This window comes from Hippopotamus amphibius, chromosome 11 (genome assembly GCF_030028045.1).
Source record: "Hippopotamus amphibius kiboko isolate mHipAmp2 chromosome 11, mHipAmp2.hap2, whole genome shotgun sequence".
Taxonomy (NCBI): domain Eukaryota; kingdom Metazoa; phylum Chordata; class Mammalia; order Artiodactyla; family Hippopotamidae; genus Hippopotamus; species Hippopotamus amphibius.
Window position 1 is genome coordinate 5,539,344 of NC_080196.1, and position 66,775 is coordinate 5,606,118.

General features: G+C 40.7%; 1 protein-coding gene across 1 annotated transcript; it reads right to left on the reverse strand.

Moving 5' to 3' along the window:
• Window positions 1–23,606: 23,606 nt before the first annotated feature.
• Window positions 23,607–60,267, reverse strand: BLOC1S5 (biogenesis of lysosomal organelles complex 1 subunit 5). Its single transcript, XM_057700250.1, has 5 exons — window positions 60,108–60,267; window positions 55,120–55,202; window positions 44,761–44,890; window positions 37,511–37,569; window positions 23,607–27,206 (listed from the first exon to the last, which is right to left on the reverse strand). Exons 1-5 carry the CDS (start codon window positions 60,220–60,222, stop codon window positions 27,027–27,029), a joined length of 567 nt encoding a protein of 188 aa, XP_057556233.1. The 5' UTR covers window positions 60,223–60,267; the 3' UTR covers window positions 23,607–27,026.
• Window positions 60,268–66,775: the final 6,508 nt, after the last annotated feature.

A 66,775-nucleotide genomic window follows, 5' to 3' on the forward strand; every position in this document is an offset into this window, starting at 1 on the left:
CACTTGACCTCATCAAGTGAGAGGGACAGAATGGAGTTCTTCTGCAGTGGATTTTAACTGTGATTTTTCTTGCTCACCTTGACATAAGAGTCTATCTCATACCCCATTTACTTGCTCAAATCCAAGTCAACCTGAGACACGCTACTCTTGATCTTAAAACACAAGACAGGGGTACGTAGGTGCGGTATTTCTTGAGTCGTGTGGATAAACAGGACCCACAACAATGTCAAACTGGTAACTGGGGCTTCATGAGGTCGGTCGGTGCTAGTTTCTGTCTTCTGTCTACCCCCTGGTGGAGCCAAAGAAGGAAAGAGAAAGAGAAAAAAGCATGAATTCTTTCCTAAGTATCTATTCAGCCCCTCCCTCAGTAATCCAGGAGGGGAGCTGAAGCCCACTCTTTCCCTTTGAGCCTGTTCTTTCCTGGGAGCCGCAGGAGCAGCGCAGCAGCAGGAGGGCCGCCCTGCCAAAACGCTTCAGTCTGAACTGAAGGACCCATCACTCGGTGCAGCGACAGAAAAAAAGAGTGATGAGCTCTGCTGCCCTGGCAGGTCTGGAATCCTTCCCTTGGCTGTGGATAATATCTAATGATTCAGAGGAAGTACTGTCCATTCTTCAAAGCGGACCTGGCCAATTGTGTAATGTTTATTCTGAGGCATTGGAAGAAGCCAAAAAAGAAGGGAGATTGGGGAGAAATTCCTTCCTTTGCAATGATCAGCTTACATCCTGCACCACCAGATTTGATTACCCTTATCTCTTCTTGCATAATGACAAGTGTTATGACTGCACGGAAGTGACCAGACTTCCAAAAAAATAATCCAGCCACAATGTTTGAGTCTACGCCTGTGGCAGTGAATTCCTTAGACTGGCCACACGCTGTGTGAAAAGCTAATTCCTCTGATTTATTCATTTACCAGTTCTTAACTCCATCAGCTGCCCCCTTGTTCTTACATTAGCGAACCAGGCGAAAAGAAAAGTCTGTTCAACTCACAGACATAGAGAACAGACTGGTGGTTACCAAGGGGGAGGAGGAGGCAGGAAGGCTGGATTGGGAGTGTGGGATTAGCAGATGCAAACTAGTATATAGAGGATGGATAAACAACAAGGTCGTACTGTACAGCACAGGGAACTATAGTCAATATCTTGTGATAAACCATCGTGGAAAAGAATATGAAAAAGAACGTATCTATATGTATAGCAATCACTTTGCTGGACAGCAGAAATTAATGCAACATTGTAAATCAACTCTATTTCAATAAAATTAAAAAAAAAGAAAAGTCTGTTCATTTCGCATCATCCCGTTCATTTAGGCAGATTTCATCTAATCTAAGTATCTTTTCATCTCTTTTCTCATGTTGCATACTGACTTTAAAAATTAATTCTTTTAAAAAACTAGTTTAAAAAAAAAACTGGAAAAAAAAAAAAACTGAGTAATACCAGGACCCAGTTAAAATTATTTAGGCACTTACTACAAAAAAGTAAGTATCTCTCCCACTGCGGACCCTTCTCCCCCCAGCCCCCACCTCCAAGCCAGTCAATATTACCAGCTGCTGGTGTAAACTCCAGAAACAGCCAAACCCACGTGTGTGTGCTTTCCTCCTTTCAAAATGCATTTTCACATAACAATGTATTTCGGGGGTCATTCCATTTTGTCACCAGTAGTGCTGCTTCATTCTTTCCATGGCTGCACTGTATTCTAGTTTGAATACAGGATAATTTACGTAACCAGACTCATACTGATGGATATTTATGTTTCCGGCTGAAAAGCTCCAACAAAGACCTTTGTGTACATGTCTTCACATACAAGTATGTGCCCTTTTTTTTATTTGGTTGCACTGGGTCTTAGTTGCAGCAGGTGGGCTCCTTAGTTGTGGCATGCAAATTCTTAGTTGCAGTATGAATGTGGGATCTAGTTCCCTGACCAGGAATTGAACCCAGGCCTATCTACATTGGGAGCTTTCAGTCTTAACCATTGTGCCACCAGGGAAGTCCCAAGTATGTGCACTTTAAATGCTGATAGATATTTCCAGATCTCCCTCCAAAGAGATTACATCAGGACTTCCTAGGCAGTGCAGTGGTTAAGAATCTGCCTGCCAATACAGGGGACACAGGTTCAAGTCCTGCTCTGGGAAGATTCCACATGCCACGGAGCAACTAAGCCCATGTGCCACAACTACTGAGCCTGTACTTTAGAGCCCATGAGCCACAGCTATTGAGCCCATGTTCCACAACTATTGAAGCCCACGTGCCTAGGGCCCATGCTCCACAAGAGAAGCCACTACAATGAGGAGCCTGCGCACCACAATGAAGAGTAGCCCCGCTCGCAGCAACTAGAGAAAGCCCATGTGCAGCAACAAAGATCCAACACAGTCAAGAAATAAATTAATTTTTTTAAAAAAAGAAATTACATCAATTTATACTGTCATGAACTGTAAGAATCCTTGCTCCCCACTTCCTTGCAACACAGTCTAATAATATTCACAATCTTCCAACAAATGACAGCTCTACCTGAAAGACCACACGAGGTAGAGGCACCTCCAAATAAACATTGGGTCCTGACACTGAGCCTTCTACCCTGTCTCCTGTGAAACCAGTGCCACCTGGGATATATGATCAAACCAACTAGCGCCGCCTAGAGGTTCCTGGTTGTCAGTACCGCCAAGTTTGCAAACTACTCTGCGCTGGTAAACTGCATGTGCTTTTTGGGGGTGGAGGCAGTAAGAGAAATTCATAGTTTTCATCAGATTCTCAAAGTGGTCTGTGACTTATGCCAAAAATGCTAAGGATCACTGACTTAGATAATAAAAAAAGAGAGAAAATTAAATGTGTATAAAAATTCAAGTGCCTAATGTTATGCTTAATGTAGATAACTAAATAACACTGTAAACTTAAACTCTTAATACATAAAATAATAAAATCATGCTGGAGTATTGATTCGCAAATTTTGGACTCAAAAAATTTCTAAAACAAAGTTTGTGGATCAATGTGATTTTGCCAAACTTCTATTATATCAAGTAGAGATGTTAACAACAAAAAAACTGCTCTGCTCTGTCATCATTTCATAAGACTATTTTAACATCAAAAAGTAGGAAAGATGTAACCTTAGAGTAAAAGGCAGTCCTTTAAGTTGAGTAAGTTTACCTCTGTTTAAAACTCCCTACACTGCCCCTCATTTTCTCACTTCACCATCAGCCAGAGAGTGAATGACACGGACAGGAGAATGGCGTCGTGTATCATCACAGTCCTTGGAAAATGCTGCTGTCAGGGACCTGTTCTTCTATTCATAAAAGTCGGGGCTCCTGGTCACTGTCTTGTTTTCGGTCTATGCAGCTGAACGATGTAGAGGGAAAAGCACCAGATTTTGAGTCTTGGATGTGCCATTAATTAACTTCAGTTAAGTTACTTAATGCCTCTTTGAACTTCAGTTCTTACGTCGGATGAGAATAGCAATACCTTTCCTGCCTACCTCATAGGACTGACCGCTTCAGATAAATAAATATGAGCAAGGTTTTTTGTAAAATATGATTTATGATACAACATGCAAAGTTTATTCAGCTAAAAAGGAGCCCATGGCTCTCTGGGGATTCCATATTCTTAACCATCATGGTCACTCTTCCGTAACATGATATAATTATTACTGTTATTACTACAATTCTTATACATTTTCATTCCAACCACTGGCTGAACATATAATAATTATTAATCATTTGCAAGACTCAGGCTCTTTGATATGTTAGCAGTACTACAGATGACAGCTTTTAGTTTAATTAACAAAGGATTTGCTCAGGAAACATGCAGCGTGATTTCCTTTTATCTTCAGATATTAACCTCTGTAGATTATCAGAAGACCTATTAGGCAGAACCACGTGGCTATACTGCTAACAAAGAAGACAGCATTATTGTATTCGAATTGGACATATCTGGTGAAAACGGAAAAAATGGGATGTAAAATTAGAAATGTCAAGTCTTTTGAGCAGTGTAGTCAATTTACTAAATCTTCCGTAAATTATAGGTAGGCATTAAAACCGTACTTGCAGCTTGCTAAAGACAAAAAATTATACTCTAAGGGACTTTCTGGTATACTATATTTTGCTCATTCCTTCAATTTTGTGATTATCTAGAATAAAACATTGTTTACTTTTTCTTTTAATCAAGACGGAATCATCTCTAAAGTTGACTGTAGCTTTGGTAGTTCAGGGAAGTCAGAGAGGTCAAGGAGGTCAGATAGCTCATGGAGGTCAAAGAGGTCAGGGAGGTCAGGGAGGTGAGGAAGTTCAGGGAGGTGAGGGATGTGTGGAAGGTTGGGGAGGTCAGGGAAGTGAGGAAGGTCAGGGAAGTCAGGGAGGTGGGGAGGTCAGGTCAGCGAGGTGAGGAAGGTTAGGGAGGTCAGGGAGGTGAGGAAGGTCAAGGAGGTCAGGGAGGTGGGGAGGTCACAGAGGTGAGGAAGGTCAGGGAGGTGGGGGAGGTCAGGGAGGTCAGGTCAGTGAGGTGAGGAAGGTCAAGGAGGTCAGGGAGGTGGGGAGGTCACGGAGGTGAGGAAGGTCAGGGAGGTGGGGGAGGTCAGGGAAGTGAGGAAGGTCAGGGAGTTGAGGGAGGCGAGGAAGGTCAGGGAGGTGGGGGAGGTCAGGGAGGTAAGGAAGGTCAGGGAGGTGAGGGAGGTGAGGAAGGTCAGGGAGGTCAGGTCAGTGAGGTGAGGAAGGTCAAGGAGGTCACGGATGTGGGGAGGTCACGGAGGTGAGGAAGGTCAGGGAGGTGGGGGCGGTCAGGGAGGTGAGGAAGGTCAGGGAAGTCAGGGAGGTGGGGGAGGTCAGGGAGGTCAGGTCAGCGAGGTGAGGAAGGTCAAGGAGGTCAGGGAGGTGAGGAAGGTCAGGGAGACCAGGGAGGTGAGGAAGGTCAGGTCAAAGTGGGGAGCTGTGGCTGGGGCATTGGCAGCGGGATGGGATCTCCCAGCAGGGAGGGCAGCACTGAGGGCCCCCACTTGTGCTGCCAGCTGTGCAAGGTGGTGACCCCTGTGCCAGCACCCTCCCACGTGGCCCTTCTTTCTGTTCCGTCATTTCCCCCAGCGCGGGGCCACGTGACCTCATGCCTTCCTTGGCGGCATCCCAAGTAGAGTTCCAGGACCTCCACCTTTGCCCCCACACTGCTGAGAGCATATCCTCACCCCCATCAGTGAGCTCACTGGCTTTCGGGGTCCCTGTGGCCTCCAGCCCCAACCCTCTGCCCAGCGTCTAAGGCCCTACATAAGATCGCTTCCATCTGGTTTACCCTTAGCTTTGTCATTACTTCACAAACCCAACCCTACGTCAGGCATGAAGGGGACTCTGCCCTTCCCTAGCAGACACATTGCTTGTACTTCTCCTCCTGTCTGGAATTTTCTACCTGCTCCCACTGCAGGGTCATATAATATAGGGTATAGGCTTTGGAGTCAGTCAACAGTAGGTGTGAATCTCACTCAAATTCTCTCTATATACATTTTTAAAACATTTATTGAGTACAGTACATCAGTAACAGCCAAGTTCTTTGTCTCATTAGTTTATTCATCATACTAAACCTATAAGGCAGCTATTATTATTTTCCCCAGTTTATAGGTGAAAAAAACTGAAATTCAAAGACATTCAGCAAAGCCAGGCAGCAGAGATGGGAGACAAATTCAAAACTTCCTGGAATCCAGAGCCAATAACCTTAACCACTACTTATAAGCAACCCTCTAGTCGTACGAGCTTAAGCAAACTATGTAATATCTCTAATCCTTAATATTCTCAAGTATAAACAGGGATATAAATGTCTACTCAGCAGGATTAATGAGATTACATATACAAAGCTAATATCAAAAAGTCTGGTGTCCAAAAGAGGCTCCTTAATGTTTCTCTCTCTTTTCTTTTCTGTCCAGGGACACTCCCCTCATTTTTTACATCCTGCCTCTTCCATGAAGGCTCCTTGGAAGATGGACTGAACTACATCAGTCCACCGTGGTCTCTTCCTCCTGCACAACCCAAGAGGTCTAAAAATTTAGTTTTAAATGGTTTTCCAACCATTTCATGTAAGTTAGTCTCTGTTTCTTCACCTAAAGCTTTTCATAAGCAGCAACCACATATCCTACTTCATTTACATCCCCTCTTCTTCGTAAAGTATATCGTAAGAACGAGATAAACGGGGACTGGATTCGCGATGCAGCCCTTGGAGACAGTCTAAGAAAGAGTTCGCTTCAGAAAAATTCCATTCCATATTTTAAAGTGCTTATTAAAAAGGTATTACAATAAATGCAGATTCAGAATCTATCATTTATCCAGCAAGGGTAACAGTGAATTGAAAATGAGGAACGAACTGGAATTTAACTGGGATGTATCTTACTGAACTGCGACATTACCAAGGAAATCATGTTGATACTAGAAAACATTCATAGCGCCCATCCTTAGATACATACAGCAGCCGTTAGGATTTCAATGTTTCATCCATGTGTTGATTATTCACTGCTGTGGTCTTCCCTCTGTGGTCGTTGAAGAAGGTAACTGGGATGTATAGAATTGGTTAAACGACTCCACGGATACAAAATAGGGCCAAACAGCCAAGGCGACTGACTTAACGGCTCCACACACGGTCTAGTGTCCGTAAGCTCCTACCCCACGCCCGAGACCAGTGCCACCCAGCCCAGCAGACGCCACAGAAGGAGCAGGGCACTGAGACCTTGCCTGGTCACTTTACCCGCAACCCAGAGCCGCACGTGGCTGCTTCCTGTCTGTCCATCCTCACGTTAGGGGCACGAGGCCTCCTGACACGTAGCTTCTTCACGGACTCTTCGCTAGGTGTTCTGAGTTTTACCTGCTACCCTTTTAATGAAACAAATTGACCCATCTCCACCTGTAGTTTCTCAGTTTGAGTCTCTGGACTTGAACAGAGCTTGTGGGAGTCAAAAAGAGACACGTCTGCAGTATGGCCATGTGGCCATCAGGAGCCGGATGGAGGCCGCCGCTGACACTGTCCCGCCAAGTCAGGGCCAGGCTAAGGGCCAAGATGTCTTCCAGGGAGAGAGTCTCACCTTCGTTATCCCCACTGTTTCCAAAGAACTGGCCGATTTCTGATACAGTCAGAAAGAAGCCATTTTAAATGGCAACGTCACACTACGTTTTAAAAAGTTACACACTTCCTTAGAGAGAAATGTCAAACACTTTATCTTGTTGTATCTGAATCAATACCTAAGCTTCTGGGCAGGGAGGAGATTTACGAAACCCAAACAAGCCGGACTGGAAACAGTCTACCTTTCTGTGACAAACTTCCGGAGACAGCTTCTACAACCTCCCTGAGTAATTCCAGTGTCTCAAGTTTCTCTTCATTCAGCTGTCACTCCCGGTGACACTTGCACACAATACATTATACCTTTTATTTAGTAGGGAGAGTATGTCAACTTAAAAGTCAAATATTCAGATGAAATTCAAAGCAGGCAATCACCTGGAAGTTTCCAAGCAGCTTTGCAATTGGCATCCTATAGGCTCAACATCCAAATGACTGTGCCCAGTTTTGTCTCAGGACATGAAGAAGATAACCTATGTGTGCATCTCTGATGAAATAATTTGTTGCAAAGTTTTTCCTTCAGATGAGGATTCCAGAAGGCAGCGTCTAAATATTCATCCTAATTGCTGGTTTTGCCACGAACATCATTAGGCTACCTGGGCGATGCCTAGATGGTTAAGGGTCACAGAGAAGACAGCTCTTATTATGAATATCTACAAACCTCTATTCAAGATACATGAGCCAAAGGGTTCAAAAAGCTCTCACACTGCTATAAATCATGTTATACTCATTCCTTCTACAAAGTATACATTTCTTATCTGGAAAGTCTGAAATAGAAGTCTCAAATTCTCTTTAGGAGTAAAAGGAAGCAATGTCATAAAATAAGTATAGTTCCAGAAGCTGCAGGTCATCTCTGGGATGGTTCCCAGAAATGGACAGAAAGGAACCCAAGTCCATCCTCTCACAAGCACAGGGCTCCCAAAGAGAAGATAAACAACTCGCCCGGCCCGAGCCCCTCTCAGTAATGCCAAGTGGGTAGCAATTTATTTCTGCTGGTCACTGGGTTCCAGTGAAGGAAACTGAAATGTCATACCTTCATTCACAACACCGTCTCATGGAATTATTTTTTCCGGATTCCTTGGGAAGTTAAAGTATTTGAGAAGAATATCAGGAACTGTTGTTTCAGCCTGTTTTGTGAGCAGATAATTGCCTTCCAAGTCCATTACTGCAGGAAATGATGTGTGCGGCATTGTTCCTAGTTGGGGGGAGGGGGGCACTATGTTTCAGCCAGACCCGTACATGCTTATTAAACAAAACAAAACAAAAGCACGCAGCCTAAGTCACTTCGCTGAACTCAGACTTTTTGAATCTGGTCGCTAGATAAGGGACTGGCCCCAGACAACCTACCCACATACCAATAACATTCTTCTGAAAGGGTGTAAGCAAAACTTGTTTTGAGAATTGAGAAATTTCACCAATATTACTAAATGTGGTAATGAATAACTTCAGTAAATTCAATGCTATCAAAATGGGTTCAGCAGAGACCTACTTGAAAGGATAGAATTTTCTCTCATTTGGGTCTGAATCAAAGACCAGCCTGGGAACTAGAAGTAAAACACATTTCATCCTGAGAAGTACCTTTGAGTCCATGGAATATATTAGCTGGTCTTCCTGAAATGTGACATCATTTGTGGTACCAGCTGTATGGGTGTGCCGTCTAAGGATTTACAAAACTAGTATTTCTTTGGCTCTAATATGTATATTAGGATCATAGAAAGCAGTCTGATCTAACTAAGTGCTCCCCAAGAAGAGCTGCTATGGACTTCAGTTTAAGAAGCTTAAACTGCTTATGCTTATGACCTATCAACCTTTTTACGGGTGGATTACAGAGTAAATTCCTAGATGAGCAACTAGAATTGATGGTGGTGATAATAAAACTGTTATAAAAGCAAACAGTAAACACAGCACTTATATGTCAGGTTCCACTTAAAATACATTAATGAGTTAACTAATTTAATTCTCAGAACAAACTAGGTAGGTTTGGCTACTTTTACTACCCATATTTTACAGATGAGGATACTGCGGCATGGAGAGGTTAGGTAACTGGCTTATGGTCACCTAGTTAATAAGTAGCAGAAGTGGAATTTTAACTCACAGTGAACACTTTTACCCCTCAACCATCCCAGCTCTTGTGGTTCTCAGACATTTCTGTCTGATTGAATTATGATACAATGATCTTATCTCCACAGAGATTATTATTTGGATGGTTTGTTAATGAAATGGTAAGTACTGAACATTTCCTAGTTAGAGTCTAAATATTTTTAATAGGAACACCATAGTTCTATTATAATTCAACTTTAGTTTTCAATATTGCCATAGGAAGATTTTATTTCCCCTTGGACAGGATGCTGCAGTGCCGTATGAGAAGATACTCCAAGAAAGAGGAAACTGTTTCTATGGAATATGTATGCCTGGCACTGTCATTCAAAAGTTTAAGGATCTTTAAATGATTTTTTAAAAATCCATTACCAAATGTACATAGAATTAAGCTATGAAGAAATACCTCAGTTCTTTTATATTACACTTAAAAAAAATCAGGTGTAAAGAAATCCAGGTGAAAAGAATACTAGACTACAGCATATCCATCCGTCCATCCATCCATCCATCCATCCATTCATTCATCCATCCATTCATTCATCCATCCAATGAATAAGTCCCACATGCCAGGTGCTGGGAGTACAGAATGGATAAGGCAGACAAGGTTCCTGCCCTCATGGGGCTTATGTTCTAGTCAGGGAAACATTAAATACCAACAAGAGGGTGCTATTTGAGACTGAGTGGTGAGGGAAAGCCTCTCAGAGGAGGGGGCGTTTGAACAGAGAGCTAAGGAAAGTGAGGGGGGGAGTCTCGGTAGGATCTGAGAGAAGAGCATGTCAGGCAGAGGCTCCCAGGTGCAAATGAGCTCAGGTGTGCTGCAAGATCTGCAAGAAAGCCAGGGTGGCCAGATGGAACTAAGTGAGGTGTACGGGGAGGGAGAGGAAACGTGACATCAACAGGACCTCGTAGGCAGTGGGCAGGAGTTTGGATTTTATTTGGGAGAGGGTGTCATTAGAGCATTTAAGGTCAGTGAATGACAAGATCTGGTCCGTGCTTTCTAAAGGATACACAGCTGCCGTGTGGAAGATGGATTGTGTGGGGCTGGGGGACATCAGAGGACAAGCAAGGAGACCGGGTAAGACGCAGTGGTGCAGGTAGAACATGATAGTGTCTGAGACTCGAATTGTAGCCGTGGAGGTGGTAAGAACTGGTGGTTAGATTGGGGATGTATCATAAAGGCAGAGCCACTTGGCTAATGGATGGATTAGATGTGGGGTGTGGGGGAAGAACTGATGCCTACATTTTGATCTAAGCAACTGGATAAACAGTGGTGCTGCACACGGAGCTGGGAAGACTGGGGGAGCAGGTCTGAGAGGAAGGGGCAGCGAGAGGTCTATTCAGACACTGAAGTTTGACATATATCCTAGACACCTAAGTGGAGATGCTAGCCAAGCAGCTGAATATGTAAGGGGGAAAGTCAGGGCTGGAGACATAAACTGGGGTGCTGATAAAATCATGGGACGGGCTATAGGGAAGAGAACAGGTTGGAGGTCTGACCCTGAGGCACAGCAACAATCAGAGCCTGGAAGAGGAGGAGTCCCACAGAGCGGGAGAAGGCAAAGCAGGACTAATGTGGCCATCAGGAAGCCAGGTGACGAAAAGCATCTATCAGAGAAGGGGGGGATCAACTGTGTCAACTGCTGTTAGAATAATACAAACCGAGGACGGAGCACTGGATTTGGCTTTGATGGAGGTTGCCAGTGACCTTGACAAGAGGGGCTTCAGTGGAGGAGTGGTAGTGAAGGTGGCCTGGGATGGACTCAGGGGAGAATACAATGTAAGGTGAGTGGAGACAGCACCAAACATCCACCATTCTCCCCAGGCATTTCACTATAAACATGAGCAGATGGATGGAGTAGCCCCTAAAGTGTAAATGTGGAGCCGGAGGTGGGGGGCATCTTCAGTTTAGGAGGCAGTTCTAACAAATATGTGATATGTTAAACTAATGATTTTGCATAATCTTTAACTTTGTATCTTTTCATCTTCTGAAAAATGGAAATAACACCAGTAAATGGTACTGATGAACTCAGTGACAGAGGAAGAATAAAGACGCAGATGTAGAGAACAGACTCGAGGACACAGGGGGCGGCGGGGGGAGGAGAAGCTGGGTCAAAGTGAGAGTAGCACTGACATATATACACCACCAAATGTAAAATAGATAGCTAGTGGGAAACAACTGCATAACACAGGGAGATCAGCTCGATGATTGGTGATGACCTAGAGGGGTGGGATTGGGAGGGTGGGAGGGAGGCTCACGAGGGAGGGGATATGGGGATATATGTATAAATACAGCTGATTCACTTTGTTGTACAGCAGAAACTAGCAAAACAGTGTGACGCTATTATACTCCAATAAAGATCAAAAGAAAAAAAAGCTAGTTTAATTGATTATGTTTGAAACATACATTTTTCTTCTGTACACATTTAATCAAAGTTTTGATTTGTTTTGTGTTTAAGATACGATGGGCACCTAGACTCGGCTGTGCCAGACCACTGGCCGCAGCAAAGATGTGTACCGCCTCTCACTGTTTACCTGCTGTGGCCTTGAGTTTTCCTTTCCCAAACACTGGAAAAGGAACTTGCCCTTTTCTTTACTAAAACTGAATCTTGATGCTCCCAGGTGGGCAACAGAGATGAAACTTCCACCTGGAAAGCGGTAATGAGACCTCACAGGTACAACACCCGCCTCCCCCTTGGGGCTCTCTCCCTGCCGTCAACATCAAATAGATTTGAGACTGAGGGGCAGCTCCTTCCTTAATTCCCGCCACACAGCTGAGATCATGTTGGAACATTTATTAAAAAAAAAAAAAAGGTTTCACTAAACATTGGGGGTCACAAAATGGAAATAGTCACAAAATAAAATATAACGATAATCTGGTTTATAAAGCGTTAACTCACTCATCTTTGGCCCAAGCCCTCCTACGAAGATTCCCTGACTACCTAAGGGGCAGAGGTCATCTGTAACGTCTATCCACTAAGAATTCTATTCAGTGTGCCCAGACTTCCCAAATTCCAGATGAGTAGCGGAGGGAGGGGATGGGGGGGGGGGCAGCACGGAGAGAGAGGTTCTCACGCCTGCCTGGTCCTCTCTAAGAATCACCACACATTCCAGGACTTGTGTGGTCTTACTGTATCCCTAATCAGATACCTCCATGAGATGATAAAACAATAAACCCAAAATCAGTACAAGAGATACACACAAACACAGGTACCCGATACAGAAGGGAGGAAGGCATTGTTATCCTCTTCCAATTGTAGACACCGCTGGGACCTGGGATTTCCAATACCACCCTGACTCACTCCATGGTAACCCATGTCTGGGATGGTGGGATCAGTTTGGGCAAGAGAGAACGGAAGAAATGAAAATAAACCCTGGGGGCTGCTCCCCCCAGTCCCCTGTCACTTTTCCAGCCCCAGTGGAGGTCTGTGTGCAGCAACCTCACAGCCAACTGGTCGGCTCACAGGACATCCCGCCTTAGATGACCAGGGACAAGATGCTGTGGGAGCTCGCTGAGTCTGCAAGTGGAGAGCACTTCATCCAGCGGTGGGTTTAAAGAACTGTCGTGAAGGACATTAAAGATGTCTGTGTGTGCGGTGGTGGTGAGGAGGGATGCTTCTCTTCTCTCATCTACTTCTTATTCTCAACAAATCATTTTTAAAAACCTCAAAATCCCTTCAGCAACAGACAAGAGAGAAACTGTGAGACTTCTCTGGGAAGTGGGATGGAGAACTTTCTGTTTTGAGGCACTATGTGTAACCAGAGCAAGGAAAGTAAACTGGAGGGAGGCCGGAACTGGGGATGAGGGGGATGTGGCCTCAACCGTGGAGGCCTCCTTCCAGGAATGAAGGGATTCTGCTTCCCCCATTCCTACCTGGCAACACTGCTTCCAGAGCTACGTTTCAGCTTCCGCAAGTTGAAACTCTAAATACATTTCTCAAAAAAAAAAAAAGGCATTCAATATAGTGGCTGACTACTAGCTTAGGTCACTACATACTACTGGTCCTGCTGTTGGTACTCTATTTTGAGACACAATCGTCTTTGTGGGCTAGAAAAGCCTAATCACTATGAACATGATTGTTTCTAGCTGAAGATTCAAGTTCCAAACAGATGACCTAAATTTTTAGAAAAAAATGATACATTTGGTAATGGGGAGGCATTGTGTTTTTCAAAGAGATAAGAGGTTTCTAATTTCACAGAATACAGCTTTCTTGAAAGAAATAGCAAATATTATAAGCTGGGTGATGACAGACCAGAAACCTGATGGTGTAGACTAAAAATCATAGAACATGTTCATCTAGTCTTTATCTTCATATTCAGCCACTGTGAAACACAAATGTAACATAAATAGCAAGTGTAGTTCAAACCTCCCTTAATCAAACTCATCACTAGCTGTATATTATGGAGAGAACTTTCCTTTTCTAACACACAGCACATGTTCTAAGCATGGGATACAAAATAGCACAAAACACATTCTTTGTCCTTGAACAATTTAATCTTCTGGGAAAGGAAATGGGAAATCCTTAAATAGGCGTAGTTGCCTAATAAAATCCCATAGTATTTTCTCAGTAATTACACAAAAGCAAAATATTTATCTAAAAGACAAAGATATCTTTTTGATATCTTAACACCTTTTTGATCTTCCTAATAGTACTGCTGTTCTCAAAAGCAAAAAAAAAAAAAAAAAAAATTAGTCACTAGGGCTAACAATTATGATTATATATAAAATCATATATCAGAGCTGATTATCTACATTTTATTGTCATAAGAAATATAAACAGTGCATAGACATACCTATATATGGATGTTAAAAATTTCCACAATCTTAAATTCCAAACCGAGCTCTTCATTGCTACCCCTGCCCTGTCTAGACTAGGAATTGCTATTTTCAGCTACATTCTCAAAAATCCATGTGTAGTAATTTCCTCTATCAGCCACACATCTGAGTCTATAGAGAAGCCTTCCTGTCACACTGTCTTCGTGCCACTTATTCTAATAGTCTCATTAACCTACAGGATAAGCACAAATTAGGAGAGCTGGAAATGATGTGAAAATGGTCTAAGTGATGTTGTTTAAGTCGCTGTAAATTTAGCCATAGAAGCATAACTAAAACTTAGGTGTTCTCTCAAACCAGTGCACTTTCCATTTTCCAGTCTTATCTGATGTTTTCAACATCAAAGAAGTCTATTATAGTTTGAATTTGCCAGTATTTTCATCTGTGTTTTTGACAAACAAGGGCAGAAAACAAGCTTTATTCATTTTTTTTAAATCCTTACAGTTTACCTAGGAATACAAAGTGGCAGGACCACAGGTGCTTCATAAATGTTTACTGAACTAAACTGAACCACGTATCTTGCCATTCTTTTCATTCTCTAAATCCTACTGAATTCAAGTTTTATCTTTATTACTAATGAGTCTCTGATTATAACTTACAAAGATAGTTCCCACTAAGAATTTGCTTATTTTAATCATAAACTGTTTGCATGGTAGAGCATGGTCTTTGATATGATATTGTGTAATATTATGGACCTGGTTTTTCTATTTCATTATTACATGTGCACAACTCGATCATAAATTCTATGAAGACAGAGTGCCATTACTGACTACAGTTCTCTCAGAATACAATCCAGACACAGCACAATACTTTAGTGAATAAATGCATATTAAATCTACTTTGGCTTCCATACTTGGTGGGAAAAAGATACCCTGACAACTAGCTCTTTAATTCCTATTATTACTTTCCACCAATTACCATATTTTTATCTCTAAAAATTAATTTATAAGTTATAAATCTAATGTGGAGGAAAGAACCAAAGTTTTTTTCCAAATCCATTTAAAAACATTATGGGGAATGCTCTGTTTCTTGACTTGATTTTGGTTACACAAGATGTAACCTAATGAACTGTGTACTATTCTACACTTCAATATAAAGTCCAAAGCATCACCAGGGGTTTTTGCTGTACTTTTACTGTTAATAAACCTTCACATCAATTATATAATTTAAAAATCATGTATGAAACATGAAGTTAGGAAAAAATACAGTTCTCAAAAGTACTCCTAACCCTCCAGGGATACCATATATGCTTTCCTAAATTTTGACATTTTTGCTCAGGATATAACTTAAATTCATTATTTCTTATACATCTTTGTTCATAGATGGTATGCACCCATGTACACAAAACTGGTTAGATAGAGATAAAAAAATCTGTTATTACAGTGACACCTGCTGGTTTTTGGCTATAAATTTCAGGTCCCAAGTATTGATAAAAAAACAAATTCTTTAGCATCAATATTTGTCTTGGTAAAATTAGTTTCCATTTTAATAAGTTATCTATTTGATATACAATTAATTTTAAAACAAATTTATTCAATACACAATGGACCACATAAAGTTTTTGTGTGTGTGTCTGTGTAATCACATCTCACTGCGATTTTATGAACTTTTTCTAAAAAAGATACATCTCCAAAAAAGCTGCTTAAGCATTTCAGAGTACATGAAATTAAAAAGAAAAAAAGATTTAACTTGTGACTTTCTATTCAGATTCTCTACAAATTCTATCTTAAGGGACTCATTATAGTAAGCCTTAAAGATATTTACAAAATTATTTCTTTGAAGAATCGTAATTTTAGCAATATGGACAATTTCATAAAAGTCAAGAATTTGATCTATGATAAAGAAAATTTTAAGACAATCTAGCTTAACCTCATAAACTGACTTTTTTCCTCCCCATATTGTTGAGATATAATTGACATATACAACACTGCATTAGTTTAAGCTATACAGGATGATGATTTACATGTATATCGGGAAATGATTACAAGTTTAGTTAACATCTATCACACCATATTGCAGCTACAATTTTTTCATGTGATGAGAACTTAAAGATCCACTCTCGTAGCACTTTTCAAACATACACTACAGTATTAACTATAGTCACCATGCTGTATACTACACCCCCAGAACTTATAACTGAAATTTTGTACCCTTTGACCTCCTTAACCCATTTTACCCACCCCCCACTCCTGCCGCTGGCAATCACCAACCTGTTGTTTCTCTGAGGTTTTTGTTAGCATGTGTTTGTTTTAGGTTCTAAATATAAGTGAGATCATTTAGTGTTTGTCTTTCTCTGACTCATTTCAGTTAGCATAATGCCCTCAAGGTCCATCCATGTGGTCGCAGATGGCAGGATTTCCTTTCTCATGGCTGCATAAGGGTTTGTTTCTATGTCCTGGCTATTGTAAATAATGCTGCAATAAACATGCGGGTGCAGATTCTCTCTTCCAGATAGTGATTATTTCCTTTAGATATATACTCAGAAGGGAAACTGCTGGATCGTATGGCAGTTACGGTTTTAATTTTTTGAAGAACCTCCATACATTTTCCACAGTGGCCACACCAATACAATCCCATCAACAGTGTATGAGGGTTCCCTTTCCTCTGCATCCTCATCAATACTTGTTATCTCGTCTTTTTGAAGATAGCCATCCTAATACGGGTGAGGTGATATCTTATTGTGGTTTTGATTTTTATTTCCCTGATGATTAGTGATGCTGAGCATATTTCATGTACCTGTTGGCCATCCGTATATCCCCTTTGGAAAAATGTCTATTCAGTTACACTAGTTCTTTATATTTTTTGGATATTAACCCCTGATCACATACATATTTTGCAAATATCCTTTTGCACTCTATAGGTCATCTTTTCATTTTGTTGATGTTTCCTTTGCTGTGCAGTTTTTTATTTGCCATAGTTCCACTTGTTTATTTTTGCTTTTGTTGCCTTTGCTTTTGGTTTCATAGCCAAAAAAATCATTGCTAAGACCAATGTCAAGGAGCTCACCCCCTATGTTTTCTTCTAGGAGTTTTATGGTGTAAGATGGAGGTGTAGTTTCTACCTTTCCATGTGGCTGTCCAGTTTTCCCTACACCATTTATTAAAGAAACTGTCCTTTCTCCACTGTATATTCTTGGCTCCTTTGTTATAAATTGACTACATACATGTGGGTTTAATTCTGGGCTCTCTGTTCCATTGGTTTATATCTGTTTTTATGCCAATACCATACTATTTTGATGACTGCAGCTTAGTAATATAGTTTGAAATCAGGAAGTGCCTCCAGCTTTGTTTTTTCTCAAGACTGCTTTGGCTATTTGGGCTCTTTTGTGTTTCCAAATTTAGGGATTATTTCTGTGAAAAATGCATTTAAATTTTGTTAGGGATTGCATTGAATCTATGGGTCACTTTGGGTAGTATGAACCTTTTAACAATATTAATTCTTCCAATCCATGAGCATGAAATAAATATTTTCCATTTGTTTGTTTCTTTGATATCTATCATCAATATCTTGTAGTTTGCAGTGTACAAATCTTTCACCTCTTTAAATTTATTCCTACGTATTTTCTTTTTGATGCAATTGTAAATGAGACTTTTCTTAATTTCTCTTTTTGATAGTTCATTGTTAGTAAATAGAAACATAGCCGATTTTTCTATATTGATTTGTATCCTGCAAGTTTACTGAATTTATTAGTGTGTAACAGTTTTTTGGTGGAGTCTATGATAATCTCACAGAAGAAGTAAAGCTCTACTTGCTGATGACACTGACTTCTCTTATAGTCAAAGTTTTCACTCATAAATGGTGATAATAGTTATATGGAGACTAAATTTTCCATGCCCACCTGATGTCAACCAGAATTTTTTTTAAGTTTAAGGGGGGAAAACAATTACTCCAAAGGAATGATTGAAACCACATATTCTGCATTCACTTCAATTTCTAAAACATGCATTACTGCCTGTCTTGGCTGCAGAGTGGATCTGCTGGCCTTGGGACCCAGACACATTGCAAGGGACTGGATCTTGTACACTCTCCCCTCTTGCTTTAGGTTAAGTGCAGGACCACCTGAACCTGGTGATGAACCATGCACCCGTCTCTTCCCTGAGTGGCAGTCATTTCATATTCTAGCCTATGATGCAATCTGGCCAGCCAGTAGATTGTGAAATAGTTCTTTTTTTTGAATAATTCAGTATATTTTAGAAGGCTGAAATTTCACATTCAGGTATTGCCTGCTTTTTGAAACCTCACTTTACACTGCTTCACTTTTACAAAAGACATACATTAGTCCTTGTTTTTGCTAACCAAAAGAAAGCCAAAGCTAATTTTCATTTTTACAAAAAATGGCGAAAAGCAAAAATAGCTTTCAGAGTTTGTCTTACAGCGAGCCATTAGAGGCTGCACGTATCCTGACTAGTTCCTTCACTTGACATCTCGGCATTAAGCCACCAGAGCTTTCAACTGTGTCTAGGAGCGTCTGCATTTTATTTTGTTTCATTCTGCGCCTCCATTAGCAAGATGTGTTCTAAGGTCACTGCTTCTTCACTTTATGCCATCTGGCTTACAAAATGTTGCACAGTAAGGAAAACTTGTATTGCTGTCTTAAGTGTTTGTAGTACTCAAAAGTGTTCTTTAAAACCACAATGTTCATTGCAGCATTATTTACAATAGCCAGGGCATGGAAGCAACCTAAATGTCCATCAACAGATGAATGGATAAAGATGTGGCACATATACACAATGGAATATTCCTCAGCCATAAAAAGGAATGCAGTTGAGCTATTTGTAGTGAGGTGGATGGACCTAGAGTCTGTCATATGGAGTGAAGTGACTCAGAAAGAGAAAAACAAATACCGTATGCTAACTCATACATATGGAATCTAGACAAATGGTACTGATGAACCTAGTGGCAGGGCAGGAATAGAGATGCAGTCATAGAGAATAGACTTGAGGACACTGGGGGGAGGGGAAGATGGAACGTACTGAGAGAGTAATATTGACATATACACACTACCAAATGTACAATAGATGGCTAGTGGGAAGCTAATACAGAGCACAGAGAGTTCAGCTTGATACTTTGTGAAGACCTAAAGGGGTGGGATGGGGAGGTTGGGAGGGAGGCTCAAGAGGGAGGGGATATGGGATATGTGTATACAAGTAGCTGATTCCCTTTGTTGTACAGCAGAAACTAACACAATACAGTAAAGCAATTATACTCCAATAAAGATTTAAATATAAATATATATGTAACTAAAGAAAAATTTGGGGATATATCTGTACTATGGATTTTCATGATATCACTTGAGGAATTTTTTCCCCTTATTTTATTACTTTTTCAAAATTTTTATTGGAGTATAGTTGATTTACAATGTTGTGTTAGTTTCTGCTGTACAGCAAAGAGAATCAGTTATACACACAAAGGAGTTTTTTTTTTTTTAAAACCATAAAAGTACAGTTTATCTCATGTGTTGCTGCCAGCTCAACACTGGGTGAGCAAAACACTATATTCCCTATATTTCTACTGTTTTTCTCTAAAGGAACAAAATGAGCATGTCTTGGTGATAAGGATGAAGTAAGATTAAATTACATAAGGCACTTAAAGTACACTACAGGGCTGCCCTGGGGACACAGTGGGTACGAACCCACCTGCCAAGGCAGGGGACACAGGTCCCAGCCCTGCTCCGGGAAGATCCCACATGCCGTGAAGCAACTAAGCCTGTGCACCACAACTACTGCGCCTGTGCTCTAGAGGCTGTGAGCCACAACTATTGAGACCGTGAGCCACAACTATTGAAGCCCATGAGCCTAGAGCCCATGCTCTGTAACAAGAGAAGCCACCACAGTGAGGAGCCCGTGCACCACAATGAAGAGTAGCCCCCACTCGCAGCAACTAGAGAAAGCCTGCAGCAATGCAGATCCAACACAGTGAATAAATTATTTTTTTAAAAAGTGCACTGTAAGCTGTGTTATACAAATATAAGTACTGTATTTACTTACCATAAATTGATTGTGACTATATCCACGGAGATAATTTGAATCTTGACTTTCGTGAGGATCAAAATAGTGTACTTATTAATTTATTGCTCTGTCAAGTGCATCATGTTCAAAAATGTTACTTTTCTCTTGTTTATGGAACATAAATATGAAAACATCAGAGAAACGGAGAAAATACTGCTTTGCTAACGTGGCCAAACAAGTCACAAGAAAGCACTGTTTTTAGCAGTTAAAAAAAACGAGAAGAACAAGAAAGAGCAGGCAGTAAGTGACATGACTGATTCTCATCCTCCATTCATCGTATGACCTTGAGTTGCACTCTTATCAATAAAATATTAATATTCACATTTTATTGGAGTTGAAAATTAATGAGATAATTATAAAACTTTGGGAAGGACTAAGAACAGGCTATTAGAAAGCACATTTTCCATAATGGTAGCTTCAAATATTTTGACTGAATTAATGTTTAAACTACTTTTCTGGTATTTTTCTTTCTGAGGTAAAGACTTACAGCTGTAAATGGCAAAAAGAGTCCTGAGGGTACAGTTTCGGGAAAAGCAGTCACTATGCTAAATTCCAAAGCAAGAAAACCCTCTACCTTTTCATCTACAGTGGCAACCAGAACCCGATATAGTGAAACACATGTACATTAGAAGACAGTTCAAAAAGTAAATGGAATTGTTCAGGTGGAAAATCCTATGCGTGACAGAAGCAAAAAAGAGAATTCACAATGTATGTTGCAGGCATTTGTGATTCCTCCAGATTTTCATGGAACTTTGGGTTTAATACCACAAGTGTAGTACTCCTATCTACATACTCATAATAGGGACCTGGGACATTTTCACCAACTACAATAATGTATTAAAAAGAAAAAGGAAAAAGAAAAATCCAAAATGAAGTATTCAGATAAGAGTTACGCAGGTTCAAAACAAGACTATTATACTCTTATTTGCTTTCATTAACTCACGAGTAGTAAAAAGAATACAATAGAAATAATAGAAAACCAAATTCGCTCACAGATAATGAGAAACCACCAAATAGAAAGTATCAGGCACAATGACTGAAAGAACAGGTATCATCCTTTATACTAGAATATGGACAAGGCCTTTTGGGAGGGAAATTTGAGTATAATAAAATCAACATATATTTAACATGCCATTTCTGTACAGAGAAATCTCTAGCTATTGAACATCAAAAATGCTAGGAAAAAAATTTAACTGTATTTTTTATTCATGGCCAACTTCACAGCAAATTAATGAAAACAACTGAAGGCCGACTGAGAAAAAGTGAAAATCTGTAGGATAATTTGGCTCTGGAACTGACAACTGTCCTAGGTCCCCATCCCTGTGGCCGAGAAGGACCCCCGTTTTAAGTACCAATGTCTGCACGGGGACAGGAATCATGGCCTGGGACTGCGTTAGTCTACTCTGACCACTATAACAAAATACCACAGATGGGTAGCTTATACAAAAGAAATCCTTAAGGTTCTGGACGAAACAAGTCCAAGATCAAGGTGCCGGAAAATTCCATCCTGGTGAGGCCTCTCTTCCTGGTTTGCAGATGGCCACCACTTCTGCTGTGATCATATGACCTTTTCTCTGTGTGGACGCAGAGAGAGGCTGCTCTGTTGTCTCTTCCTCTTCTCATAAGGGCACCCGTGATATCAGACCAGGGCCCCACCGTTCTGATTTCATTCAATCTTAGCTACTTCCTCATAGGCCTTGTCCAAACACAGTCACACTGGGGGTTAGGGCTTCTACGTGTGAATTCTGGGAGACACAATTCAGATCACAACAGGGACAGAACGGGACTGCAGTATGACTGGTGAATCCCCAAAGGGCATCACTCTTGGTGAGGAAACGAGGAAAACACCTAAAATTTCTCTTATTTGTTCCAAGTAGAGCTGTGAAGGGTGAAACAATCTCTAGGAATTGTCTCATCACAGCCCAACGCTGTCATAGATTTGAGGAAGAAATTCACACTGCCTGTGAGTAAGTGTCTGTGAGCGCACACACACACACAATGAAGCACGGGGATGGAGCAGCAGGAAACCCGAGGTGAAAACTGACTTTGAAGTGCTCCAGGGTTAGCAAGCCTGTAAGAAACAAAATGGAGGTGGCAGGAAAAACAAAACAAAAACTCTGTTGGAACATACCGAAAAACTCCCCCAAATAAAGTTCAGAGGAATGTAAAACTCACAATGAAAATTCACCAATCACATCAGAAAACAAGTCACCATAAACTTGTTTCAGACAAAACAAGAAACAACAAACTGTAGATTCAGATTCACAAAAAAGGAGAAAAATACTGAAATCATCATATGCAGAATATAAAATAAAAGTACACTTAACATGTTCAAAGAAAAGAAAAAAAGGGAATAATGGAATTATCCCAAATGACCAAGAAAATTTGAAAAAGAACCAAACAACACTTCTTGAAATCAAAAAAATATACCCATAATTAAAAACTTGATAGATAGGTTAAATAGGTTACAGACAGTGAGAAGACAGAATTAGTGAACTGGACAATGAATTTAATCAAATTATCCAGAATTCAACACAGAGAGATGAGATAGAAAATACGAAACAGAGATAGAGAGACATGGAGAATAGAGTTAAATGGCAACACTTACGTCTGATTTGATTTCCTAAAGGAAAGGATCCAGAGAAAGCAAAGGTACAGTATTCAAAGAGGTAAAAGCTGACAATGTCTCATAATTCATGAACGGCACTAATTCTAAGATTCGAGAAGCTCAGTGAATCTGAATGGATTAATGAAAAGAAATCCACAGTAGACATGTTGTAGTATAATGACATTTGATTGTAGAATGTCAAAGATAAAGAGCTTATTAAACATAACCTGAAGGAGAAAGATTATCTACAAAGGAATACTGATCAGACTTACAAGTGTCATTTCAGAAGCAACAACAGAAGCAAGATGACAGTGGAACAATACCATTAAATACCGAGAGAAAATAACTGCCAGTCTAGAACTGCATACCCAGCTAACTTTCAAGGATAATGAAATGGTAAACTTACAGGTAAATCTAGACAAATACTGACTATATAACTATTTTGGGGGTTAAACTAAGACAAAACTAAAATTCTAGACACTTATAAGTTAAGGGGAGGCAATCAGACTTTGCTCAAAAGTCTAATATTCACGATAAGAGTAAAGACAAACTTTAGATGCTATTAACTATGCAAACTAAATTTCACGGTAAGCACTAAAAGATAAAAATTGACATTAACCTTTCAAACTAGTAGAGGAAAAGTACATGGAAAAACAAAACAACACTCATCAATGTGGAAAAAGGAAAAAAACAAAAAACAAACACAAAAGGCAGTGAGTAAACAAAATGGTGGGACAAAAAGCACAATAAGATGGTACAGCAAGTCTCCTACATATGAATGAGTTCCATTCGGAGAGCGCGTTTGTAAGTCCAATTTGTTCATTAAGTCCAACAAAGTTAGCCTAGGTACCCAATTAACACAACTGGCTATATAGTACTGTACTGTAATAGGTTTATAATACTTTTCACACATATAATACATAAAAAACAAACACAAAATAAAGAAAATATTTTTTAATCTTACAGTACAGTACCTTGAAAAGTACAGTAGTGCAGTACAACAGCTGGCACACAGGCTGGCATCAAGGGAACAGGCAAGGAGAGTTACTGACTGGAGGAGGGAGAGGAGGTGGGAGATGGTAGAACTGAAGGACTGTCAACAGTAACAGCGAAGGGCAGACTGCAATTTCACTCATGCCTGATGTTGACAGCACAGGTTCTGGTTCCTTGCTAGGTTCAATTTTAACTACCCTCTTGAAAAAATGATCCAGTGATGTCTGGGTAGTAGCTCTTTTTGTTCTTGTCATAGATGACGCAGTAGCACTGGACTGCACCCTGAACTGCTGCTGCAACCTTTGTGTGCTGTCCTACATTTGGGTCCTGTGCCTCAGAAACTAACTGCCTCCTCAAATAAAGAAAATCCCCTGCATCATGAATCTCCTCTGTGCTTCAGTTACTTCCTCTTGTCTCTCTTCATCCTTTCTCTGGGCCTCCAATTCCATCAGGTCTTCACTTGTAAGCTCCTCGTGTTGCACAGCAAGGAGTTCAATGTATGAAAGACACATGAACTAACTTATGTGACTGGGCACGCGAATGTAGGTTCGCATCTTTGAAAATTTGCAATTTGAAGGTTCGTATGTAGGGGACTTACTGTATAAATAAATCCTAATATATTAGTAATTTCAACAAATGTAAATGGATTAAAGTCTCCAGTTAAAAGATAATTAGATAGAAAGAGAAGAAAATCTAGTTACAGTTTTTAAGGGGCACATGAAAACATAAAGGTCCAACAGAAGAATAAAGAAATATATACCATAGAAATATTAACCAGCTGATGTGGCCTATATAAATATTTCTTTTAAAAACATGGATTTTAAAGCAATATAAAATGATATAAAAACATTACTAGAAATAGAGGCTGTGACTACAAACATAGGATTCAATCCTAGACTTAGAAGATAAACAATTCTAATTGTGTATGTACCTAGTAACAAAGCTTCAATATATACGAAACAAAAATTAACAGAATTACAGGGAGAAATCAGAAAATCCACCAGAGTAGGAAATTTTAACACATCGCAGAATCTGAAAGATCGAGTAGAAGAAAAAAAACGACAGTAAAATAGAGACAATATGACCAATGCAATTAACAAGTTTAGTCTAACGAACACCCAACAGTTGGCAAGTACGCATGCTTTCAAGCACTAACAAAACATTTACAAAAACTGACCATATTTTAGGTCAGATGGCAAATCTCAACAAATTTTAACCTCTCAGTCTTATATGAATCTATTCTTGGACCACAGTCCAATGAAAGCAGAAATCAATAATAAGAACAGAACTGAAAAATCTGCATGTTAGGAAATGAAAGAAAACACCCACATATGTAAGTCAAGAAAGAAATCATGATGAAAAAAATACTTAGAATTTAAAAACAAATATTTCTATCGCACTTTAAATTGAGAAAACATATTTTGTTTGGTCATTGGAAACGAATCCCGTGAGCCACATGGAATGCATATTCTCTCTGCTCGACAGCATGACAGCAGAAATGCTGTACATTATGTGACTCCTAAAGCTAATTTTTACATATAAGTAAAATACGTATCAAAAGAGATGTAGAAAGTGGGAAATATAAGTGAAAGTGTTCACTACTGAAAATACTTTTAAAGGGAAAGAAAACCAACCATGTCTTTTAGAAGCTATATTGAACAGCTGAGAAAGTTACAAAGGAAGAATTTAGTATCAATGTTTAAAGCTCAACAAGTCCATTAAATCATTTTGGATTATTTAAGAAGTCCCTTAGATCCTTATGTAATAAATAGAAACTCATAGGGTAAAGTATTTATTATTCATATGAGATGAACAAACACTGTCAAAAATCTCCACACAGGCCGAGGAACCATTCCTACTCACGCAGTCCTGATTCCCCGGTTCCAGCGTCTGTGCAGTGGCGCAGTGGCAATTCATAGCCCTCCCAAAGCTGCTACAGCACAAAGGGGATTTTCATTTAGGGCTTCCCTCCCTTTTCACGTGTGGGATATTTTTGGAAGTATGTTTTCTTTTTCCGTCCACTGAAAGAGAATTAAGAAAATTCCAACGTGCCTGAGTGTCAGCAAGTGCTCTTTTTCGTCCAGGTACCGGGGATGATGGATGGACCTGCCAAGCCTACAGGAGCAGACAGAGGGAGCTGGCACAAGTTCAGTGTTATTGAAAGAAATCGCAAATACTTATTTCATCTCCTCTATTAACTTTAATCACATTTTCAACATGCAGCCAAGAATGAAGCTTTGACAGTAGGCCATAAATTTACACAAGCAAGCATTGTCACTTCTCTGCAGTAGCAACACTGAGATAACATGAGAGGTAAGTGTTTTCTTTCTTGTGCCTTTCTTTACTGAAGAGCAATTTTAAAAAAATACCTGAAAGATTCAGCCATACCTCAAATTCATTTGCCATAAATCTCTTGGAATTATTGCATTTAATTTTGCTTGGTTTATGGCAAATAAAAAACCAACTTAGCTCCTCAATTAGATTGTTAAATGCAGATTTTTAAAGATCACAGTGATGACAGAACTGGGACGTGTTTCACCATAATACACCTGCTTATGAGAACAGACGTTAAACACTAAAAAGGATTTACATTTAACATGGATCATTTGCCGTGTGGGCAAATACTTCTGGTTTACTCAGAGCCAGAGTCTTTATATGGTTCCAGAGGGAGGCCCTGGCAAGTTCTGCTGATTACTCATTAAACAGTTAGAACATGTACAGACATTATTTATCTTACAAAGCTTACCCACAGCAAAACAGACATAAAAATGAGGTAAATCTATGGGCAAGATTATGGTTCTTGGAAAGGTTAAAAGTCAACTGTATTTTTGGTAAGCTTTTCCTTGTAAGTATGTTTTAAAAGCTGGAAATGTGAAGTGCTGGAAGGCCACAGACTTAACAAGCATGTCTTGTCATCCAGTGAAACACGGCCTTGCGCTGCCTTATGCTCAGAGACCAGCGCGGCCCTCTTTGCAGAGCAGAGGCAAAGTTCTGACTCTCCTCTCTCTTCACTGTGATCTCTGCTCCCTCCAAGAGCCAGGGAACCACCGTACCTGCCTTCTGGGCCACAATCACAGACTCACGTGAACCATGAGTTAAACCACTTCTCTGGAAGTCTGTACTCACAGCTCTCCGAGATAATCAGAGGAAACTAACACCAACCCTCCTTAACAGAGAGCACACTCACACCACTGTCCTCCTGCTCCTCCCCACTCAAATCATCAGGTAGAGGCACTTGAAGCTGGAAAGGTGCGGCACTCTGCTGGGGAAGTTAGGACTCCGGGGGAAGTGTCTTTCTTCTGACAGGAGAGCGCCACAGAATGTATTGCTAAACTTGAAGCAGAGGCTAAATGGTTTGGCGGGAGCAGTCTTTGGGGGAAGTCAATGTTTTCTCACTAGTCTGTCATTGTTGAGGTTCAAGTTCTCAAAAGGTTGAAAGTTTGGCCAGGTCCTTCTCCATCGCAGCGTGCTGCTCCTTCAGCCTCTCCACGGCTCTTTGGTGCGCTTCATCCGCTTCGGCCTGTTTGCTGCGCTGTTCTTTCATGAAGTCCTCCCATTGCATTATATGCTGTTTCTCACTAGCTAGTAAATGGTCATTATTCATCTGAGAAAAGAAAATTTGAAAGTCATGTGACATTTTCCAGACAATTATTTTTCTATGCAGAGACAAAAATAACTTTATCTCTTGATATTTGCTCATTACAGTATAACCATCAGCTTGTAAGTCACAATGATAAAACTGCACTATGGTTTTAACGTCCAACAAGAACATGACACACTGGAAACATCAGAGGGTTCTCTTACTATGCCTGAATGTGAAATTTCTAGAAATTTCAAAAATGTCTAGTATTTTAAATCACAGAACCAAACGTAATCCAAGTAAATACCTCTATTTTCATACCTCTGTCTCCTCAAATTCCATTTAATCACATATAATTTAAAATTTTAGTTTAAAGAATACATGCCAAAAGAATTATTATAAGAAATTAAAATGCATGTCTTACTTAAAATATTTTTTGGATACATTAAAAGAATCAGATTATTAAAGAATGGGAGAGAATTCAAGAAATCTCTCTTGGTTCAGTTCCAATCCTTAAAGCAAATAAACACCAAAAGCATCTGTGTCAAATATTTAAGTTCATCTTGAGATGTTCCTTAATATTTCTATATGAGGATAAAATTTTTTTCTTTTGAATACAACAATAAAGATGAAACGATATATAAAAAAATAAAAGCATAAATTTAACATAATTTAAATTACATTTGAATATGTACAAAGAGCTAAATACAAAAAAAACATAAAAAAAAATTTATATCTCTGCCTCAAATATTCTACATATGTGTCTTCAGAAGTTTTGCCAGAGACTAAGTCCTGTTAAGAAAACAAGCATTGTGACAGATGCAAACCATAAGAACCTACAAAGCACCTAAAGGCTTAAGAATTCCAGAGCTCTAAGGAAAACAGGACACCTGGTATACTCAGAATACTGGTAACTCAGATGCTGAGAGAGTTAACATGAAAAAGATGGAAGCCACGTTTTCCGGCTGCCCACAGTGCTGCTCCATCCTCTCGCTCACCTGGGCCACAATGAGAAGCGGGATGGAGAGCTGGAGAAGCCAGATGGAGAGCTGGAGAAGCCATGGTGCTCTAAGTATCTATGAAAGGCATACTTCTGCTAGTTGTTCTGAATATCTTATCTATTTCTGAGGTTACAGGATTCTAATTTTACAGAAGAAGAAACTAAGGCTTAAGGGCACAAAAGTTACTTCTCCATGGTTACTGAGCTACTAAACTGTAGACTCAAACTTAGGACTCGCTGACACCCAAACCTATGCCTTTTCTATCATGAAATGCAAATCAGATTGTTCCAAGGAAGTTTTACATAGATGGCTAAAAGTCTCCCGCAAGACCATGGGAAAAAAAAAAGCCATTGAAAGAATTTTTTCTGCCAATCTGATCTAAAGTTCCTCAGAATCAGGGCAAGAGGTTAGAAGTGAATCTGAAGTTTCAGTTATAGTGAAAGATTTCCCTAAAACATGTCCCACAGACGCATGTGGTCTGAGTGGGCATTACAGCGGTGGGGAGAGAGGGTTAGGATGGGGTTTGCTGATCCAATAAATTTGGGAAGCAGGTTAAACAAAATTCAAAACATTACTTCTTAACCTTTCAGCCTCATGGACTGTAATTCTTCAAAAGATGAATAAAACATAAAGAGTTCATTAAATTCTTTTCATAAAAGTTTTGCAAAACTCTTATATTTAAGAGAAAAGCCACAGTCAGAGAAAAAAAAGGCAAATAAACTTCATCAAAATGATATCTTGCTTTAGCTCGAAATGACTTTCTAGTAAGTACAGAGAATACTAACCCTGCAGGCTCGGAGGCTAACAGATTAGTCTTCTCTTTTTCACTGAAGCACTGTCATCGGCTCAGCTGACCCTCAGATCTGGGCCATGAGGCAACAGCCCAGGTTCCACTTCCCAACTCAAAGGAGAAAAATGAAGACTTGGGAAGCGTATAAACCTGGCTTCAAGTTCTGGTTTGCCTGTTACCAGCTGAATGACTCTGGTCATGTTAAATTTTCTTTAATTTTAAAATGAGGAAAAGAATGCTTTACATAACTTAATTCATAAATAAATCTATATCATGTCAAGTTCCTAGCTCAGTGCCTGCAGTTCTTAATAGAAGGCAAATATTATTATACAAATAGGAGCAATGCATCTAGAAGGCAGATCGAACCACTTTTTAATCCTCCTCAATTTAGGGGTTTTAATCTTTATTTTTAAAATCTAATTTTAGCAATAGATTTTTATAATTCAGCAATAAAAGGCAAATCACATAAAAGTAACAATTTTCCCCTCCCAGTCCCATATTCAATTCAATCTTCCTGGATGACTCCACTATTTACCATTTTGCTGTAAAAGAAGACTTTAAGATATTGCCCAAAACCAGTATCTCTACTTTGTAGCTTCAGAACATTATTACCAAAGATATATACACCCAAGTATATATCTTTTTCATAGAAGACTATCACTTCTTGGCCTCCTAGTTCAGGTGAAAAAAAGCTGAATGCTGACAATTCCCTAGCCCAATGGAAAATCTAGTCTTGCTTTCACATCAAGAGGTTCTGCAAGGCTTGTGGTTGCCAAGGGGGAAGGGGGGAGGGGTATAGGGAAGGGAAGGATTGGGAGTGTGGGATTAGCAGATGCAAACTAGTATATATAGGATGGATAAACAACAAGGTCCTACTGTAGAGCACAGGGAACTATATTCAATATCCCATGAAACTATAATGGAATATATGGAAAAGAATATATACGTGGATAACTGAATCACTTTGCTATACTCAGAAATTAAACACAACACCGTAAATCAACTATACGTCAATAAAATTAGAAAAAAATGTTCTGGAAGTCACTCTACTTTATCTATCCTTTCTTAGTCTCCTACCTTTAATAACAATTGCTTTGCAATCCTGCATTCTTCACGACAATTAGCAAAGAAAAAAAGGGAGGGGTGGTTTGTATATTCCTGTATGATAACACTGTAATCTTTACATATAAACAAAAGTCAGCTGCCAGAAAATAGCATCTATCTGAAACTTCATTGAGAACTTGATGGTAAGAACTTTAAGCCATCAACACACACACACACACACACTCTCTCTCTCTCTCTCTCTCCCTCCCCACACACACCATCCCCAAAATAACACCACCATAATTAACACAAAGTCCATTTACAAATACTGCAGTATTCATGAAAAACTCTTCTGATTCTCAATCTATTTGCCCTACTTTACATACAATTCTAACCAGGTTAGTTAACTGTTTTCCAAAGCTATACCATATTAAAAGTCACAAATTAGATAAATGATAAATGGATAGAAAGAAATGATAGGCATCAGCCTTACAATAAAGACAGATACAGAAACTTAAAAACAGTATCTGAATAGATATACAGGTAAATTTTTAAATTATTTTTTATAGGTAAATTTTTATTGTATATAAACTATACCCCAAATAAAAACCAAAACAACAACAACAACAAAAAAATCACAGACAGTATCTGAGGGCATTTGGAACAGAGAAACACTTTTTTCTCTTTAATTCCCTAAGAACATCACCATTTTCACCATAATGTAAAATTTTATATTCTCAGTAATTCCTAACTCATAAAGAAAATTAACTTGTAACATTTAATGTACTTTTTATAAAAACCAGAAAAGTGTGTAATATATTTTTAAACATTTCCTCCAAAATAGTTAAAGTGATAAAAGTACTATGCTTTAAGATAAAATCTCAGCCTTGTGGTCGACCTCCCTATATGGAATCATTTGTGTTCTAAGACTTCTAGACACGTGAAGTTTTATTGTATAGAACAGCAGAAAAATCCCAAATTAGCGATATCATACTTATCACTTAGGAGCATGTTAGAAAGTACTCTAAGCCAACAGAAGTGAAGGTTATCTCAGGGCCCATCTATTCAAACTGTCAGGAAATGAAGTCTACCCAGCAGCGACCTCACCAGAACAGAACACAAGCAGCTGAACTGCTCCTTGACCTGAACTGAAGCAGCAAAGGTGCCCTTCCTATCGCAGAGCCGCGGCACCGCCCTCATGCACCAAGCCCACCCCAACAGCAGCACGCCTCCAGTTCACACAGCAGAAGTTATAAACGCCAAAGATTTAGCCTACCATGCCAGCAAATGTGTTTACAACTAAAAGGAACTCTCAGAAATAAGGAACAACCTTTTATAAACAGTGAGCTAACAACTGCAGGCCATCATCGCCTGTGCACAGTAATTTTGCTTTTACATTCAATAAAGGGGGCTCTACGTCAGATTTAGTTTCAAACAAGGATTCCTCTAACTGAAATGAGTTTGAAAAATAATGATCATATCTAACTATAGTTATGTTCAACAGATTCACACAACACTAACAGAAGGGACACAATATAGTAATGGAACTATTCATCATTTAAAGCTTAAAATTACCTGTAAAGGGTAATTACAGTTAGCAGTTAAATTTCTAGTAGCTACCAAAAAAGTACATACTAAATTATATATGTAAAAGTTGATGTTCATGGCAATGGGAGTAATTAGTATCTTTGGTGAGCAATTTGCAAAAATCTACCAAATTACAGCTCAGCAATTCCTCTTATATTAGCATTTCCCCTTAATTTTTTTTAAAGCTCTTTATTGGAATATAATTGCTTTACACTCTTGTACCAGCTTTCATGGTACACCAAAGTGAATCAGCTGTATTTATACATATATCCCCATATCCCCTCCCTCCCGCGACTCCCTCCCACCCTCCCTCGTCCTGGCCCTCTAAGGAATTACCCATCATCAAGTTGATCTCCCTTTGTTATAGAGCAACTTCTCACTAGCTATCTATCTTACAGTTGGTAGTATATACGTCTATGCTACTCTCTCACTTCGTCCCAGCTTCCCCTTTCCCCTTAAATTTTTTTATTTTATTTTTATTTTTTTAAATTTATTTATTATTTTTGGGGGGTACCCCAAGTTCAATGATATCATGTTTTTATACACATATCCCCATATTCCCTCCCTCTCTCAACTCCCCCCCCTCGAGTCCCCCCCACCCTCCCCACCCCTTAATTTTTATTAAAGAAGTATCACAGATCTTAGAAACAAATTCAAATACAAGAATATAAAGGGACAGTTACCCCCCCCCCAACATATACATACAAATCCTTTCGCTTGTTTCCTTTTTCCTAGTATTATTACTAGTTTGATGGGTACATGTACAGACTTCTTCCTGTTCATACAAACGTATTTGTTTAATAACAACAAAATGTAGTCATATTACACATGATGGTCTGCAGCTTCCTTTTCTCAGTAAAGACACAATATGTGGTAATGGCACACCAACAGCAGGAGGGTGGGAGAGCTCTGCCCTGGGTGCAAGCAACAAGTCGGTGCATTGTCTGAACAGAACTTAAATCAAGGACACAAACAACTGAAAGACTGGCTTTTATCATCACCAGACGCTGGCAATACTAAGTAATGTCAATGATAAAATACTCTTAGCCCTAAAATTCTTTGGTCTGAGTTCTAAATAATTGTTGAGGTTACTATTGAAGTTTAGTAATATATAAGTTACAAATTAACACATTTTCATTGTTTATCCTTTAATAAACTTTGAAGTTAATTTAAAGGACTTTGAATCAGCTATACATGTTCATTTCCAAAGTAAATTCCTAACAGTTCAGAATTATGTCAGCTTTCTTTAGATGCTCAGCCCCTCTAACCCCTGAATTACTAAACATTCTTGCATTTAGAAAATGATATAGCAGAGAACTGCAGAAATAAAACCTAAATTAGTTCAAATCTACCTTTCTACATTATGTTTTTTTTTAACTTAAATTTGTATATGTTTTACTCTGTACTTAAAATTTTTATACTGTGGAGACATTGGGAGCCACTAAAATGGTTTCCAAAGAAATAAAGATAGTATTACAATTTCTAGAATTCATTGTGAAATGCGATTTTTATGAATCTCTTACAGACATTCTTACGTTGAACACTTTCTCAAACTACGTATCTGTGTATTTTATCACAATAAAAATAATTCAAATCAAATTTCAGAGGGTTCTTCCTAAATGAAATCAATTGCATACTCAAAGAAGTGGATATGTTTGTTTTCTCAAGATAAAAAAGAAAATGCCAACTTTAAAAGAAAATAGAGAGTTTATTAATGAGCTGTAACTGTGTACGAAAGGTAATTAGCTGTAATGGTTTTGTCTCTTTCTACAACAGAGAAAGAAATAGTAACAATAACAAAGCTTACTTATGTCCCATTGGAGATAAATTTGAAGAGAAGTCCATCCTGAAGGCAAGCTGTGTCTAGGACCAGATCTATAAACAAACTTATGGATGCATAAAAAAACACACTTTTGCAGGCATTAATCTAAGTCGGTAATTCTCAACTGGGGGGTGATTTTGATGCTCCTGTCCCCCAGATTTTTGGTTATCACAACACAGGCTGGGGGTGGGGGGGTGTGATATTGGCATCTAGTGGGTACAGGCCAACAATGCTGCTAAACATCCTACAACATACACACCACAGCAAAGACGGATCTGCTCCAAAATGTCAACAGTGCAGAGGCTGAAAAGCCCTGGCCTGAGGGAAAACTCTGAATAAACCAACCAATGTCTACAAGGTCCTCTGGAACATCTGTCAGCAATACATGTGCCACATTAATTTTACATATGCTTTACACAGATAAATGAAAAAGTATTTACTTCAATAAGAAGTGTCAGAATAACAACTGTCACTAATTATTTTAAATATGTAGAATATTACATACATCCCTTGGTATCCATGGGGTTTGGTTCCAGCACCCTCCACCCCCACCCCCCATGGATACCAAAACACATGGATGTTCAGGTCCCTTATAAAAATAGTGTAGTATTTGCACATAACCTCTACATCCTCCCATATACTTTAAATCATCTCTAGATTACTTATAATAACAGGATATAAATGCTATGGAAACAGCTGCCAGCATGTGGCAAATTCAAATTTTGCTTTTTGGAACTTTTTGGAATTCAAAAACAGATACATTTTAAATACACTGGTTGAATCCATGGGTGCAGGACCAGCGGATGCAGAGGGCCGACGGTACTGACCCACTGCCCTGCATTCTCAAACTCTGTCATGGAAAACGTATAAGCCACACTATCTCACTGTTCTTATAAAAAATTTAAAAAAATTTAAAAAATCATACAGAGGTAAAACTAAATCTAATAAATATTTGTTAACAAGAGGAATCAAAGGATTCATGTTTACTTTATTCTCTCTAGTCTGGTTGAGCAGAACTTCAAAAGCTGATGCTTGTGCATGAACCTGGGTTTAAACCAGTGACAGAGATTAATCAGCTCATCACTTAAATCAGCTTATTTAAGTCAGCAAATTTGACAAGCCAATTGTACTTTCATTTCACTACTCTTATCGCTAGCGCCCAATATGCAACTTGTATTAGTGAGCAGTTTTTAAGACATATGTCAAATAACTGGGGAATGTGCATTTATTGTTCTTCTGAATGTACTTTTAGATATCAATTGTGGGAAATGTGATTTGGATGCATGACGTTTATCATAATTTACTTCCCACAGAATTCCACAAATTGTCTTGACATAAAAGAATTAATGATTAAAGGCAATAGTCTACTTTATTCCATTACTACTCCCATCTTTCTTTGTTCTAAGAGCCATTCAAATATACAAAATGTAGCCAACAGAACAACCAAGGCAACAATTAACACTAGATTGTAAAATACAGCTAGAGGTCAATTTTACTTTGTACCTAATTTGCTAGATGAGAAATTAAACTTTACCTGTCTTATATATGTAGTCTGAAACCTCTGCCACACAAAGTTTTGGCAAAACTAGATATGGCAGTTAAAAAAAAATATCTTAGAGACCCATACTTCAAATGTTCTGCTAACTAGATAAGCACTAATAAGAGAAATAAAGACTACATTTCAATATATTCTAAAATGCTGATTTTGGGGGGAGGGCTGGGGGGGAAGGTGGTTAGGAGGGGATGAATTGGGAGATTTGGAATTGCCATATATACATTACTAATAAGAAAAAAATATCAAATTGTACACTTTAAAAATAAAATACTGATTTTTAATGTGTATTCCATAAAACAAACAGTTTGATAACATTCTCTGAGATAATACCTATAAGAAATATATTTAAGACCAAAATACCCCAGTGGCTTTATTATTTCTTAAGGCCAATTTTTTTTTTAAACCAAAGGACAGTATCTTTTAACTTAGAAAATCAAGTGCTTCACGAACTCTGCAGACTACAGCAGGGCTCTTATGCACAGAGTGACTGCCTGTATCTTAAATAAACAATCTAGGTGGCAGGGAAAAAATGCCACCTGACATTTGGAGAGTAAAGTTACTTCACATAAATTAATATAACACAATATGTCAGGTAAGTAGAACATCAACCTATCAGGTAAGTACAACAAGTATTAGCTTTGAAGTTCAAGGACTCGTCCAAGGGAATACAGTTAGCTAATAAAGGCAAGTACTAGAAATAGAAGACACCAGGCATTTTTAACCCAACCTGGTAATTTTCCTACCTGTACATGGTTAATACATCAAACGTGAAAAAGTTCAAAGTGACAAGAGGAAACATTCATCCCATTTATAATTTAACTTTAGGTTAGTTCTGTTCAGGAATGACAGGAATTGCCACTTTATCAGAATCATAACTGCTCTGAGAATGTCCTAGAAATAAAGACCAATAACATGTGAGTGCATATTCACATAAAAAACACCCCTTTTCCATTTTTATTTTGAAAGCCAAGAGAACTGCGTATGTTACAGCCAGTACCAGCCAGCGTATCCAGTGTTCCATCAGGAAAAGTCCTTCTGATGCTCAAATACACAGAAACATTCCTGGTGCTTCCACAACAAACTGCTTAACGTCAAACGCTTGATTCTCGAAGCTCCTCTCAGAAAACACCTGTCTAGACAGTCCATGTAGCAGCTCCGTGGGACCACCGACTTCTCCCATCTTCTGCCTTTGCTTCCACTATGCCCCTTATCCTATAGTACCTTTCTTCGCATCTTCTACCACTCAAATTTCTACTCACTGATCAAAATTGGGCTTGGATACCACTATCTTCCTAGTAAATTACATTTTCTGCCAAGATTGTGCAAAGTTCCTTGTAACTTTATCACAGCTCTTACTTTATCCTACATTATATTAGCATTAGTGGTTTGGGACTCCTAGACTTTTAGCTCCTGCATGTATGAACTGCCTTAGAGTAAAATTTTTCACTCCTAGTAGCACCTAATGAAGTAGAGACTGAAAAAATACCTGCTGTCCAGCCGGGCATGACCCACGGAAGGCCCTGTGACTGCTCTCACCAAGCTCTCGGACACTGTGCGAGCACCACACCCCAACAGCAGCTTCCCTGCCCGCGGCTCTGCCCCGCCATGTCCTCACAACAGCCCTGCTTCCCAACCTGGCCTGCTGGGAGCCTGTTCCTCTCGGGCAGCCTTCCCACCTGGCTTAAATGTCATGTCTTTTCAGTAAGGCTTGATTCATCAAATTGTTGAATTTTTAAACTTTATATCAACATTAAGAGTTGAGCAGAGGGTGGAGAAAGGTGAACTGTGGCAAGGCTCGCCAGCTCTGCACCATTATTATGGACAAACCACACATTCCAGAGAAATGGAGATAGTAACACTTGTTGACACAAAGACACAAAAAGGCATTACTTTCAGAGTGACTCAGTATTTTCAACATTTCTTAAGTGTATTTCTACTAGTTTAGAGCAATAAATAAGTTATAAAAATACTTTTATGAAAACTGTAAAACACCAAATTATCACAGGAAGTTAAATTCTTGCACTGTTTTTCCACATCTGAATTTAGTTAAGATATAATTCAAATAAGCAAAGCACTACCCAGCAAGTGATTCACACATCCTTATGACTATTCATTAAAGAACCCATCCACAGGCATGAATGCCTCCTTTTCTAGAAGAAATATACATAATACACTCAAGGTTTCATGCTCAAAGATTATATTTCCAATCTGGTGGGTATTTTCTGTTCCACGTGAAAGTCCTATTCTTTCTCCTCCAAGAGACAAATACCACTTTCAGGGGAAAGATGGAAATGTTGAAAAGAAGAAACATAGGTCTGCAATTTGAATTATAAAAATATAGATGGTGCAATTATGTGACCATACGTCCTCAACACATCTTCAATGAATGAGTCATTTTTAAATCTTCTGAAATCACTGAATGAAAAAAATTCAGAGAATTTTTTTTTAATCAAAAGCAACTGCTAATAATATGATGATAATAAAAGCCCTGGAGTTACAGGCTCCAGTATCCAAATGATCCACTTTTACCTTTTTACGCTCCTGTTCCCTCTGTTGGAGTCTACAGACGGAGTCAGTAGCTGCTTGCACTGAAATAAAACAGACAGTGGGTTTTCAATCAGCAGCCCTTGTTCAAGGGGAGACTTACCTGAATTAAACAAACCACTTGGAATATTTTAGATCTCAAGAAACTACGCAAAAAAGTTGGTCTTATTTTGGTTGTGGCAGGGTGGCTAAAAGGGGGGAGGAAAAGCATTCAGGATGTCATGATGGGAGCTATCACTTGCGAGCTCTGCGCTGCAATCCAAGGGCATTCAGTACCAACTCCAATGACAAGTTGTCATCAATGACCTCAGAATTCTCTACAAAGATATATACACCTGATAAGGTTACTATGGCACTCTGATGGATGAAGCCTTTCCAGGGTCTCTCTGATTCATTAACTTCCCTCTCACTTTCTCACTGGTACCACTGCTCTCTTGCAGGCTGGACTTGATACCCAGAACGCTGCCATGACTTTCTACTATTCTTCTCGCTTCTAATCTGGCTGCCGCTGCCAGATTCGGAGTTCTCTGGACTGCTTTCTTGTGAGCTATTTCCCTTGTAATGAAGTAAAACTGCTAGTAATAATTATTGTAGTTATTTGCTGAGTATTACCAGTTGCTGAGAACTGTGCTAAGTACTTTCCATGTGTTACTCCTCTTAATCCCATTTTCCTACTAGGTGAAGACCATCATCCCACTTTACAGATTTTTGGATTTTTGGCATCTATAAAAAACTGAGGCATAAAGTAGTAAAATGTCACTCACGGAGGTGATATGACTAATAGGCACAGAAAGCAGAACTTAAAATCAGACCCTTGGGGAATTCCTAGGTGGTGCAGTGGTTAAGAATCCGCCTGCCAATGCAGGGCACGTGGGTTCGATCCCCGGGCTGGGAAGATCGCACATGCCACGGAGCAACTAAGCCCGTGCACCACAACTACTGAGCCTGTGCTCTAAAGCCTGAGAGCCACAACCACTGAGCCCATGTGCCTAGAGCCTGTGCTCCACAACATGATAAGCCACCACAATGAGAAACCACAACGAAGAGCAGCCCCCAACTGCCACAACTAGAAAGAGCCCGTGCGCAGCAACAAAGACCCAATGCAGTCAAAAATAAAAAATAAATAAAATAGATTTTAAAAAATAATAATAAAATCAGACTCCTGACTCTAAGACTTGGTTCCTACCGTCAAGGCTCTACCTCTCCTACTCTTTCATCAGTGAAACTGGTTTTAATCCATCAGTCATTCAAACCTCTTCAGTTACCAGACCCACTTTATTTCTGTACACAAACATTTCACTTACTTCGCTAGCTGGGGTGCAGGCTGAAAGTCAGCCTTCGTCAGCCAGAGCTCGAGTGGAGCTCTGATCACGTGTGTGACTGATCTCGGGCTTGCCTGCTTGCTCATTCATTCAGCTGTTTGTTGGGTGTTCACTGAGCACCTGCTATGTGCCAGGTGCTGCTGCTGCTATTCCTAATCTCTCAGAACCTTAGCGCCTCGTTTCTAAAATGAGCACAACTAATATGAGGACTTCAGAATGCACATGAGAAACAGATACCACAGTAGAGTATGCTTTAAAATAATTAATAACGTAAGCCACTCCCTGCAGTTCTTCACACACAGTAGGAAGTCAAGAAATGTTACTGTTACTATTATTCTATGCACTGTCCTCTCCCTACTTAAAGTGCTTTCCTTATTCCTTTCCTCTAATTAAAATGTTTACATGTTTCAAAAGCCCAGTTCAAGGTTTAGTGCCTTTATGAGGCCCTCCAGACGAATCCTTTCCCTGTAACAATTTTCCCTTCTTTGAAATTCTTTTAGCAGCTATGCGTGTATCCTACCACTTTATCTTGCGTTTGCTTAAACAGAGGTTTACCCAGTTATTTCACACTCATGCCTTTCTACGCCACTCCACGCAGCCCCAGTGGGTTCAAAGTTCCATAACAGGGCAGGCAGGGGCTGTGATTTCTCTTTCAGAAGAATGTTAGGCCCGTCCCTGTGAGAAAATGGCAAAGAGGATGATTCAGCTTTTAAAAAGTCCTGTTTTTATCAGTAACCATTCATTTTAGTCATATCAAAGATAATACTTTAGTACTAAAAATTAAGGTTCCCAATCATTGTTTGTTCTAATAGAAAAGCTAAAAACAAAACGAAATAGGACTTGATTAGATCTGCCTTCTTTCTGTGGCATATTAATATTACATCATCTCTCCCGAGTGGTGGTTCTATCATTTCCTGGTTTTTGTTTTGTTTCGTTTTTTTCCCCTGGTTCTGAACATAACTTTTAAAAAATCCATTTTGTGGTCTTTGGGTGCTTCATCATTTTCAGATCATTCTAGGCTCAATCTAAAGGAAGAGTTACAGGATGATGACATTTATTTTATCATTTGTTATATATATCCTTTAAAAATTTAATTAGAACACATCTGACAAAGGCACACTTTTGTTCCTTATCAGGATCATCTTTGTGCTTAGAATATGCATTTTTAGAAGTTTCAGTCTCTGAAGTAATGTACTTTTTAATTCTTTATCCACACGATAAAAAAGGTTTGCTTTCTGCATTTAATGAAATCTGCTTTTCTAAAATCTAAGAAAATCACCTGACTACCCTTTCTTCACAAGCAGAGACTCCAAGAAGAACAGGTCCATTTATCTAAACCCTCCTGTCACTCTACACCACGTACTAGTCACTCCTAACTCAGTAGGAAGCCGTTTCCCCTGCTGTCTCTGTGTTTCAGGAGACTAGATTGACTTTAAAGAGTTAAGAATTCATCAAATTATTTTCTCTTATTTGAGAAGATTAGCACCACACATGGCAACTGTGCCACGTACAACAGCTAACAGTGTCCCTATGTCCTCACATAAAAGAGAAATTCATTCTGTCACAGTGTGTATGTGTAAACCTCAAATACACACCTAAGAAAGTAATTTCAGTTTGGTATCAGGAGCAGATGTTGGTTGAGTTCTCATTCATTCATTTCAATGAACAACTAGACAGAAAAGATGTCCCAGGACCAAGCTCTAGGGCACCCCAATGTCAAAAGTCAAGGAGAGAAGTGGAAACTAACAAAGCAGACTGAGGAGGAGGAGCCTGCATTGTAGGAGAAAATCCAGCAGAAAAGGTGGACTTTCCTCGTGACCTTTTCAAAGATGCACAGAAGCACCATCCCGGAGTGGAAAGAGCTTGAACTCTGGCTGCAGAACTAAGTCTGCATGATGGTTCTTCCAAGTATGTATATATAAATTTCAGTTTCCTCAACTATAAATATAGTGGGGGGAGGGTGATAAATACTTATTTTACACAGTTAAGATAGTCAATGAAGAAAATACAGGTAACAATTCTAACTAGTCAAGTGCTATTAAAAATTAGTAGTGGGACTTCCCTGGTGGCACAGTGGCTAGGAATCCGCCTGCCAATGCAGGGGACACAGGTTTGATCCCTAGTCTGGGAAGATCCCACATGCTGCAGAACAACTAAGCCTGTGCACCACAACTACTGAGCCTGTGCTCTAGAGCCCGTGAGCCACAACTACTGAGCCCACGTGCCACCACCACATTAAGCCAGAGCGCCTAGAGCCTGTGCTCCACAACAAGAGAAGGCATCACAATGAGAAGCCTGAACACCGGAATGAAGAGTAGTGCCCACTCGCCACAACTAGGGAAAGCCTGTGTGCAGCAACGAAGACCCAAAGCAGCCAAAATAATAATAATAATAATAATAATAATAATAAAATTTTAAAAATTAGTATTTTAAATCATGAGTTCTTAAAGTTTTCTACATACAGAGGCAGTGAAGCAAAATCAGACAAATTTAGTCCCCTAAATACCTTACAAAATAAAAGTTTCTTAACAAGGTAAAAAAAAAAATCCATCATTTACTGAACAAAATGCGGATTATATAATTGTATTTAAACTTTGAAAAGTGGTGGCCAAGAACAGGAACACAGATTCTATAAAGAACTGAAGCTCCTGCCCCCACCATAACCACTCCATCCCCCAAAAACTAAGAAAAAAAGGAAACAGGTTGACAGAATTCTCATAACTCTAGTATGCTTTAATTTGTAGAGAAACGGGGTGGGGGAGGGTGTAGGGAGAAAGGAATACAACATGTGAAAGACAGATAAGACAGACAAAGCATCCATTCAAAAGAAAACCTAACAAAATTCTTTGTAACACAAATACTTTGTAACACACATGTAATACTTTGTAACACAAAATAACAGTAAAAATTTACTAAAAGAGATCAAATGTACAGCATGAAAAATGAGATCGCAGAGCTAAGGAAACAAAACAGAACTATAACCACATCATTACAAATCTAAAAATAAATCAAAAACAGAAAGAAACTGAATAGTTTAAGCCCAAATAAACACTTGGCAACATTATTACTCAGAGCAGAAAGCCAATACTATAAGCCCTCATCTGTACACAAAGTTAAAATTCACAAACGAGCGGTTGGGGAGGAGACGCAAGATGGAAGGTATGAAGTCCTGACCCGGCTGTCTCTCTTGGCAGAATTAATGTAGAAACAATAACAACACAGTTCTAACTTCTGCACATTTTTTATAATTATTTTTCTTTGATCTTTTAGTAACTACTTTTATAATAATACTTATTTTAAGGTATTTCCTTAAATTTCACTTGAGATTTTGTTCTTATAAATTCAAATAAAATTTAAAATTATTACTTACATTTAAGAATTGTCTGATCTCATTCTCACCAAAAATTCTCTCTCCCCCTCATACCTTTCCATCTATTCATTCAGCTGCCGTCCCCCAACCCTTCCTTCTATTTGGAGACATACAAAGATGCCGGGAATGATATTCACCAAGGTTAAAAAGCATGGTTGTCTTTAGGTAATTAAAGTGCTTTATTGCTTCCTTTTCTTTCTTTCTTATTTTCTTCTTTACTTCTACTTATTACTTAGACATATATCCTTTTGTTTAAATAATAAAAAAATTAAGTCACTGCTCTTAAAAGTTAGTTAATTTGAATAAGGAATAACCTAAAGGCTTTCTGTCCTTCTCACCTCTAAAATCAAGGACTGGGTCCTCAATACTAAGTGAGATCGCCAGACAACAAACTTGGTGAAGCATACAAGTCTATGAAACAAATAATAAGTAGAACATAGACACTAACCAGTGTCTTCAGGATGAGAAAAACGTAAAGGCTGTCTCTTGATGAGGTTACTTTACAGGTTACTCTTACATACCCTCCTAGAGCTCTCATTTACTTTCTGTGTTTTTTAAGGAACCACAGGTGAGTTTTGGTTCTGAAGCCTCTGTTCACCCAGTGTTAAGACACGTTGCTAGGATTCTGTAGCAGTCTCCATGCACACAATCCGAGACGGGCCCCCCTTATGCTGCACAGTTGCTCAGTCCTGTGCACAATGTTAGACTGAGAGCTTCAGATCCACACCACCACGTTCTCAGATGCCCAGCTGACTACACTTCCGGCTCAGCCCTCAAACATGCAGAGAAGAGATAAATGAGGCAGATCTACTAACAGGCACAAAACAAAACTCAGCTGTCACAAACCTCGTAAAGTATTACTTAGATCAGAGTACATCCCATAGATAAACTCTCGAGCAAGGCAACACCATGGCTTAAAATGTAAAGTTTTTAAACATGAAATCTTTCAGGAACAACCGCTGGGCCCAGGCTGATTTTAAAAACTACATGGGCTCTAAAAGCAGATAATGCTCTCCATTATTCCCCTGAGGCTTGTGGTAATAGCTACAAGGAAATACTTAGGCTGGAGCCTACTGAGGGAGCCATTCCTGCACCTAGCAGCAAATTTACCTCCAAAGCCACTGCGTGTTTCTAACGCTAACAGTAAGGTGGTCCTCAGAGGTTAAAACTTTCATGATGACTTCACATTCTGTGTGCTTGAATTCTTTCCTTTAGGAGAATACACTTACAGTCTGGATTCCCTGTTACCTGTAAAACTTTGCTATTTCATTGTAAAGACTATGCTTTTTTTTTTTTTTTTTGGCGCACGGGCCTAGTTGCTCTGTGGCATGTGGGATCTTCCTGGAGCAGGGATGGAACCCGTGTCCCCTGCATTGGCAGGCAGATTCTTAACCACTACGCCACCTAGGAAGCCTGTAAAGACTATACATTGAACATGGGGCCTCATATCAGAAATAGCTTTGCCCCAGAATGAAACAATTCAAAATAACCATGCATAGTTTTTTGTTTTGTTTTTTACAAAGTTTTATCCAATTTATTCTTATGTACTCAAAGTGTGTAAAAGGAAAGTTATAAGCACATCTCAAAAGCATACAAAAGCATTCTTATCAATAATAATTTGAGTTTTACTTTTAGTGTAATGTCTAGAAAGCTTGTCAAGGTTAAGGAAATGATGGTATGAACAAACAAGGGCGCACCTGCAGTAACATGCAAAGCCTGAAGTCAATTTTAGAGTCTTTGCTCTTCCCCTCAAAGACACCAAATGGGATGGGCAGAGGTCTGTCCTCTCCACCCTCCTCTGAGCATCACACACAGGCTGGACTTGCACATGCATATACCCTCACAACTTGGCCATTAACCAAGCGCCCCTGCTGCTTTCCCTCACAGGCTGTGACATTACCGGCTGGTCTTGCTTCCTATTTTCTCCCCAGAAAGACACTATTTCCCTCTGCACTCCAGCGTTACTTATCAGCGTCATCTGTCCTTGGACAAACTGAACAGTGTCACTTATGGATGTGAGGGGAATCCCTGAGCTTATGATACATCTCTGATTTTAAACTCAGTTACTAATAAAACTCCTTTCAATTTGTAATTTGAAATGTTTAATAAATATTCTTTTTAGCAAACATCTTTCCACATTACTTTGCTTAATGAAAAAAGTGATAAAACACATTTATGATAGGATTTTTTTTTTTAAGTTAGAAACTCTAGTATCCTGTTTGAAAAAGAAGCTTCATTTCATATCCTAATTCCTGGTCATCAAACTTTTTCTTATGAATAAGTTTTTTTTTAAGGTAAAAAAATGTTTCGACTGTCTAATATCCTAGAAGGATTATCGTGCGCACCCTCTTGTTTTGGAGATGAATGCTCTTAGCATCAAGGGCAACACACACTAGCCCCTAGGTGACCACATTCTCTGCGACCTCCCTCTCACGGCTCCCGATTAAGAACCCTTTCTCCAGCCCCCACCAGACACTCTAGGACGTCCATTTCAACAGAGCCCATGTCTGAAAGGAAGCAGCGTAAGGAAGCGGCGGGCTTACGTCTCTGCAGAACCCGGCTGAAGCTGTCCTGCATCGTCTCCCTACACGAGGGGAGGGTGTGCTCGTTTGTTTCTCGGATCATATTCTTCAAATTTTCAAGAACTCGCATTTCTCGAAGACCACGTTTTTCCTATTAAAAGAAAGTAAACGGCTAGTACATGTTGTGTCTTAAATCTTAGTTATTAATTTCTGGGATTTCCACCCAGGTTTTGGTTGTTATGTTATTACTTGTTACTGAAATTTAACAGGCTTCTTCTAATTATCTGACAATAAATGAGGTCACAGCGTGGAGGCATTTTTTTAAATTATGAAATGCTTCAAAAGTTGCAGTGTAATATTTTTATACCTATGTTTAAAAATAGGCATGAGAAGGGCTTCCCTGGCGGCACAGTGGTTGAGAATCTGCCTGCCAATGCAGGGGACACGGGTTCGAGTCCTGATCTGGGAAGGTCCTGATGCCATGGAGCAACTAAGCCCATGTGCCACAACTACTGAAGGCTGTGCACCTAGAGCCCGTGCTCAGCAACGAGACACCACTACAATAAGCCCACGCGCTGCAACGAAGACCCAACACAGCCAATAAATTAATTAAAAATGAAAAAAAAAATTAAAAATAGGAATGAGAAATACTAAAAGAACAAGAAAAGAGGCCTAGATTCCATGCATTTCAACTGTGGCAAAGAAAGAAATGATCTGATTTTAAGTTTTATTCTTATTCTTACCATCATAAAGTTTCTATTATTATGCTTTGTATTTTTCATCTGATCCCACTTTTCTCAAATAAAAATGTGTTATAAAAGTAATATGTGGGTGCCTCCCTGTACAGAAAAGAGTTAACACTGAGGGCCTGAGACCACCTCCTTACAAAGGCCTGCTTGCAAGGCTGGCCTTTGGCTGGGGGTGGGGAACTTGACCAGCAAACAGTTCCCATGCAGGTGTAACACTTCCCGTAAATGATAAGATACCTCTTTCCTCCCGGGAATCTGGAATTTTGATACGTGCTAGGCACAGGGTGCCTACTTGTCCGGTCCCCAATAAGAACCCTGGACTCCCAGGCTCAGACGAACTTCCCTGGGAGACAGCATTTCACACGTGTTGTCACAACTCACTGCTGGGGGAGCTCCTGGAAGTTTCTGCCTGGCTTCCTCTGGACATCTCCCCATGCACCTGTTCCCTTTGCTGATTCCACTCTGCATCCTTTTGCCATAACAAAGGTCTGCCACCACTACAACCATATGTTGAGTCCTGTGAGTGAATCAACGAACTTGGCGGTGGTCTTGGGGCCCCCCAGCCCAGCACCCCTTGACAAAGCTGAGCTTAAAGCACCCTCCCACTTGGGTGGGCTAGAGTTAGTGACTTGCTCCCAAAGAACAGAACAGGGAATGAGAAAAATATTAACTTCACAGTGGAGTCAATGAAGGTGACCTCATCAGTGATGTCATGGTGACTGCACGCACTTCCTGATGTAATATGACAAGAGGGTGCTTTACCTCTCTAGTACTCTTTTCCAAAGCCCACAAGCCCAGTCTAATCTTAAGAAAAAACCAGTCAAATCCAGATTGGGGGACACTTGACAGGACACTGGCCAGGACTCAAGACTGTCAAGATCCAGAAAAACAAGGAAAGACTGAGAAATTGTCAGAGACCAAAGAGGACTAGGGAGACATGACAATTAAATGCAGTGCGGTGCCCTGGATTAGAGCCCGGAACAGGAAGAGGGCTGTAATGGAAAAACTGGTGAAATCCAAATAAAGTCTGGTGTTTCATTAGCAGTAATGTACCCACGTCAGTTTCTTAGTTTTTACCAATGTAGTGGGGTAATTAATGTAAGACATTAACAATGGGAGACGGTGGGCGAGGGGTATAGGAGCACTCTGTGCTATATTAGTAACTTTACTGTAAACCTTAAAATAATACAAGACAAAAAGTTTAAAAAAGAAGGGTGGTAAACTTGATTGTAAGAAAATAATGTTAGTTACTGGGGGTTTTGTTTTGAACCATTTTTATGGAGCAGCTGTGGTCAGATTTTTACTCTAATTTTTCCATAAGAAAAAATTTTAAACTTATACAAAAGTTGAGAGAGAATAAAAGGATGAATCCTCATGTACTCATCACCAAGCTTCAACTCGTGGCTGACCTCGTTCCCTCTGTAACACTCCGTAACACTCCATACGTCCCCTACCAACCATCCTGGATTCTTTCAAAGCAATATTTCAACATCTACCTTTAAAAAACAAGGACTCCTCTTTATTAAAAAAAACAGAGTAAGACCACAGCTCCCTTCCCCTCCCGCATATCCTCTTCTCCCCCTGATCCCAATACACACTCACCCTTTCTCAACAATAATTCTTCAATACTAAATATTAAGGAAGTATTCACATTGCCTCAAATATCCCAATGTCTCCTTTTATCCCCCCGTTTGTTTAGAACAAAATCTAAATAAGATCCATACACCGAAACTGGTTAATGTCTTTCCTAAATCTTTTTTAATCTATAGATTTGCCTTCCATTTTTTCCACCCTGCAATTTGTTGAAAAAAAGTGAGTCATCTGTTCTGCACCGCTTCCCACAATCTGTTTTTTACTGAATGAATCCTCATGGTGTAATTTAAGATATCCTTGTGTCTCTTCTCTTTCCTGTAAATTAGTAGTTAGAACTAGAGGCTTGATCAGATTAAGGGTTTGGTTTTGTTTTTTGTTTGCAAGAATACTTCTGAGATGGGCTGTGCACTTTCAACAGGAGGCTGGTAACATTCCGTCTTCACTTCTCAGCGGGAACACCTCCATTAGGAGAAGCTTCCCCTCAGCAACTGTTTGGTTACTCTGGGATATGCTCATATGAAAGGCAGAATAAAACATCTGATTATTTCTCCTTATTCACCAGTTTCAAAGATAATGGTTTGGTTCCCTAATATTCGCTAAAGGTTTTTGTTTGTATGTTTCCACGCATTCCTATGACTCACACAAAAATCTGAAGTTTTTAATCCGCTGCTGTATCTGTCCTCACTGGTGCTGAAGTTATCCTATCTGTGTCCAGTGAGGGCCTGTTCGTGCTGGCTTGGGGATGCTTCGGCCCAAACCCCAGGGCTCCTTAGTGGCTTCTTTGCTTCCTGGTTCAACCCGATGCTCCAGGCTCTTCTTGTCCATTTCCTGACCCAGACATGGAATCAACAGGTCTCTAAACACCACTGGTATCTAGAGACTGAGCACTATGGGTCAGTCATCATTTCTAGCCCTTTCTGTGGACAAGGCTAGGAAATAGGTATTTTTGTAAAAAGAAAAGAAACATCTTAAATTCACATTCATAATCAAACTTAAGTTCAGGACTACAGGATTTTTAATTACCCTCCTTTGTCTTACATGTTTCTTTTCAATTCTCAAAATACCAACACAGTTACTCATCTGCTTTATCACCAAGTCAATCAAATAACAATACTGGTGCCAGAATTAACAAAATGACTACTGACAAGTTTGTTTGCTTTTTTTACTTTCTGTTCTGAAGGGTTATGTCACTAGAAACGTACAAATTACTGTGTTTTAAAGTTACCCAGACTTCCCTGGTGGCGCAGTGGTTAAGAATCTGCCTACAAATGCAGGGGAAACGGTGCAATCCTGGTCCAGGAAGATCCTACATGCCTCGGAGCAAGTAAGCCCCTGGGCCACAACTACTGAGCCTGTGTGCTGCAACTACTGAAGCCCAAGTGCCTAGAGCCCGTGCTCCACGACATGCGAAGCCACCGCAATGAGAAGCCCGTGCACCACAACCAAGAGTGGAGAGAAAAGCCGGTGAGCAGCAACAAAGGCCCAGCACAGCCAAAATAAATAAAGTTACCCGGAACAACTTCTCTCTGCGTGGCAATGCCACCATCTAGAAACATAGGTTTGCTTTTTTACATGTTACTTGATGTTTAGGGATTGCTCCTTAAAATTTAATTTTCTTTTAGATTATGTAAAATATTTACACAACTCCCAAACTACATCTATAAAAAATATATTCAAAAAAGTCTAGCTTCTGTCACATCCTTTGTATCCTCTTCCCTCTATTACTCTTTGGATAATTATTTTTACATTTTTATCCTGCCATTGTCTTAACTATAAGAATATACATCCAAAAAATATACATATTTATGTATGTATACACAGATGCATATATAAATATGCGTGTCTATATATACATATGTATAAATATATACATATATTTCAACTTCTTCCTTCTTAAACAGAAACATGATATATAGACTTTTCATATTTCACTTTAAGTCACATTCATTAACACACACACAATATACATAATCTTTCTCTATGTGGTCATGTGGTCTCTGTTCTCTCTCTTGGGTATCTCTTTCAGTATTTTAAAAAGTGGCGTTTTTGTTGTCATGGTTATGTTTGCACTAATACTTCATACAATACCCTGGTCTCCACTCCTTGGCTACTGCCTATTGGTCCCCTACTATAAGCAAGATAAACATTAGGCGATCCCCTCTTCCTCCTCTAGCTCTTCCCTCTCCCTCAGGATCCAATCTGCAATAGCATCCTTTCCTTCCCAGTTAATACTGATAAGGCAACAAGTGAGGACGTCCTACTTTTCATATGCCCTCCCCTCGCCTTCCGTTTTCTGATAAACTGTGTCTACAAGGGCAGAAAACAGAGCCATGGCATGTGACCTGGTTAGGCTGTCTACCTCTCAGCCATTGTTTAGTCTTAAATTACACATTGTAGTAAGTGAATTCGTACCCTCGCCTCTCTAACAGCCCATTAATGACAATAATTAATTTAAACAACAAACAGAACCATCTGGTACGTGCTTGCTTTTATGCTGGTATTTTTGGCTAAGGTGTATTGTTCACATCTATTACAAAAGGAAGATGATAAACTAGCATCTGTTTATTTGTTATATGAATGTTATTTCTGGGGTGAAAATTCTCAGAGCAAAGCACAGCACCAATGAGGCTTGGTTTCTGATGTATAACACCCCATAAAATTACATACACAGTTAATTTTTCTCAAGTTGAAATTAATAACAAGTGCTCAGGCAATGTGCTTTGAGACAGTGCCTGGCACTAAACACTTACAAATGTTAGCAATTGTTCATAATGTTAGTACAGTTATAATATCTACATTAAAGATGTAACTTGATAGTATTAGGAAATGAGACCGATGTAATATTTAAATTTTTCTTTCCATCACAAAAATGGTCAGTCCTATAAGTTTTAGAACCATATCGTATATACATAAATTTACTACATGCCATATGGGACAAACTTTTTCCTGACATTTAATAATCTGACAGTTACTCTTACAACCTAACAAAAATGAGAGATCAGATATCACGTGACATTCTAGTTTGTCCTGTCTTTTAAGGTATTTTATCTTTTTATCAATTCAACTCACATTCAAACACATCAACATGAACCCTCACACCTCCTGTAACTACTGTACTTATTTTAACAATTTTTCCCTCAATTTTAATCAAAATTTATTTCATTTTTCCCCTATTTCTCTAACATCTATTTTTCTTTCTCAGCTCAAACATCAGCCCTCTTCTGAAGATTTCCCTCCCAGCTCAGTTGGGAGTTACTTCTTCCTCTTCTGAGATCTCAATCACTTGGTGCTTTTTTTATCATAATGATTCCACCGTTACAATCTGTTCTCTGCAGACTGTAAATTCCTGGGGTTAGAGACTGTTTCTTATTTACTTTTGCATCTGTGCCGCAACAGAGAGTTCTGGACCCATCCCCCTTCTCCCCTCCTCTCAACACCTAAGGACTATGTAGGGGTAACCCTGCCTGTAGCAGACACGGCCAGCTGTCTCCCACCTGCCTTCCTTTCTGCTGCTGCAGGAAATGCACCCATCAGGGCTGGGCTTCTGAAGCCACCCTGTGAGCATGAGGACGTGGGTGAGAGCAGTGCCGCAGGGAGGAAGGAGGGGAAGCTGAGGAAACGCTGACACCACAGGGCCGCCACACCAGCCCCAGGCTCCGGCCACTGCGAGAGAAAAGCAACACTTGGGAAAGCCACTCTCCTCAGGTGTCTGTCACCAGCATCCAAACACCTTCCCTAGGATACACCTGGCTATTCAGGAGCTCGTCAATAAAGCAGTCAGAGAAGGAAGTTTGCTGAAGATGAAGTAAGGAGCTTGTGCAGGACTGCACAGCCCATGAGCACGTCATAAACGCTGACCAGCACAGGCCTCTCCTGTCCCACACGAGAGGCCCCGGCATCTCTGCAGCTGGAAAGATAACAGTGCAGTGACCAGGCCTTCGCTCACTGACACAACCAGATTGAGGCTCACTGGAGGGGCCCCGCCGGGATCTCTGTTCATGGTATTTACTGGAATTGGGGGGATAAAAGAGCTGTGTGAAGTTGGGAGCAAGATGGTCAACTGTCCTGAAATACTAACAAACACAAAAAGAGAGTTTAAAATATTATAATAGAACGCTGATAATTTAAGTAATGCTGCCACCATGTGGCACTTATTCCCTTCTTTTGGAAACAAAATTTTATAAAGAAAAAGATAATCGTTGCCATGTGCATTAACTTTTTAAAATACATAAATTATAAACAAGTTTCCCTTTAAATGCTAGCCAGTTTTTCTTCAAGTGAACCACATTTAAATGGTCTCGTGAAGACGAAACTTAAGGACCCATTGTGTGGCACAGGGAACCATATTTAGTATCATGTAATAACCTATAAGGGAAAAGAATCTGCAAAAGAATATGTATATGTATGTATGTGTGTGCATGTAATATATATGTATTATAATTGAATCACTTTGCTGTACACCTAAAATATTGTTAATCAACTGTACTTCAATAAATCAAAAAAAAAAAAAAAAAAAAAAAGACGACGACGAAACTTGCAGGAAGCCCTAACAGCTCTGCCACCCCACTGCTGCTGGTCCAGCCACGCGATGCTGGGGAAAGACCACTTTTATTAAGTAGAGGAGGTTTTCCTTTGGCCCAAGATAGAAAAGAATGGTAAGTAATGCACATGTCTATTCAAATCTAAATCTCGAAAATGCTTTCAGCTTTCCTCTTGCAATTTGAGAGGAAAGGTTAGAGTGTAACAGAGAGAAAAGGTAGCCGAGCTTGATATACAGGAAAGTTTCTAGGTGACACTAAACCCTCAGAGAGACTGACCAGGGAGATGACTGTGTGAAAGGACAGCATCAAGTACTTTTCAAGAAGAGGAGTCAGGTGACAGCTGGCTGGAGAGAGTAAACACAGCTGATGAAGCATTTCTGAGCCCTTCAGAGACCATTCTTCAGTGACGACCTGAGCCTGCCCTGCGCCTGAAGGCTGGGCCTGTGTCCGTCTCCTCACCGATACAGCACAAGTTCCTGGCATGAGGCCTCACACAAAATAAGTCCTCGAGACATTTTGTTTCACTTTCTATAATAAGCTTTCATGTGTCATACCCAGTGTGAAAACTGTATTCTTTAGTAAACATTTTCCTGAGATGATGTCTATGCCATTTGCTTAGCAAATCGCTGTTTTCCCTAAAGATATTAAAAATTGAACCAAAACTCAAATTATTACAAATTCTGAATGAATACAATTTTAATTTGATTTTACTCGCTACCATCTTTCTCTTAATAATAACAGTTACCAACATTTGCCTAACGTTGACATATCAGGGATTTTTAAAATGATACATTATTTAATCCTCACAAAAACTCTATAGTATATATTATTGTTTCCCGTTTTAAAAAAGAGGAAACTAGGCCTTATAAAGCAAATAATCACAGGATTTGAGCCCAGATATGCCACACATCCAGCTCCAAGGCCCATGTCCTTTCTACTCTTCAACACAGCCTCCTCTCCAAACAGACCCTGGAGGGCTGGCGACCGCAGAACGCAGGTAACTCCCTACCTCTCAGGCACATGCCCATCTTCTCTTGGCAACTGTCCTCTACTCCAGTTAACAGAGGTGTTGGCTTCAAAGGGGAGTGAGCTCTTCAATATAACATTCTACATCATAAACGTAATAACACTTCTTCCATCAGCCATTCAAGACTCAGTCTCGCTCGCACAGCCCTTTCATAGGAACCACCTACATCATTTAATGAATGCTCAGTCACTAATCAGCTGTGACCTTCCACATATTTCTTTCCATCTCTAGGCTCAGTGAAGTGAGGAGGTTGGATCAGAGAAGCCATCTTAATTTCAAAATTCTATGCTTCTTTTAATATAAAGTAGACCTTTAGAGATACATTTACAAACTTTCTAAAAATAAAAGCTATATAGCATTTCAAATTAACCAGATTGGCAAAAAAAAAAAAAAAAAAGGGTGACTTATGAAAGGATGTTGGAAAAGCCAGGTTTTAGTCAAGCTCTGCTAATTGTGCTTTTGAATCATATTAAGTACCTACAATGCACAAGGCATTCTTTCAGGAACTTTGAACACAACAGAGTATAAGAAAGGTAAGTATATTCTAATGAAGGATGACAGGCAATAAACAAGCAAACAGGAAGGAAAATAAAGGCAGTAACAGGAACTTATGGAAGGCAGAATTCTTAGAGGGTCCCTGAGATTCCGCCCCTAGTATATACATACCTCTCAGTGATTCAGTCAAACCCTAACCGAGGTGCTGCTGTGAAGCTATTCTACAGGTTTACTTGAAGTCCCAGATGAGCTGACTTTATGAAAGAGAGATTATCTCTAAGTGGGCCTGACTCCACCAGATGAGTCCTTAACAGGGACTGGACTCTTCTCAGCAAGAGGTTTAAAGCACGAAAGGGAGATTCACTTGTGTCTTTGCAGAAGGTGGGGCTGTGTGGCAGGGAATGTGGGTTGCCTCTAGGAGCTGAGAGGGGCCCCCAGCCGACAGCAGGCAATGAAATGGGAACTTCGTCTACCTGGGCAAGGAGCTCCAGCCAGAATCCTGTGAGTCAGAAAGAGGACCCTGAGCACCAAATAAGAACGGACCCTGGCCAGCTCCTGATTCTAACTTTGTAAGACATGAGCAGAGTACCCACCATGCTGCGCCCAGACTTCATTCTCACTAAGGCACTGTTATCAATCTTTATATGTCATGTTACAGGAACAGTCTCTGGTTAATTTTCTGTGAGGGGATAACTACTCTTATCCTACAGCAACAGCAATACTGACGACAAAGGTAACCAACAGTTACTCCCAGCCACCAGAAAATACCTAAGATACACACACCGTTAATCTTCACAATAACCCCATGAAGCAGGCACCATGCAGATTTTGAGTCTGTTGAACCTGGAAATGGTGTCTAACGCTGCAGCTCTGTCTGTCTGTTTTGAGTGCTCTGGACCACAGGCTTTCTATACTTTTAAAGAGTTTATGGACAGGTTCTCTCCTTTTAGCAGGTTTAGACTTCCTGCTTGCTTGGAGTCTCATTTGAAAATAAAACCCCAGGAATCCCCTGGAGGTCCAGTGGTTAGGAGTTGGTGCTCTCACTGCCAGGGGCCCAGGTTTGATCCCTGGTCGGGGAACTAAGATCCCCCAAGCAGCAAGGCCAGAAAGAAAAAAAAGAAAGAAAAATAAAAGAAAACCCCAACTTACAACACAAAATCACAAAATCACTTGTATGACACCATTTACCATCTACCCAACAGAAGCGTAGGATGTTACTATTCAATGCACAGTGAACCAATTATACATGTGTAAAATCTCAGTCAAATCTCATCTCACAGGCTGCCAAATGAAACAGGATGGTCAGGACTGTTGGGACACAGCACACAAGGTGGGGTGGCAGATGGTAAAGCTGGAAAGATAGGAGCCGGGTCATAGAAGGATGCTGGGCGTTGTCCTGTACACAGAAAATGGTATCAAAGGTTTTTAAAACGTGAAGTAATGTCAGAGCGCTCTGGCAGCAGGGTGAAGAACTGGATTTGACAGGGATGATAAAGTAGGCATACCAATCACAGACGACAGAGACTTGTTAGGCATAATTTGGAAGCCTTGATCACTGAACATAACCTAAAGGGGAGGGAACAGCCAAGGGCGATCCTCACGTTTTAACTTGAGTGCTTTGGGTAGATGCTGCAGCCCCAAGTGAGAAAAAAATACAGAAAATGGGTCTGCAAAACTGACCTATCCATCTGTAAAATATTTTTTTTTCACTATATCTCATTTTATAGATGAAAACCTAAGATGGACAGTAAATACCCCAGAGCAGGCGCCAGAATTGGAGGCCAAGGCGCCTGCTGCCTAGTCTCACGCTCCCTCCGTTCACGTCAGTGCCTCTTAATACAACACACTTCACTCTGTATATTGTATGAACACATGAACAGAAATCCGAGACTTTAAAACTAGGGTATTTCCCCTCGTATATCAGCACACTAACAATTAGGGCAGTCTTTTTACAAAATAAGTTTCAAATACTTACTTCAAACTCTTTCACAAAATAACGGGTTTCACCTTGGATGACTGGTCTGTGATCTAACAGCCTTGAATGAATTTCTCCAAGATCTGTAAAGACAAAATGAAATTCAAGGTCAATCTATGCTAAGTGGCACAATCTCTAGCTTGTCCTACTCTTCCTGATCCCCATAAACGCATGAAGGTTAAAATCCAGTTCAGACTACGGATTATCCAGTCAGTAAACTGGTAAAGTATTTCTGAGGGCGATTAGGCAACATCTAATAAAGCTGAAGACATGCCTACCTAGCAATTTCATGCCTAAGTATGTGCCCTAGAAAAACAAATAGAAATGTATGATGTTTACTACAGCATGAGTATAATGTCAAAAGAAAAAAGAAGGGAAACGACCTAACATACACATAGATGAATATTACAAATCAGTGGGTAAAAATGAATTGACCACGGTCACATGTATTAACACAGATAAATCCCACAAATAAAATGTTGAGCAAAAGAGCAAGTTTCAGAGGGGTAAATCCATTTACATAAACTTTCAAAATATGCAAAATGACACTTCCAATTGGGATATATACAGAAGCAATAAAGCTATAAATGCATGAGAACAATAAACACCGAATTCAAGACAGTGGTTCCCTTTAGAGGAGGAAGCACCGTGCGGTGAGACTAAAGGACACGATGGGGCTTTTCACATGAGTTTATTAAGATGGGTGCTGAGTGTTCATCGTAAAGCTCTGTAAGTCATAATTAAGGAAAAAATTCTGAATTTTAACTGTTTTTGGTGAGTCAATCTGTTCATTCTACTTAGTAACAACCATATCGTTTAACAGATAAACCTTAAAATTCCTGCAGGAATTAAATCTCCAGATAGGAACATCCACTGGTGTAATCTGTTCCTCAAATGTTTGATGCTTGCATGCAGACGCGCAATAGGGCAAATTTCAATTCTCTATTTTAGTAAGTTTTATTAGGATACATCTCAGGATGTAGGCTAAAAAAGAAGGAAAGGAGGGAAGGAGGGAGGGAGGGAAGGAAGGGAGGGATAGAAGTACCACTTTTGCTTAAATCATCCCGTGGTTCATTACTCAGAACATTTCTACAAGAAGATATCAGGATTCTGTGTAAATAAATAAATAAAAATTTTAAATGAATAAAATAAAATCTGAAAATTGCTGAGTTTGGGGAACATCAGCTGAAATCAAGTTAGGGAGGATCCTTTACCCAGGTCTTCTGGGAGCCTCTAGCACACTAACACAGATTCTACAGTACGCAGGGCTTTACCTACTTTGCAAAGAATATCTCTTTACATCTCAATGACCACTGCTGTCTTTCACACAACTGGCTAACAGGCTTAAGTCCAGGCTTTCTAGAAGTCAAATAAGGTCCTCCAAGGTCTGGCTGCAGCCTCATCTCCCCACGTGTGGACAATTCCGAATTGCTTGCAGTTTTCCTGTTACCAGCTTCCTCCTCAGTTCCAAGGCGAGTCCCTACACCATGCTCCCAAGGCACCTGGAGTATATTCTCTTCTCATACCACTTACGTATCATCCTGAAATTTTCTCTCTCCTCCAGTGAGTATCTCAGAAACCAAATTGTTTATATCATCCACAGAGGGTTAACATACATTTTTCTATATGACTGAGAAGCCATTGCACTGATTTTGGGGGATCTGGGTCTATGGCCCAATGTGATAGGAATTTACTCAGCCTTTGGAGAATTCAATTCTGTTCAGAAGTGGATAATGATCACTTCTGAAACCTTGACTGTGCTCCAAAATTTAAGATGTGAAGATTAGGGGGAAAAAAAGGATTTGGAAACACAGATGACCACAGAAATTAAGCCAGTTTTGTAATAACATTATAACAACAAAACAAACACATTACAATAATTCAGAGTTAGAGGCGTCCCAAGGATTACAAATTCTCTAAATTTAAAAATGTAAAGGTAAGTTGCAGATTTCCACACAAATCCAATCCTAGCCCTGCTACATGCAAAGTACTCTTTTGTTGTCTGTTATACAAAAGATATAATCCTTTGTCCTGCAAAGTTCATACTCTAATAAGGGAGTTAGACAATCTCTTCACACAAAAGATAGAAATAAGCACTTTAACAGAAGACGAATATGCTACGTGATTGAGACAAGAAGATGCAGTAAACTGCAGACCTCTCATTATCTAATAAAGTTCTGGCCCTGAATTTGGAAAACTTTAATGTACTATGTGGATCTTTGCACGTGATAAGGAACGATTCACTGCAGAGTAAAATTTTCTAACACCCACATCATCACCACTGTCACCTTACTACTTCTCAAATCCATCCTTTGTGATGAATCCTTGCTTGTCTCAGATGATTTCAACACAGTCATATCCCTCTTCAATCCACCCTACATACATTCAATTCTGCTTATCTGCACGATGGCAGGCCCTTATGTCCGCGGATTTTCCAGTTACAAATTCACTTAATCAAGTAGGCAAGTTCACAAACGGGCACCCTGCAAGAGGAGGACCCACCGTATCTGCCCGAGTCTAACCACAGGTCTAACCACACGGCTCTTGTACTTGTCATTGTTCCATAACAATATGCAACATTCAAGAAGTCCAAGCTCCTCGAAAAAGGCAAGAGTCTTCTTCGGGCTGAGTTCCACGTGTAGTTTCCTAAGCATGCCACGCTGACTCAGGCCTCCACGTCTTTGCTCATGCTGTTCCACATTAAGTCCAAAATATCCTTGCCTTCTTTTCTCAAATGCTAACCCTTTATTTTTCAAGACTCAGATCAGACACTCCGTGCCCCAGGAAGCGCCCCGTCTCCTAACAGCCACCAACAGCCCAGAAAACCTCAAAGACCTGGGGCCTAAGTATTGAAATCATCTACTGATATTTATATACTTCCCTTTCACTAGACCCTGGCAATAAAACTTGACAAGTATCTTTTCACAATTGATAGTCTTCAAGTAAGATGAACTAAAAAAAGGTTTTCAGAATGAAAAGAATAAATGGTTCCACGAAAAAGGCCAAGGAGGTCCTAGACATATTTTCAATTAGAACTCAATTTGGAATTAACTTGAAAAACTTCCTTTGAATTATCTTTCAAAAAAGTACTACAGCTGAAACTAATATAATATCGCAAATTAACTACACTTCAATTAAAAAAAAAAAAGTACTACATCCAAATCGCAAACTTCTGAGCATCAAAGGACACAATCAACAGAGTGAAAAGGCAACCTCTGGAATGGGAGAAAATATACGCAAATCATGTCTGTAAAGTGGTTACTACCCAGAATATAGAAAGAACTCCTACAACTCAACAACAACAAAAAACCAAACCACTCAATTAAAAAATGGGCAAAGGACTTGAACAGTCATTTCTCCAAATAAGATGAATAGATGGCTAATAGGCACATGAAAAGGTGCTCAACATCATTAACCCCAGGGAAATGCAAGACAAAACTACAAGACGCCACCTCACACTCATGAGAACGGCCACTACCAAAGAAACAGAAAATAACAAGTATTGTTTAGGTTGTGGAGAAATCGGAAACCTTGTGAACTGCTGGTGAACAGCCACTATGGAAAACAGTACAGTGGCTGCTCACAAAGTTACAAACAGATTTACCATTTGATGCAGCAATTCAGCTGTGGGTGTATACCCAAAACAACCGACAGCGAGAACTTGGTATCCGTCCATCCGTGTTCACAGAAGGAGTATTCACAGGGGCCAAAAATGGGAAGCAACCCGTGTCCATGAAAGGATACCCAAAATGTGGTGTGTGTGTGTGCGTAAAACGAAATATTTGAATCATATTCAGCTTTACAAAGGAAGGAAATTCTGACACATGGATGCAACTTGAGGACATTACGCTCAGTGAAATAAGCGAGTCACAAAAGGACATGCACGATTTTTCTTAAAGTAGCCACATTCAGAAACAGAAAGTAGAATGGTGGTTGCCAGGGGCTGGGGTGGGGGAAAGGGGAGATTGGGGAGCCAGTGTTTAACACGTACAGAGATTCAGTTTGGGAAGATGAAATAGTTATGGGGATGGGCGGTGGTGATGGTTTCACAATAATGGAACTGTACTAATGCCACTGAATTGTACACTAAAAAATGGTTAAGGTAAACTTTATATGACATGTATTTTACCACGATTTAAAAAAATTTTAAGTAACAGTTCACTAAGCTTGCACGTGTAAACAATTATAATTAAGCCCTAACACCCGCACTCCTAATCAGATTTGAGACAACCTGAATTCGACACACACCTGACAGATAACGGTTAAAATGAAACAGGCAGCAACACAAAGATGCCATCCCCTGAACAGAGCTGAAGGGCTCTGGGATTCTACAAGGGCTTCAACACTGCAGACGGCGGGGCTGCCGGGATAAGCGCGGTGTTACGAGAGGATGGCGATGAGAAAGTGGGTGATTTAACCGCCAAAGATCTTCCCGCAGGAAACAGGGTGGTGAAGAGCCTGGGGAATCAAACTAGTTCAGGTTCCGTGAGAAGCCGGGCTGTAGCTGGGTTGTTACCTCCTCCCAGCTGAAAGCGGACAGGACCAGTGGCCGCATCGGTACACCTGCGGGGTGCTTTTGTGTTTCAAGATGCTCTCAGGTGCCCTCGTTTCCTCCTCGCACGCCCCAGGAGCAGACAGGGTCAGCGCGCGGGTGAAGCGAACGACCCAGGCACCCCCCGCGTAAGCGGCCTGCCCGGGGCCGCGGGCCCTTCCCGGCCCCCAAGTCACCGCCCCACCCGGGGGTCGCGAGCCCGCGCCCACGGCCGGGGGAAGGGAGGGGCGGCCCCGACGGCTCCCGGCCGCCGCCACGAGGAAGCAGGAGCGGCTGGGTGGGTGTGCGGTCACCGGGGGTCGCCCGGGGGCACCGGGCAAAGACACCCCCCGCCGCCCCCGCAGGCCGCCCTGGGGCTCGGCCCCGGGTCAGAGGGCGCCGCCTGGGAAGGGGATTGCGCGGGGACCACCGGGCCCACAGCCCTGCTACTTCGTACCCTTGATAATGAGGTGCGCTGGCGACCCCGCGGTCCCCAGCGAGTCCTTCTTCTTGCCGCCGCCGCCCGGGGGGGCCTCGCAACCCACCGGGGTCTCCGTCCCACCGCCACTCATCCCGGCCAGTTCCGCCCACCCGCGGCGGCGCGGCGCCTGCGCAAAGCTACGCGGCCCGCTCTCCCTGCGTCATCAAAGGGCGTCAGGGAAGCTGCGTCTACCTAGCGGGCGGTTGCTGCGAGGCCGCTGTGGTGTAACCGGCCACGTGACCTTACGGAAGCCGGTGCCGCCATGCTGGATTAGGGCAGGTGCTGCCGGAATAGGCAGGTGTCTGAAGTTAGAGCTGAGCTTATTCCTCCCTAAACCTGCTGGAGTTTATTGTGGCTTAGCGAGGTTGGCGGAGAGGGGTTCTAGTCATAGGATAATATTAATAATATATTAATAAATATATTATTTATGTTATGACCTGTCAGCAGTGTTTTGTGGAGGATGTTGACGTGCGAGCTTTGCCTCATGTGGTCTTCATGGCGACTCGGGGCAACAGTGTTGTCTTTTCTAACAAACAAAGAAACAGGGTTTAGAGGTTAAATAATTTGCCCAAATCGCTTCCCCGACTCATTCTTGCCCATGTGAAGAGCAAACATGTCTGTTCTTGGCATTTGTATTTACAAAATCTCAACCAGTTGTTACATGGGCTAAGATAAAATGCTTGTAATTATGGAAGGGACTATAATTGCTATATAGGCTGCTTTGATTTGTAGTCCTGAAGAGGCAAGTACTGCCAGGTTTCTAGTGCTGCTGTTTGGTAGGCTCTGTAGAGTTCATCTTGTGTTCTCAACAAGTCTCTGAGTAAGGGAGCAGGACTCTATGAGGGCCTTTCCCAGGACAGGCCTTCCCCCATATCCTGGGCTTTAGCTCCTCTCTGAAGTACCTAGATAATAGTAATTGATGCAAATTTCTTGGGTTTTTTTGCAGAAAGAACTCTAGCCGCCCCCACCCGCTCCCTCGCCCCCCCCACCATGGAAGATGTTAACTACTTGATGACCTTGAGCACACGGCCCCAGGGCTCCTGGAGCCCAAGAACCAATAATGTTAACCTCTGTGACACCAGCCTATTCCCTCATCATCAGCCAATCAGAGAATTGTGCATGATCTCATCACCCCTGCAACACCCCTTCTCACCCCACCTGGCCTTTAAAAATGCTCTGCAGAAACCCTTCGGGGGACTTCCTGGGTGGCACAGTGGGTAAGAATCTGCCTGCCAATGCAGGGGACACGGGTTCGATCCCTGCCCCAGGAAGATTCCACATGCAGCGGAGCAACTAACCCCGTGAGCCACAGCTATTGACCCCATGTGCCACAACTACTGAAGCCCAAGCGCCTGGAGCCCGTGCTCTGCAACAAGAGAGGCCATCGCAATGAGAAGCCTGCACACCACAAGGAAGAGTAGCCCCCGCTTGCCACAGCTAGAGAAAGCTCCGAAGACCCAACACAGCCAAAGAAAGAAAGAAAGAAAGAAAGAAAGAAAGAAAGAAAGAAAAAGAAACCCTTCGGGGAGCAGGAGGCTTTCTAGGGCGTTTGTCACCTTGTGTCATCTCTTTGCTTGGCCCTGCAATAAACCCTTCTCTGCTCCAAACTTGAACGTTTCAGTTTGTTTGGCCTCACTGTGCGTCAGGCATAGGGACTTGCGTTAACATTCATGCCTGTTCAAACAACAGACAGTGCAACTTTGCAATGTCTTCATCTCCTGTGTTCATCCAGCAGTTCTTTTTAGGAATCATCTCTTAATCTCTCCCTTTCTCCCTCCTCTCTTCTTGCACTGTCCTTACCCTCAAGGGTCTCTCAGTCACCAACATCTACAATCTAGGGCCTTGTAAGTGGTAGGATGGAGGAAGGAGCAGCACACGTGTGGCACACCCTGGGGGCGGGGGGGGGGGGGGGTGGGCAGGAGGTGGCCAGGACAGACTTCCCAGAGGAGGTATATTTTGTCTTCAGACCTGGAATGAGATGTAAGTCAGGTGGGGTGGGGTGAAGATGGAACTTGGAGTTTTCTAGCAGAGGAAATACCAGAGGCATAAAATAGATAAATTCACAAATAGAATGTGAACTTGTTAACTGCATATTGTTGGGTCTGGCTTCTGACCTTTTATTTCCCTCGCTTTGGCATCAACCTCTAGAAAACATAATTATTTTTAAAGCCCTTCATTATCCTCCGCACTTCTAGGCAGTCTTATTCAAGTTTTCTTCTGCACCTGCAAGACTGAATCTTCTCTAAGCTTGTCTTCTTAGTGCCTTTGAACTACTGAAAAACCTGAGAAGGCTTGATACTGAGCAGGACCCTGTAGGGCTCCTGGGCACAAAAGCCTTTCTGTGCCCCCCATTTCTTAATTACAGAAAGTAGGCTTCATTCAGCCTCCATGACCTTCCCTGAGGTCCAAGGAGCAGGTTCAAACAGTTGCTAATTAGGGAAGGGAGGGGCTATGGAGACGGGAAGAACAGTGAAAAGAAATAATCATGTCAGATGTCCCCTAGTGGTCCAGTGGTTAGGACTCTTCACTGCAGTGGCCAGGTTTCAATCCCTGGTCTGGGAACTAAGATCCACGCATTGTGGCCAAAAAAAAAAAAAAAAAAAATGCAACCTCATAGACATTGTATCTTTGATCTGTTTTGTAGATAATGTGAAACCCCTCACCAGGTGGAGGAAGTTAAAGGTATGCTGCCCACAAGCACCTTGACTCCAGACTGATTAAAACCAGAAAGTTGATGTTGACTCCTGATTACCTCACCACCAACCAATCAGAAGAGTGTCCACAAGCTGATTGCACCCTCATTGAACCACTGCTATAAAACTCCTCACTCCCCCCTCCAGGTGGAAAAACAGTTTTGAGGGCATTAGCTAGCTGTGACCCCCTTTGCCTGGCAAAGCAATAAAGCTATTCTTTTCTATTTCACCCAAAACTCTGTCTCTGAGATTTAATTTGGTGTTGGGGTATAGAGGCCAGGTTCAACTTCAGGCTCCATCTAGTACAGTGAGATCGACTGCTTCTACCACATTAACATGGTTGTTAAAAGAGCAGATTCAGGGTTCTGTCTCCAACATTCTGTTTCAGTAGTTCTGGGGTGGCTGCTACCTCCCCTTACCCAGTTGCCAATTGATTATGATATTGAAACAGAGCAGGACCCTATGGTCCTTGCCCCCTACCCATCATGTCCTCAGTCTGCCTTTTATCTGTGGGAAAACTTTAGCCGAAGAATAAGTTTAATTAGAGAAGTAAGAAAATGAAGAAACAAAGGAAAACAGTCAAAGGAGACCAAATAATAATTTAGTCATCAAGCATAGTCAAGGACCTTTAGTTCCTTCTCAAGGGCTATAGATCACATTCTGAGCCGTGTCCTGTGAGTGGTCTTGTAGACGGAAACCCCCGCAGGTGGAAGAAGTTAACTACATGATGACCAGGCTGTAGCCATGACATAAGTGGCCACAATTCTGAGAAGTGGTCTCAAAGGAATGGGAACAAACAGACCCTAGAAGGGAGATTAACTAAAACAATCAAGATGACTCTGGTCAGACCACTGATGACCAATTTCAAGATGACCGTCAGAGCTGCCTGCGCTGCTTCTGCATGTCGCCCCCTCCCTCTGTCTATAAGAGCTCTTGCCCCTGATTGTTGGGGGGAGTCAGCCTCCCCCCCACCCCTCGCCCCATTGCTGACATCCTTTCCCACCAACCTGGCCTCTTTATTGGCTTTTGAGCAGCAAGCAGCTGGACCCCATCTTCGGTTACAATATAATTCATAAAAGAGCTCCAGGTGCAGTAGTTAAGACTTTGGAATCAATTGGTTCAAATTCTGGCTTTGCCACTTGCCTGACATTCCTTTTCTACAAAATGGCAATAAAATATCCATATTATAAAGCTGTGATGATTAAAGAAGATAATATCCGTAAAGTACGTAGAACAGCGCTTGGCACACATTGAGTGCTCAATAAATATTATTCCAATAACCTCCTCTGTCTCCTTTTTAAGCCCTGTGCAATCAGATCTCATTCTCCCAATCTGCCTTTATTTGCCACCACTATAATTTCTTGAATGTGTTTTGCACGTTATGATTTATAAAATGTTATCACATAACATACCATAATCTTCTCATTAATCTAGTTGGCATAAATATTAAAATACCCATTTTCAGATACAGAAAATAAGGATCAGAGAATGTGAGAGAGGCACTAAGATGGCTGTGACGCGTCCTCCCTCCCTGCTCAGCAAGAGATGGGGTTTGTTTCCCCTCCCCTGGAGTCTGGACTGACTTGTGACGTGCTTTGAGCAGCAGAATATGGTGAGCCTCAAGCCACCTGGCAGTTTCTGCTTTTGCTCTTGTCAGGAAGTCTAGGCTGTCCTGCTGGGGAGAGGCTGAGCTACGGAGAAGCACGGCAAGATGAGACATCCCCTGTAGAGAGAGGCTTTATGGGTGAGAACGGAGGCCCCTAGCAGCCAAGTGTGAGGGAGGCTTTCTTGGATCTTTCAGCCCAGCCATCAGCCAGCTGAGTGCAGTCCCATGAACTCCAGTGGAGTGCATACCACCATGTGAAACCAGAAAATTGGATAATCAACCCATAGTGTTATAGAAACAGGAGGGGAGGGGGCAGGGCACAACATTTAAAAGGAAGACATACCAGTTGAGGATGAAACCGTGCGCCTCAGACTGGGACTCGATCCCAGCCAAAACTCAGATTGGAACTTGAACCCATGAGACTGGAACTCAAACCTGGCCAAAACCCAAAATCTTCCAACTGAGATCACACACCTGGTTTCAGGACTTAATGAAGCTCAGGTTCTTGATGTCTCATCACAGAAAGAATTCAGTGAGAGACAACGTGATAGGTAAGAAGTTTATCTAGAGATTTATTTAGAGAGAAATACACTCTGCAGACAGAGTGTGGGCCATCTCAGAAGGTGAGAAAGGCACCAGAGTATGGGGTTGTCAGCGTTTGTAAGGGTGGGGAGTTTCATAGGCTAATGAGTGGGTGGAGCATTCCAGAATTGGGCCACGCCCACTTTTTGATCCCCATGGTCAGCCTTAGAACTGTCATGGCACCTGGAAGTTGACTTGTCTGCCATCTTAGACCCATTTGGTTCTAATCAGTTTATATTATGTCCTCGGGCTACGTCATTCTATCAAAGGTTGTGCCCTGCCCCCTCCCCTCCTGTTTCAAGGACACAACAAAAACTGGGTAGAACCAGTTAGATCTAAGATGGCAGAAGATTCAACTTCCAGTGGACCTTAAGCCTCACTATATGCTCATTGTAATACATCAGCTAAATGGCACTCCCACCAGCACCAGGACAGTTCCAAGGCCTACCATAAAAGGCCAAAAAGTGGGTGGTGGCTCAAGTCCTGGAAATCCCCATCCCTTCCCCCAAAAGTTGGAATAATCCTCCCACTCAGCCTATGAAATCACCCAGCCCATAAAAACTAACCACTCCATATTTTGGGGCCTCTCACCTTCGCGATGGCCCACACTCTGTCTGTGGAATGTGTATCTCCCTAAATAAATTCACTTCTTACCTATCACCTTGTCTCTCACTGAATTCTTTCTGTGATGAGACATCAAGAACCTGAGCTTCATTAAGTCCTGAGACCAGGTGTGTGATTTCAAATAAAAGACAGTGGGTTCCACTACTGGGCATATACCCAAAGTAAACCATGATCCCAAAAGAAACTTGTACCATAATGTTTATTGCAGCACTATTTACAATAGCCAGGACATGGAAGCAACCTAAATGCCCATCAACAAATGAATGGATAAAGAAGATGTGGCATATATATACAATGGAATATTACTCAGCTATAAAAAGGGATGAGATGGAGCTATATGTAATGAGGTGGATAGAACTACAGTCTGTCATACAGAGTGAAGTAAGTCAGAAAGAGAAAGACAAATATTGTATGCTAACTCACATATACGGAATCTAAAAATGGTACTGATGAACTCAGTGACAAGAACAAGGACGCAGATGCAGAGAATGGACTGGAGAATTCGAGGTTTGGGAGGGGGCGGGGGGTGAAGGGGAAGCTGAGACGAAGCGAGAGAGTAGCACAGACTATTACATATACTACCAACTGTAAAATAGATAGTCAGTGGGAAGTTGTATAACAAAGGGAGTCCAACTCGAGGATGGAAGATGCCTTAGAGGACTGGGGCGGGGAGGGTGGGGGGGACTCGGCGTGGAGGGAGTCAAGGAAGGGAGGGAATATGGGGATATGTGTATAAAAACAGTTGATTGAACTTGGTGTACCCCCCAAAAATAATAAATAAATAAAATTAAAAAAAAAAGACAGTGGGTTCAAGTCCCAATCTGAGTTGTGCAGCTTTATTGTGAGAAATAATAAATTTTTGTTGTTTTAATCCACTAAAAGGGGTGTGTGTGTGTATGCGTGTGTGTGTGTGTGTCTGTGTGTGTTTAAATTATGCCCACCTCTTATATAAAGGATTCCACATGGCTTACTATGATCTGTAAAGGTACTCCTGCAAGATGGTACCACAGTTATCACATAGCAGAACCATGGTCAGAGCTCTGGTCTATGGACTTCAAGGCTGGTGCACTCTAAAATAGCAGAGCTCAATCGGCTGCGATGGGGTGGGGAGGTGGTCTCTCTACTGTGTCACGACTATG

What these genes read in the sequence shown, in the direction of transcription:
- BLOC1S5 (XM_057700250.1), bottom strand. Translation starts at nt 60,222, where the DNA reads ATGAGTGGCGGTGGGACGGAGACCCCGGTGGGTTGCGAGGCCCCCCCG. An exon ending in AGCGCACCTCATTATCAAGG is followed by an intron (nt 55,203 to 60,107) that starts GTACGAAGTAGC and finishes TTGTCTTTACAG; the next exon opens with ATCTTGGAGAAATTCATTCA. An exon ending in CAGCCGGGTTCTGCAGAGAC is followed by an intron (nt 37,570 to 44,760) that starts GTAAGCCCGCCG and finishes GTTTTATTTCAG; the next exon opens with TGCAAGCAGCTACTGACTCC.